The 67,445-nt window shown below is 43.5% G+C and overlaps 5 protein-coding genes across 5 annotated transcripts; 2 read left to right on the forward strand and 3 right to left on the reverse strand.

Moving 5' to 3' along the window:
* Window positions 1-13,898: 13,898 nt before the first annotated feature.
* On the reverse strand, window positions 13,899-16,255 carry LOC101779439 (uncharacterized membrane protein YuiD). The gene is made up of 2 exons (XM_004961343.4): window positions 15,545-16,255; window positions 13,899-14,304 (listed from the first exon to the last, which is right to left on the reverse strand). The coding sequence occupies exons 1-2, from the start codon at window positions 16,172-16,174 to the stop codon at window positions 14,143-14,145; spliced, it is 792 nt and encodes a 263-aa protein (XP_004961400.1). The 5' UTR covers window positions 16,175-16,255; the 3' UTR covers window positions 13,899-14,142.
* A 794-nt stretch (window positions 16,256-17,049) lies between these two features.
* On the forward strand, window positions 17,050-19,300 carry LOC101779830 (pentatricopeptide repeat-containing protein At3g49240, mitochondrial). The gene has a single exon (XM_004961344.4). It carries the CDS (start codon window positions 17,119-17,121, stop codon window positions 19,027-19,029), a length of 1,911 nt encoding a protein of 636 aa, XP_004961401.1. The 5' UTR covers window positions 17,050-17,118; the 3' UTR covers window positions 19,030-19,300.
* Window positions 19,301-19,622: 322 nt separating this feature from the next.
* Window positions 19,623-27,193, reverse strand: LOC101780242 (CLP protease regulatory subunit CLPX1, mitochondrial). The gene is made up of 17 exons (XM_004961345.4): window positions 27,028-27,193; window positions 26,711-26,925; window positions 24,819-25,002; window positions 22,822-23,097; window positions 22,532-22,593; window positions 22,346-22,434; window positions 22,183-22,262; window positions 21,976-22,026; window positions 21,621-21,695; window positions 21,463-21,540; window positions 21,161-21,217; window positions 20,928-20,998; window positions 20,735-20,831; window positions 20,535-20,639; window positions 20,283-20,345; window positions 20,064-20,186; window positions 19,623-19,971 (listed from the first exon to the last, which is right to left on the reverse strand). Exons 2-17 carry the CDS (start codon window positions 26,896-26,898, stop codon window positions 19,651-19,653), a joined length of 1,920 nt encoding a protein of 639 aa, XP_004961402.2. The 5' UTR covers window positions 26,899-26,925; window positions 27,028-27,193; the 3' UTR covers window positions 19,623-19,650.
* Window positions 27,194-30,381: 3,188 nt separating this feature from the next.
* Window positions 30,382-36,848, reverse strand: LOC101781445 (probable starch synthase 4, chloroplastic/amyloplastic). The gene is made up of 16 exons (XM_004961348.4): window positions 36,487-36,848; window positions 35,997-36,105; window positions 35,698-35,773; window positions 34,668-35,595; window positions 34,499-34,550; window positions 33,739-33,861; window positions 33,578-33,653; window positions 33,318-33,502; window positions 33,021-33,212; window positions 32,847-32,915; window positions 32,243-32,452; window positions 31,998-32,123; window positions 31,642-31,791; window positions 31,254-31,315; window positions 31,088-31,163; window positions 30,382-30,989 (listed from the first exon to the last, which is right to left on the reverse strand). The coding sequence occupies exons 1-16, from the start codon at window positions 36,612-36,614 to the stop codon at window positions 30,819-30,821; spliced, it is 2,733 nt and encodes a 910-aa protein (XP_004961405.1). The 5' UTR covers window positions 36,615-36,848; the 3' UTR covers window positions 30,382-30,818.
* Window positions 36,849-43,528: 6,680 nt separating this feature from the next.
* On the forward strand, window positions 43,529-44,925 carry LOC101781850 (probable serine acetyltransferase 5). Its single transcript, XM_004961349.2, has one exon. It carries the CDS (start codon window positions 43,645-43,647, stop codon window positions 44,623-44,625), a length of 981 nt encoding a protein of 326 aa, XP_004961406.1. The 5' UTR covers window positions 43,529-43,644; the 3' UTR covers window positions 44,626-44,925.
* The last annotated feature ends 22,520 nt before the right edge of the window (window positions 44,926-67,445 follow it).

Here is a 67,445-nt window from a genome sequence, read left to right on the forward strand (position 1 = left end):
ACCTTGTGATTTCTATGTTTGTGGGAAATGCTGAAAGGTATATTCCAAGCACTACATCTAGTCCAGCAACCCGTGCTCTTGCGCATGCTAGTAATTTTGAGAGATGTAAGTATTAAAGATTTATAAAAGAAATTAGAACACATATCCAAAAATTTATAAAAGAAATTACAACACATATCTAATAATCAAACTTGCTTACCTTACTTTTCTCTCTCAATTGTTAAATATTATAACATTTACACATATTTATCAGATTATGAAGTTGAGGACTTAGTCAGCATTTATCTACACACGTTTTCATCCCCATTTTTATGTTTTCCACTTTTTGCATCACACCTCTATATGTGTTCGATTGAATTCTTCTCATCACTTCTTTCATACATATATACATGGTTTATATGGTGACACACATACATATCATGAACATATACCTTCAGTTTGTATTTTGTATATTACAATGTCTTAAATAGATACTTTTAGAATCATATGTTTTTGTACTTTTGGATATTTCTTTTATAATAACAGATGTAGATACATTCCTTTGAGATTTATGGGTTACTTTAGATTATTTTTAAATTAAAAATGTAATTTAGATGTAAATTTAGAAGTTTATTTTATATTTATTAAATATTAGCATATGTGAGTAATTTTTTGACATAATATGTGAGTAATTTAGAAGAATATTGAAGGTCTACTGTAGTTTTTTTTATAATGGGATAGATGAGTAATTTAGATATACATTTAGGAGGTTAATTTAAGATAATATAATTGAAAATATGGGTAATTTAAAAATAATAATAGATCCAAGGGCTACGATGATTAGAGTACAGTGGATTGATGTCTAGTTGTTCCAATTTTTGTAAAACAAGTGTATAAATTATCCATTTGTGGATTACTGGTGGCAGACTGGCAGTTGATTAATGAGGCGCTTAATGATGCAAAAGGTAATGCTTGGATAGAAGCGGTTGCAACTATACCTCTTTGATGTGCATTGAGTACTACTCCCTCCGTCCCTTGAAGAGTGTCCATTTAGACTCTAAAATTTATCCCACAAAGAGTGTCTTTTTACCTCCTAGTAAACCTCATCTAATTAAAGCAACGCTCTCATCAATAAAAAAAATTATATGGAGAAGTGCGTGAGCTAATTAAATGATCAATTGATGTTATTTCTGTGGTTCCAATCCAATAAAAAAGTAAACAGACAGCACAATTTTCAATCATAATTAGTACTGGTTATTAGAGGTAATATGGACATTTCTCATCACTACTATTGTGTCTGAAATTTTCTAGAAGGACTTTTCTAAAAGGGCACTATTTACAGGATTGAGGGAGTATAAATTAAAGCTATTTTGTCTCAGACCACTATTTTGCTCAGAAAAATGAAAAGTAAGGATGCGGTTACACTGCATGCTCGATGACGCGACAAGCAATTGCTCTAATTATTTTGCTCTTTAATTTCCTATAGCGCGTGACTGTGGGAAAGCGTCTCCGATCCCTCGCTTTCCTTGACATCCAATTTTAAAAAACACATGTGGAAAACAGTCCTTTAGTCCTAGTTGGTAGGGAGCAAATCTCCCGAAAATTCATTCGGGATAAACCAATCTAGACGGGGGAGGGGGGAGGGTCTTTAGTCCCAGGTCACTCAACCGGGACTAAAGACCCCTTTAGTCTCGGTTGCTAAAACCAACCGAGACTAAAGGGCCTGCCATGCCAAGCGCGGGATAGGGCCCTTTACTCTCGGTTGGTTTTACCAACCGGGAAGTCCTGCTTGAAATTTTAGGCGCGCGCCATGCAAACCCATGTAATTTCATGCATCACGTACGTACCTCTTTAGTTAACCTTTAGTAGTTGAGACTTTATTTTATAATGAAATCAAACTAGTATTTAAACGAATCAAACTAGTATTTATACAATTACTATATATACAGTTCTTAGCATACTATACAAATTTTAGCGTATTATACAAATCAAACTATCTACGATCTTCCCGTTGAGGTGTTGCTCGGAGCATCTAATTTTCGTCCATCATAATAAAATTCTCCTTATGGATTTACCACCTCATCCACCAGGAATCCAATGAGATCTTCACATATTGCCGCTACTATTTCCTTCTTCAAGAGTCCCTATTGAATATTTAACACCTATAATTTGGAAACATGTGAATTTTACACGAACAATTAAATATAAGGAGGTAGAAAATAATTAGCTATTTATAGTTTTATTTTACTTACTTTATAGTTATGCTGCGGCGTCTTTCCCTTGGGTCCCGCAAAACTGTGCATGTGCTCACAGACGTAGTAGCCACATAGATTATTTTCGGGTTCCTATCTTAAGCACTTCAGTGGGGGAAAAACAAGTTATGAAATATTCGTGTTATAAAATGTACAAAATGTGCAGACTTCATACGTACCGGGAAGTCTGTGTTCCATGTAAGTTTTCCTTTGAATGGACCTTTGTGTGTCATGATGAATTGTGTCCATGCGCTACGAATTAAAATAATGAATGACATAGTGTTAGGTGAAAATTTAGGAAACAAACTTTTGCATAGAGATAAAGGTCCAGAATTATGACAAAGCCTAGCATGTCTTGCATGTCTTGGTACTCCACCGGATCTTTCCTCAACGAATCAATGACAGTGACATGGCTTCTTTCAGGCTCAATTATAATGACGATCCAGTGGTAGCTGCGTACGTAATGTTCATATATATTAGAGCTAACTAACATTAATCAGGTAAGGAAAAAGAAAATGTTCATATATTCTTTTCTGTATCTGGGAGCGCGTATAGATTAGTACTTTTGCCCTTCCATTCCCTGATGCTTATAGGCACGTTGTCCCTTACGATTGCCCCGATCTAATTCATGTACTTTGTTACCACTTTTTCGGGAGCAATCGGCCTGCCCTCTTCTGTGACTTCCGTGATGACAAGCCTTCCATCCATCACCCTTGTACGACCTTGGGGCTTCTGACGGTTCATCGATCCAGAGGGCTGACAGTTTCAGATTCGTTAATTAGTACATAGTGATAACGAATAAGACATTATATATGGGGTAAAACATTGGAAATGATATATACCTTACCAGAACCTTCCGCCATGGCAAGGTTTTGCTGGACCTTGGGCTCTTCATTGCCATCGCTGGAACCTTCCGCCACGGCAAGGTTTTGCTTGGGCTCGGGCTCTTCATTGCCATAGCTAGACATGTTGAGGACATTTCCGCCTGGTTACCCTATCCATCGGTGTACGTTATGGGAAGGTGGGAGCCACTAGCATCACTAAACACACATGAAATCATAGTTACATGTACGTTAAGGTATACACATGAAATCATAGAACAACCATGAAAAAAAACAAACTGATTCAAACGTATACATGAAACCATACACGAAATGAAACTTACATGAAAACTTACAAGAAATACACAAGAATGTCTTAAATGAAACTTAATTACATGAAATGTCTTTAATGTGTTACATGAAATCATAGTTGCATATACGTTAAGGTATATACATGAAATCATAGAACAACATGAAACCATACATGAAAGTCTTGAATGAATCCTACAAAATTTGAAGTGTTTCTACAAATTTCTACTAAATTCTAACAAATTTGAAGTGTCTATACAAATTTCTACTAATTTATTGGAATTTCTAGAAAATTTCTACTAATTCCTACTAATTTTAAGAATTTCTACCAAATTTATTCTAATTTCTAAGCATTTCTACCAAATTTCAACAAATTTCTAGTAATTTGTAATAATTTATACCAAATTTCTACAAATTTTTGAAGCATTTGTACTAAATCATAGTAACGTAATAAAAATTATACTAAATGTAGATAAAATTAGACTAAGAATTTATACTAAATAAGTGTTTAGCATTTCTACTAATTTTATAATCATTTATAGTAAAACATAGTAATTTCTAAATGTTATACAAAATGTATACAAAATTATACTAAGCATGCGAACTAAATTATACTGATTTCCTACTAATCATAGTAATTTCCTACTAAGTTTCAACTAGTATTAGTAATTTCCTATGGATTTTTGGACTAATCTACTGATTTTCTACAAATTTCTATTGATTTTCTAACTAAAAAATAGATGCAAGGGCCCTACCGTACATGCGGGAGCTAGGGCCGGTGGGGGTTACGGTGGTGATGGGGGGAGGGGGCCGTACGACGGCCAGGGTAGCGGAGTGGCAATGCGCAGGACGAGGAGGCCGGGGCGGAGGCCGGCGGCCGTCGGGATAGAGGCGGCGGTGACGAGGACGGAGGCCAACGGTGACAACGGGGACGGAAGCAGCGACGAGGAAGGAGGTTGACGGCGACGACGGGAACGAAGGCGGCGGCGATGAGGGGGCGCGACAAAGGAGGCGGTGGGCTGGGGCGAAGGAGGAGGTGGCGGTCCAGGCATGGGCGAGGCGGCTGAGGCGGCGAGCGACGGCTCCAGGGGTGGCAGGTGACGACGGCCGGGGCGGTGGGCGACGAGGAGAACAGCGGCCGGTGAGGGAGGCGGACGGGCGCGGATCTTGGCGGCGCTGAAAAATTTGCCTAAGTGTTGAAGGGTGGGGGGGGGATAGAAGACGACTGTTACTTTTATCCCCCCTTTTCATCCCGGTTCGTAATAGAACCCGGGACTAAAGGGGGATTTTGTCTCGGGTGTGAATAGCAACCGGGACAAAAGGTCACCACTTTTATCCCGGTTGCAAACTGAAACCGAGATAAAAGGGTACGTTCCGAGCAGGAATAAAAAAAAACCCTTTTATCCCGATTCCAGTTTGCAATCGGGATAAAAGAGGGGAGGGTCTTTTATCCCAGTTGATATTGGCACCTGGGACAAAAGAGTTTTTTCCCATTTTTCGTCTCCCGCCTATTTTTTGGAAATGGATTTTATATATGTTTTCACTAGATTTTAGGATGCAAAAAATAAAAACTTTACATATTTCAAACATGCAAAAATATATTAAATTAGCAAGTATATTTACCATAAGTTTGAATGAGTCATTAATTCTATACCAATTCTTTTAGCTTCTAAAATAATTATTTTACTACATCACTATCATCAAGAAATTATTCAATTAAATAATTTCAACGCGCGAAAAATTCAATTTATGTATGTGGTTAACATTGTTCATATTGATCAAATACCTCAACTAATTTAAACACATATGAAATTATATGTACGTTAAATTAAAAATTGTATCAAGTAGTACATGAAATCATAGAACTTTACGATGTAACTTTATATAAAGGTGAAGCAAATTTAGCGCATTACAATGTAATGTTAAAAAACTTCTTCTTCACGAAAGTTTCTTGATCACGATCACGGCGTAAGTACGAAGCCTCTTCTTTGGATAGCATGATGCTTGGGTCAACTTCAAGAGTGAATGGAGGTATGCCATCAACCTGAACATAATCATCTGATTGGTCTATTTTGTCCTCGACTCCCATGATTTTTCTTTTACCTAGAAGAACTATGTGGCGCTTTGGCTCTCATGACTCTTCTGAATTTCTCTTGGGTTTGCTAGACATATCCTTCACATAGAAAACCTGATGCACATCATTGGCAAGTACGAATGGTTCATCACTGTATCCAGTCTTGTTTAGGTCCACTATTGTCATTCCGTATGGATCTTTTGTTACGCCAGTTACCTTTACCAATTTGCAATGAAACAGAGGGATGTACAACGATCCGTATTCGAGTTTCCATATCTCCTCTATGAAACCATAATACGACTCCTTGCTACTGTTTCTGTCTATTGCATCTATGCGGACACCACTATCTGGTTCGTGCTTTTCTAGTCCTGGGCTCTTATGTAAAATGTATAACCATTTATCTTGTAGCCTTGGAATTTTACGATTGTGCTAGTAGGTCCCCTGGCTAACCAAGCGAGCTGTGGGTGAATCTCAGAGTTACCCATAAGTTGTTGGTGCAACTATGAGGGAAAAGTTTCCATGTGATGACGTGTAAGCCAGGCATCGGATTTTGTCGAGTTTTTGGAAAATAGCATCTGGCTTTGCTGCTCGATATACAGAGTCACAAAGGATGATTGTTGCAGAATAGTGTAGTGTGCCTTGTCGAACAAATCAGTATCATTGCTCAAACTTGATTTCCTTCTAAGGGTGCCCATTCCCCACAGCCTCCCCTCGTGGCGTGAAGTTGGAACACCAATCGAGTCAATTGAGTCAATAAAATTAACACAAAACTTGATCACCTCCTCTGTTCCATATCCCTTAGCGATGCTTCCTTCTGGGTGGGCATGATTAAGAATATAGTTTTTTAGACTGATATGAATCTATCGAAAGGCCACATATTGTGCAGGTATACTGGTTCGAGAATACCAATCTCTTTTACTAGGTGAACCAGAAGGTGCGTCATAATATTAAAGAAGGATGGTGGAAACACCAACTCAAAGCTGACAAGACATTGCACCATATCGTTCTGTAGCTTTACTAGCTTGGATGGATCGATTGCCTTCTGCGAACTCTTATTGACAAACGCGTATAGCTTTACGAGCGGCAATCGAACATTCTCTAGTAGAACACCCCTTAGTGCAACCAGAAGCAACTGGGTCATCAACATGTGGCAGTCATGAGTCTTCAGATTTGTGAACTTCTTTTCTTTCATATTTATTATTCCCTTTATATTCGAGAAGTACCCAGACGGGACCTTCATACTATTCAAGCATTCAAACATGCTATCTTTTTTTCCTTGCTGAGAGTGTAACTGGTAAGACGTAAGTAGTGTTATCCGTTATCTCTCTTTTCCGGATGTAGATCATCTCGTTGCCCCATGGCTTTCAGGTCCTGTCATGCTTCCATTGTATCTTTTGAGATCCCATTAACAGCCATGAAGCCTAGCACGTTCACGCAAAAATTCTTCGTTAGGTGCATCACGTCTATTGCGTTGCGGACCTCTAGGATTTTCTAATTAGGTAGCTCCCAAAATATTGACCTTTTCTTCCACATGGGTGCACGTCCGTTATCGTCGTTCAGAACAGGTTGGCTACCAAGACCCTTTCCAAAGACTATTATTACATCATTTATCATCTCAAAGATACGCTTTCCATTATGGTGTGTAGGTTTTTTACGATCATCTTGTATGGTGTACTAATTCAAATATATTGTTTATTCATCCTTCAATGATTACAAATATTAGGTTCTCTTGTTGCGAATAAGTGTGTCATTTCCATTTCGCATGAAAATTCATCTTGACGTGCCTATTGATGGTTATTTGATACGCTTTGTGACTTATCTATATGCTATTCATGATTTAAAGCATATCAAACTTTGTAGTGCAACTGATGCTGAAAGTTTAGATATAGATAGAAAGACACATATTTAAATTTCAGATCCAAACAACATGATACACTACGACAAACCATCCACTGAGTATCTAGGAGGACTTTAAGCATCCTTGGGCGGTGAAGACGAAGGTTCCGCTGACCCAGCCTCATCCTGTGGTTTATTTGTGCCTCCCGCAACGGTAGTACTAAGTGAACGTGAAACACCTGGGACTGGCGGTGGAGCATAACGACCACCAAAAGGGGGTTCCTCTACAACAACATTTTCATGATACCTTTGCAAATAATGAAGCATTGTTTTCTCCCATGTGCTCATTTTCTTCGGCTTATCATGAGGGCCAACTATGGTTTTTTCCTTGCCGCGAGAGGAATGACGATCGCCCCCACCATCGCACTACCTCCAGCAGCAGAAGCCATCTCTATGTACAAAAATTCATAACTTAGCACTGCAAAACTTGCAAACCGTGATCATCTCGGCGAGCATTACTCCACCGGGCAGCACCATACTTCACCATGGAAGAGCTCCGATTCTATGAGGAAGGGGACACGGTCTTCCCGCGATGTCCGTTGCCACTCTTCCTCATAGAATCAGAGCTCCTCCTTGACGTCCGTTGCCGCTCGGCGGAGAACATGCTCGCTGAGATGAACATGATATGCAAGTTCAACAAGTATGGATTTGAAAAACCATATTGAATTTGACAAGATAAACTGTCTAGACAAGGGTAGCATCATTCTTAAACCGCTACAAGGATACATACTATATATGACACATATGACATACTAATTTTTTCATTATAATTAATATTGAAATCCTCTCCATTCTACCTCACATTTACTCTCCATTCTCCCTCACATTCTAGCTCAAAATCCTCTTCACTTTCTACTTCACATTCTAGCAAATAAACTACCCTCTCCATTCTACACATCAAGTTATTTTAACTAATACAAATCGTATCTAACAAGCAAACTATCCATCACATTCTAGCTCAAAAATATGTATAAATACAAATCCTCTTCATTCTCTCTCATTCTAACAAGAAAACTCATTTTTCTCCCTCTCTAAGGCATAAAACAAAGCATAACAAGAGGATGAAGTAGCTAACCTTCACAACACTTTGGATGAGTGAAATCCCCACAGAAATAAGGAAAAAAAATTCGAGCAACACCTCCCCTAGGCTTGCTTCGACGCCATGGAGAGGAGGTGAAGCTCTCTATCTCTATGGAGTGGACTGGCTCGGGCTGGAGGAGGAAGAAATGCCTCTGTCTTGGGATTTAATGGGTAATGAGTTTTTGTCCTGGTTTAAAATTCCAATGGGGACAAAAAGGAATACCTTTTATCCCGGTTGAAGTTTACTCCCGGTTGGAACCACCTCTACTCCCGGTTGGAACCACCAATCGGGACAAAAGCGCAACCCTTTTATCCCGGTTGGAATTACCAACCGGGATAACATTTACTCCTGGTTGGTAATTCTGACCGGGAGAAAAGGGTTGCGCGTTTGTCCTGGTTGGAGGCTCTAATCGGGACAAAAGGGGGGCGCCGTCGGTGGCTGGGAACTAGCCGTTACAACCGGGACTAAACGGGGGGTGGGGGGGGGAGCTTTAGTCCCGGTTGGAAATACCAACCGGGACTAAAGCTCCGCCCTATTTCAGCCTACCGTGGCGCGTCTCTTTTTATCCTAGGCCAACTTTAAACCGGAACAAAAGGGATCATATGGAAGGTGAGTTCTCTACTAGTGAAAAAATCGTTCATATATTCCTAACATTAGCCAGTGAACCATCAACCATGCAGAAACATGCATCTCTAAATCTTTGGAACATCAAGTGTTTTTCAGTATACGTGATTCTTTTTCTTCAAATCACACAGTACAAACGCATACACTCACATGCACGCACGCACACTTGCCCTACGAAAAACTAAGCCAGCAAATCCTTGAGATTGACGAAGTCACCACTGGCACCTCGCTGTCAACGGGCACGTCGCCTACCACTGAAAGAATAGCACCGGTTAAATCCTGAAATAAATCTAGAAAAATGCGACTCAAACCCTGGTACTAGCTGAGCTGCGCTGAGTTCGCTTGTATACATGATTCAGAAACTCTAATATTTAATCAAATGGTAAATATTCCATCATAAGGAAACCCCAGCTACTCGTGGATGATTTTCTTGTTTTCTGAATCTTCAAGGTATAATGGTGATTAATCATATACACATATTTACGAGCTGCACAAATATACACATATTTATGTTGTTCAATATAGTCATCTTCTTATCACTATATATCATTCAACGTCCTCTTTTCTTTCTTGAATGGTATATTTATGAGGTACTTCCCTCTTCTTTTCATATAATTAAAACCACTTCATGTATCCATCATGTTCTGTTCGGATTCATTACATAGCACATTTCTCCAATTCGTTTTGTTACACTAGTAGACCTTCCATCCAGTGATAAAAATCTCAGTTGTTTTTTGACCCGGAACTAAAGAAGCATTAGTCCCGAGTCCAAATTTCGTAGTCCCTCGGAACCCTTTCAGTCTGCGTTGGTAGTTCCAACCGAGATAAAAGTGGAGCTTTTAGTCCTGGTTGGAGCCAACCCAAATAAATAAGCACGGGACCCATTACTCCCCGCTGGTGACTCCAACCGAGACCAAAATATCCCTTTGAGTTCTGGTTGTAGGACTAAAAGGTCTCTTCGACTCCTCTCTCTCCCCCCCTTATCTTCCTACCCACCACTAGTACTGGTCTTATCCTTTATCTCCCCACCATCCTCTCCCTACCGACCACTATCTCTCCTCCCTCTCCTCACTGCCGCAGGCGCAGGGGGCCTCCCTAGCCGCCGTCGGCGCGGGAAAAAGCCAGCCACCGCGGGCATAGGGGGCCTCCCTGGCCAGTCCCCGAGGCCACTGGCTGCCGACCACCGCGGGCGCAGGAGGCCTCCTTGCCTCCCTGGCCGCTGCCGACACGCTGAAAAGTCGGCCACCGCGGGCGCAAGGGGCCTCCTTGGCTGGCCCTCTGGCCCGGCCACTTCCGGCGCGGCTCGTTCTCTGGCCGCCGCCGATGCGCCGGCCACTGCTGTGGTGAGTGGGTGAGGAGGTCCGGCGGCGCTTGCTGGCATGTGGTTGAGGAGGCGCAGTGGGAGACTCGACGGCGCAGGCGAAGCTCTCGTGTGAACTTTCTGTGATTCTTGTGAAATATGTGATAATGATTCTTGTGAAATGTATTCTTGTGATTCTTGTTGTGATTCTTGTGAAATATGTGATTATGATTCTTAATATGATTCATGTGATTGTGATTTTTTTTGTAATTCTTGTGAAATCCTCGTGCACGTAAGGAACATGTTGGACAAATTGGCTCCCGGCTACATCTCCGCGCACCCACCCACTTGACAGCGCCCGCCGCCGACCACAACCTAATAAATGAAAAAAAAGCATCATGCGCGGCGCCTTCCTTGATTTGTGACGGCCGCTGGCGCGACGAGGATCTAACTCATGGGAAACCCCCTTTGTTGCAATGACGTCAGCAACGTGTGTGCTGTACAGTCAGCACGCCAACGTCTGTTGTTAGGTCGTCGTCTCTTCGTCGTTGCAGAGACCCTGGCCCGCGGCCGCAGCAGCCGGAGGACACTTGCGAGAACGAAAAAGGCCGGAGAAAGGAAAGGCTCACTCAATCACTCTCTGTGGAGGATGGCAAGGATGGAATCGATGTAGAGTTTTGTGGATATAGACCTCTACCCTTTGTTCCTCTGCCTTGTTCGTGATGCCTCTCACAATGCATATTGAGGCTAGAGGATCTCCACTTCCAGGTGTTACAAATATTCCATCTGTGTTCCGAAAAATCCGTGTGATTTCTGAACCATGCCAGCTCAGTAAGTTTAAAATATATACCAGTCCCTAGCACACATGTGTGAGTCATGTGCCACAATCAATTGTGTATATGAGATCAATTCTAATATGATCATGTAGGTTAAAAGTCTGCGGAGCTGATCATGCAAAACAAGTTCAGCTCTTTCCATTATGCTGTACTTGGGTTTGCAGAGCTGATCATGCAAAACAAGTCCAGCTCTTTCCATTATGTTGTACCTGGGTCAAACATGTACGTACATAAGGAATATTTCAGTAGAGTGATCTCAATTAATTCCTCTACCGTATTCCAGCAGGAACGTTCTCGGCATGCACCTCGAGTTAAATTCCGCATCAATTATTCTCAGTTAGATTATCTGAATAATTCTATATTGAGTTGAACTATATGGTTACCATGATATATGAATAATGTTGAAAGCCCATATAAAAACCCAAACAATCGAAAAATAAAACCCCAGCAATCGTGCGACATCCGAATCTTCCCCGTGAGCCGTCGTCGCTGTCGTCATATCTCAGATGTGCTTGTCCCCACTGAGACGCCGGTCGCTGTCGCCGCCACCGGTACCTCCACCTCCACATCCCCCGTTTTTGGTGGAACATTGATCATATATACTTGTGGCTTGTCCCAGTCGACATCGGAAAATCGGTCTTACTTTACCTGTGACTTGCACTGACGAGATGCTTCAACCATTTCTTGTTGGCAAGGTTATTGGGAGCTTTCGGTCCGTGATTTTGGGGGCCGTAGGCCGTTGTTACCCTCTCTAATTTTTTTTTAAAAAAAGGTGGGGGCCGTTGCTCTGATTCAGTATCAAGAACCCTAGGAGCGAAGCAAGATCAGTGTCAAGACAGCCATGTTTCACCAAAGCAAGATTATTGACTTTACATCCAACAGCAACATAGCACTAACTTTTACATATTCTCGATAGTTCCTGAAGTACTAGTGCAAATGTGGCGCACATCATACAAACCAATGCAAACCATGATTAAACTTTTTATCTGAAACAATGCTGCAGGAGAACTGACGTTCTGTATTAATAAAGCAGGAGCAATAAAAAAAGAGGAAGAAAGTTAAAAAAAAAGGAAAAAAAAGAAAGGTGCGCGCCTGAAGGACCGCAACCACACAACACCAGGCGAGGAACACACTCCAACCGCAAGATCTATCAAAACGACGACTCAACCAGCAAGATCAACACCTCTTCCGTTGCTGCAACGACAGGGGAGACCAGCAGAAGATAACGCGCTACACGCAAGATCCTCGTTATAGAATACATTTCACGCAACAGCAATTCAGGATTTCAGGTGCACACATGGATCAATAACATAAGATGAATCTAGGTAAAATAAAAGGAGAGATCGAAGTAGGTACATCATCAATATCTATCTGATGTCCATTATCGTCTTCTGCTCAAGCTCTTTGTTGAGTGTTGATCGCGGCCTCAGTGCCGGCGCCGCCAAACACTTGCAGGTACGCGGCCCGGTTGGCCTTCTTCGCCCTCTCAACCTTGTCGTAGTAGTCGTCGTCGACGTAGGCGCGACGCCGCTGTCCTCGTACTTGCGCCGGATGGGATCCAGGAACTCGGCAAACATGTCTGCAATCTCCTCCTCGTGGGTCTTGGCCCGGGCGAGACGGATCTCTCTGCGCCGGCCGCCTCCTGACCTCCTCAACCAACTCCGGCCGGGTCTAGCTTGGCGTTCAGTACTACCTTGTCATAGATCCCGAGGAAGAAGTTGACCATGGCCTGCGGCAGCCGGATCTTCCCTTCCGGCACGGCAGACTCCTTCTCGTCGTCGTAGACACTACCTTCGTCGTCGCTGTCGTCAGATGTGTTCGTCTCCTCAGAGACGCCGGTCACCACCACCACCACCAGTCCCACACTCCCACCCCCTCCTCTTGCTGGACTGCTGGAGCTCCTCCACGCTTTTGGTGGCGGGCTTCTCCTTCACTGAGTCCTCCTCACCGGCCATCATCTTAGTTGTGTTGTGTGACTTGTCCCGCCGGGATAATTCAGCGTTTTCTTGGGTGGATTGGGAGCCCTAGCTTCGATCAGGAGGATGGTGGTGGTAGGAAAAGAGGCGGGCGGGCGAGGGCGGCGGGTCAGGGAAGGAATTCGAGTTGGAGTCCAGTTCAACCCAGTTGGGCTAGGCCTAAGCCCAACGCTTGCAAAGGCTGCTGTTTGGGCCGGTTTTCTCTTTAGCAACAGCGTTCGAGAAAAGCCCAGGGCCACGCGGGGCGTATACAGAGAAGATGCAGAGCTCGGCTGCCATGATGCTTTGCTGGCCGCGGTCCGATCTGCGACCGTCTGGCCGTTCCCTCCCGTGATCCTGTCGCCTCATGCTGGCCGTGCCCTGCCGCCGAGAAACTTCAACCAAGAAACAGGATGGACCTGCATGCACATCCCGTACTTGTTAGCGCCACGGGGGTGGATTCACGGGCCAATCGAGCAACCCCGGGCGTCATTTTGGGAGTGGTTGTTGAACTCTAGAACTAGAGAAGTAGAGATGGTGACCAATCAGTTTCAAGGACCCTACGGCAGAAGCAATATCAGGTGTGTGGACTCAAGACAGCCATGTTTCAACGAAGGCACAAGAAAGGCAAGATCGACTTTACATGATGCAACAGCAACACAGAGTCTCAAACTGTAGGTTCTGGCTTGATCTTTAAGTACACAAATGGTGACAAGAAGCTCATATATCATATAACCCAATGCAAGCAACACATTAGTGGACACTTCACTCTTAGCAAATACCTTCAGTCTCAACTCTGTATTGAGGCTGGATAGGATCCAAATATCGATTATTCCGTACAATTGAGTTACATATATACAGGGACATGCCCAAGATGGATGACAGTAGTCACCTTCTTGACAATATCAAACTGGGTAAGACAGCTATTTTCCAGAACAATGGTTACACCGTTACACTACGTGCAAAATCTCCGTGAGAATAATTTCATTTCTGATCAAGTCATACAACAGCAACATCAAATGGGTACAATACAACCCTGGCAGCAATACCAGGCCACCAAGATGCCTAAAATTGCTCCGGCAAAGACCTGTGATGGAGTGTGTCCTAACAACTCCTTAAGTTTTCTTTCGCTAATTGGATGGCCTTCAAACAGGTCCTCAACGATCTTATTGAGTACCTGTGTCGATCAAAAAGCACAAATTAGTTGATGACGAAAAGTATACTCAAGGGAAGACAGGCACACATCTAGCAACAATGAAATTTGAAGAACAGAACTTCCTTCAGAGCACAAGCAGTGGGCAGCATTCAGGAAATAACATGTCATGATTTACTTCGTTGATGCGATTCGAACATATCCCAAAAGATAGTCAAGATTGCTCTGCACTTAAATTCTAGTGTCCGAATACTATAACTGTTACGAGATGCCTAGGCAGCAGGTGTTGCTAGCTTGATGACAGTTGCAATGGCATTGACAGCAGGTGTCTCAGGATCTCGGAAAATATCATTGACAACAGGAGTAACTTTTTTATATTAAATAATGCCTTTTCTTCTGTAGGCTCATTAAGCCAGTGTGTGCAGTGTGATATTGCAAGGTACATGGTGAGTTGGTGACACATCAGGTGAACTAACAAATGACAATGCTTTAATATATGAGCTGCTAGCTATTTGTTTAAAAAGAACTAAATGAGCAGAATAAAACAATGCTCAAGTTTTAAGGAGCATTGTATTGTACCAAAGGCACCAAGACAAAGTTCTAAACTTCCTCTGACAAAGCCAACAAAGCGTGAACATGCCACCTTGTTTGTATGCTGAATATTTATACTATGGCTGCATACAGTGCGACGCAATTACCACTGCCAGATCAAGAAAAGTGAAGACATCAAAACAGATAACACAAGCCTAGGAAACAGAATCACAGTTATATATGTCAGTTGTGATATAAAGATCCAGAAATGGATACTACTTGAACCCAAGCCACATCAGCCAGCAAATAACCATTCGCTGAGATCCAACTGAAATGTTTCAGAATTAGGATTTGTAGCCAATCACACCAAAACATACATCTTGAACATGATATTGTCGCAACTAACTATCACTCAGCAGAGTCTCATTGTGTTCTATAGGTTTTAAATAGCCGGCTATAGCTCCGCTATAGCTATTTGAGATAAGGTATCGCTATTTTTCCCATGTACAATTTAGCCGCTATAGCCTCGTTTAACCCACACTTAACTGTTTTAGAGTCCAGCCGCTAAATCCCCTAGAACTATTTAAGACTAACATTGTGCTGCACAAATTAAGACAGTTTCCCTCAGCTTACAAAATTAGCTCAAGGAAAGCAAAATTTTCAAATGAATTGAATAATACCACTAAATAGTACATGGCAAAATACAAACAGCTACTGAATCAAGATAGCTCACCTCGGCCTGCATTCCGGCGTGGCGCCTGACGCCCGTGGCGTCGTACATAACTATTAGAGTAAACCCGAGACAAACGGGGAAGAGCGCGTCGCTGACACCGTGGCAGAGCGCGACGGAGGCGGTGAGCGCGGTGCAGAGTGCGGTGTGCGAGGACGGCATCCCGCCGGAGCTGAACAGCATCCGCAGGTCCCACCGGCGCTCCACGACGGAGGTGAGCAGGGCCTTGGCGGCCTGCGCCACCGCCCACGCCACCAGCCCCGACACGAACGTCGGGTTCGCCGCCAGCGCCAGCAGGTACGGGCTCTCCCGCGCCTTGGTCACTGCCGCCGCCGTCGTGCTCATCAGCAGCGTCCCTATCCCCGCGCCGCCCGTTGCCGCCGCCACGAGGTCGGGGAGCTCCCCTCCCGCGCGGCCGCCCCTCAGCGCCGCGGCAAGGAGCCGGGAGAGTGACGGCGGCGGCCAGGCCGAGGAGGGCGACGGTGCGAGGGCATCGGCGGTAGGGCCAGGCGAGGAGGCTAGGGTATGGACGGCGCGGCGGCGGCGGTGGTGGTGCGGGGGCTTGAGGGGCCTGGAGACGGGGTCGAGGAGGTTGGGGAGCGCCCTAGCGAAGCGACTGGAGCTCACCTCCATGGCTGCTGCTCCGCATCGCCGCGCGGAGCGGGGAGGAGCGGTGTGTGGCCGTGGCGATTAGGCTTGGGTTCATACCGGCATGTCCTCGCACAGAAATACCCCTGCGCTTTCCTCGGATTCACGACTCGTGGCGCCGCGTGAGGGCTTTGGTCTGGAAGGGCGTTTTCGGGAGCGCGAGAAGCGGCGTGGGGTTTCTGGCATATTACAGCGAAGATTCTGGGGCGGACGGAGTCGCCGTCTCGGGCACCGGCGCCGCCAATGGACGCCGGCCGCGTGGTGGGTCCTCAAATTAGCCGAGGCTTCAGCTTCTGTTTCGCTTATTTTTTGTTGGTTGGTGAGTGATCGCTTTTGATTTCTGTCTAGAAAAAAAACTGGCCTGAGAAACGGACATTGGGCTGCGAAGCTTAGTGGGCCAATTAGATTGAGAAATGTGTGGTGGTGCCATGCTGGTGTCACTGTGAAGAACGAAAAGATTGTGGTTTTATGAAATGCTGCCACTCGAAATAATGATGGGTTTCCACTCTAGAATATCCTTTTGTGAGTGACGTATATGTGTCCCGTCTTGAAATTGTTCTTTCTAATTTCCAGTAGATTCTCATTGAGTTGGTTAATATTCATGTAGGATATGTTCAATATTTTAAGCTTGAATTAGGCAAGATTAGAATATGTTCAGATGTCACTGGATGAGAATAACCAGGCACTATGTCATTATGTCAACATCCAGTTCCAAAAAACAAAAGAACAGGTAACGAAAATGCTGTCAGGAACACGCAGCTGAGTAGCGGACCTGCAGCCTTTCGTTTCCGTTCAGCGAAGGCGTAACATAAGAATCCGTCTCCTACTCCGGTCGCTCTGATGAAGTCGGCCGTCTTCTCCCGATTCTGAACTCCCGAAACCCCCAAAACCTCTTCTCCCCGTCCGGCGGCCGCGCCCAACCGCGGAAGATGTCGCTGTCCAAGCCCATCTCGGCGCGCCGCCTCGTGCCGGCGCTCTTCCCGCTCGCGCACGCGGACGCCGCCTCGGCCGCGGCGTCCCGCCGCGAGCGCCGCCGGGACACGTTCGTCGCGACGCCCCCCGTCCCCGCGCCCTCCCCGAGCGCCGTTCGCCTCGCGGAGCCGCTCCCCACGCTGGCGCCCTCCCGCCTCGCGTTCCACAACCGGATCCTCGCGCTCCTCTCGGGGCCCCAGGCCGACCTCCCGGAGGCGGCGCTCCTCACCCGCCACGCGCTCCACTCCAACTGCCGCCCTTGCTCCTTCACCTGCGCCGCCGTCCTCGCGGCGCTCCTCCGCGCGCGCCGCCTCGACGACTTCTTCGCGCTGCACCGCTTCGCCCTCCAGGCCGCCGTCCCGCCCACCGCCGCCACGCACGCGCTCTACCTCTCCGCGCTCGCCGCGCGTCGCCTCCCTGACGACGCGCTCCATCACCTCCGCCTCCTCGCCCGGCCCGGGTCCCCCGTGCCGCCCTCCCCGACGGCCTACCGCGTCGTCGTCGAGTGCCTCGTCGACGACCACGGCCGACTCGCGGATGCCGTCGAGCTCAAGGATGAGATGCTCGACTCTGGGGTTGTGGGGCCGGATCCCAAGGTCTATAGCCTCCTTATGGCTGGGTTCGTGGGTGCTGGGGATGGAGCCAAAGCCGTGGAGCTGTACCAAGAACTCGAGGACAAGGTTGGGGGCAAGCCGGTTCTTGATGGTATTGTGTATGGAAGTCTCATGAAGGCGTACTTCCTTATGGGAATGGAGGAGAAGGCAATGGAGTGCTACAATGAGGTGCTTGGTGTGGAATCGGAGGTGAGGTTTGGGGCCGAGAGCTACAATGAGGTAGTTGATGCGCTTGGGCAGAATGGGAGGTTGGAGGATGCACTCAAGCTGTTTGACAGAATGCTCGGTGAGCATGACCCTCCACTGCGAATTGCAGTTGACCTGAGAAGCTTCAGGGTGATGGTTGATGCCTATTGTGCTGCTGGGAGATTTGAAGATGCAATTGCAGTGTTCAGAAGGATGGGGGAGTGGAAGCTGGTGCCGGATGTTGCATCCTATAACAATTTGATTCGGCATCTGGGGCTTAACCAGTCGATAGGTGAGATGGAGGTGCTCTACAGTGAGATGTGCGAATGTGGTGTTGGCACGAATGAGGAGACACATGTACTACTTATGGAAGCATGCTTCAGTGTTGATTGCATCGATGATGGTATCTCTTACTTTGACAAAATGGATGGATTGGAGCTGAAGCCTGATGCAACTGCATATCATAAACTTGTTGATCGTCTGGTGGGTTTTAGTAAGCTTGATAAGGCTCAGGAATATTTTGATCAGATGAAGAGGAAGGGAGTTAGCCCAAGCATCTCAAGCTACGAGACATTGCTGAAGGCATACGTTGCTGCTGGTCAGTTGGACGATGCAGCCAAGATTGCAAAAGGTATTCTTTTGGACGAGAAGGTAGTGTTCAGTGATGAATTGAGGCAGCTCTTGGAAGGAGCTTTACGTGGAGGTGGGAGGGAAGATGATATTACCAAGTTATATGAGGACGTGGAGAGGGAAAAGGCTGAAGCAGAAGCCCAGGCTGCAGAAGAGAAGGCGAGGGCAGAGGCTCTTGCCAAGGAAGAGAGGGAGAAAAGGAGAGCAGAGGCTGCTGCTAAGGATGAGGCTGCAGCTAAAGCCAGTGCTGCTGCCATTGAAGCTATCCTAGCCCATAAAAGGAAGATGGAGAATGGAGTGTCACCTGCTGCTGATGCAAACACCTTGGATAGTGGCTTTCTCAGTAAGCTAGGCCTTAAGTCAGCTGGAGAAGACACACTTCAAGGCACTCCTCAAATTATAGAAAGAACGGGAGAAGATGGACAGGGACAACTGTGATGACTTTGAGAACTCCTATGCATCCAGGATTTGATCCTGGCACCAGGTCATATGCTACAGCTAGGTCACTACTTTCCGAGGTGCCAAAGATTCATCTTTTGGTGAAGTTATAGCGCCTCCAGTTGAGCCTTGTGTTATGGCAATTTATGAATAGGAAGAAAAATATTTATGGTCTTTTTATAATTTTTGGAAATGTTTTCTATTTTTTTCAGAATTGATGTACTCCTCCGTTCCAAATTATAAGTCATTTCAACTTTTTTGGAGAGTCAAAGCATCTGACCAAATTTATACAATAAAATACTAATATTCATGATATACCATTAGTTTCTTTATTAAATATATATTCATGATACCAAATAAGTACCATAATATATCTATTTGGTGCCATAAATCTTTGTAATCCTCTCTATAATTTTGGTCAAACATAAAATGGTTTGACTCCAAGAAAGTTGGAATGACTTATAATTTGGAACGGAGGGAGTATCTGCTAGCATGTAAAAGACATGAGTTTTTTGTTGCAGAAATCATTTAGCAACCACAAAGCTACAGAAGAAAATGCAAAGTGAGCTCCATTCTATTGCTATCTCAGCAGCTGGCACGATAATAAAATCTTGTTATATTTCATTGTGTAAAAATGTTGGCCTTGCACAGCATCAATACAATCCATTCATATATCGATGAAAAACAAGGAAATGTCTGGTAAATCCAGAGCTTAGTCGCCGATAATGCGACTAGTAGGCAGAACCGGAAAATCCGACGGCGGCTGGGGTTGCTCTGAATTAGCCCGGGAAGCTTGATATTGTTCTGGTAAACATACATTTCCAAGGCTCCATCATCCTGGAAAATTTTGGCTCCACATCCCCGATGGTGCAATGGCCCTACGGACTCTTCATCGACAAGAACAGCAATTATCTTCTCTTTTCCCTCCCTTGCCTCAGGAATCTGTAAAATGCAAGGATCAAAATTGATGTCAGCCAGGCTGATTGCTGATTTTCGGTTGCTCACTTGCATGGAAAATTAAGATCGTAGTTAACCTCAAACATTGCTTCTGTCAAAATGTCCTCCATTATAGATCGTAGCCCACGAGCCCCCGTTTCTTTTGCAGATGCTTTCTTTGCTATTAGATGCAAAGCATTTTCAGTGAAATGCAGCTTGACCTGAGGAAAGACATGCACAATGAGTTTCTTGGTTATAATTTTTTTTTAATCAAAGCTCGCAATCGTTTTGACGATTGATAGAATAAACAGACTAACATTGTTCATTTTGAACAACTTCTTGTATTGCTTTCCTATTGCATTTTTTGGCTCCCTGAGCACCTGAAAAGAGAATTGGATATAACCTTTAGGTTGTGGTCATCTTGAGAAGAAAAATAAAATAGTAGAATCAACTAGTAGACAAGAACAAGGTGTGAAGAAAGTGATCATTCTATAGGCAAAAAACTATAGATAAGTAATTTTAAGAAAGATTTGCTTCAAATTACAAACTTAGTCAAATAATTTTACTACCTGGACCAATTGTTCTTCACTGAGGTTTGTCAGGCTAACTATTATTGGCAACCTTCCAATGAATTCTGGGATCAAGCCGTAGGCAATTAGATCATCATTTTCAACCTAAGTAGCATTAGAAAATATATGTTGTTAATACATGATCAAATAAAAAGGAATGTTTAGAGCAAATGTCAAGGACTTAAGCCTACTGAACCTACAGCATCAATATAGCAAGATTCCTGAAGTGTTGTCCAGCCGCGGTTCCGCAGCTCATGACATATCGGTATGCCAAATCCAACAGGACAGTGTTGATTTCTTGCGTAGTACAAAAGTATGTTGAGAAACATATAAATCCTAGATAAAGGAGGATAATTCTTAAATATGCACAAATACAATTATTAACTCTATAACCTTTCAGAGATTATCTTTTCCAAGCCGAAGAAGGCACCTCCACAGATAAAAAGGATATTTCTTGTATCTACCTGCAAAAAAAAAAATATTGGTGCATAACTCAACATCGAGCCATTGTTTTTCCCTATTCAATAATGGAAAGCCAATTTTTATTTTTTCTAAAATACCATACCAATCAACACATGACTAAGTAATATTCAACTGACTGACCGGAAGTATGTGCAACCAATTACCTCAACATAACCATGGGGTACATTATCTTGGTTTCTTTTTCTTGGCACATTGATGACCTAATAGAGACAACAAAAAACAGCTCAGGAAGCAAAATGTGGTCGACATAGAAAGACAGCATAACTTATGAAATTTGAAGTTCATGAAGGATATGGTCAAGACTTTTGTTGCTTACAAATTATCTACTTTAGTTAGCCATGCCCAGCTGATCAAATATTGTATCCTTCTAAAAAAGTGATTTGTGACTATTGAATGCAAAGTATGTTTTTACAAAGCAGAGGAGAAAATTAGTAGATGCACGTACTGTTCCTTCGAATATTTTTAATAATGCTTGCTGCACACCCTCTCCAGAGACATCCCTTCTGTCCTCACGGCATTCAGCCTGCAAGTAGTAATAGACATGGAAATTAACTTCATTACATGTTGAAGTAATATTAAGATCAGAGCTAATTGTCCAATGACCTTCTTTGTGAGCTTATCAACTTCGTCAATGTACACAATACCACGCTCAGCAGCTTCAACATTGAAGTCAGCAGCCTAAGAGGCAGCACATGTAAGCTAAAGAATAAATGATCTTGAAGTTCATTAAGAAATGACAATCTAACATTTGATGACTATTTGAGACTAAAATTGTGAACCTTCACAAAAGCAAGTTCCCTTGCCCTAATGGAAAATTTTCTGATCTGACCTAAATAGACTTTCCTTAAAAAGGATAGACTATGCAACAGTTACTGTTTAAGGCACTACTGAACAGTAGCAATAGTGCAGTAAATGATCTGGTTCATATACAGTCAGAGAATGATAGGTTGATATGTACCACTAGAAGTTTGTAAATCACAGATTCCACATCTTCCCCAGAATATCCAGCCTGAAAAAGCAGTCTATTTGTCGCATCAGAAAGAAAAGAAGAAAGTAGCAATAACGGTCAGCTTGGATCTTTGCCTTATCTTATATAAGAGACAGCAACAAATGAATGATAGATCAATAAAAGCAAGCACACACCAGCCAGGGCAGCCACTATTACCTGTGTAATTGCTGTTGCGTCAGCAATCACGAATGGCACGTTCACATAGCGAGCTAATGTTTTTGCTAATAGTGTTTTACCTGTCCTAACAAAAGAAAAAAATGAAATCCATCAGAAAACGTCACCATCGTCCTGCCAAAGATCACATATCTGTACACAATACCTGACCCTGTTGGCCCAATCAGAAGGATGTTACTCTTTTCAAGCTCAATTTCATCATCCCCACTTGTACCAACATCGCCACGCACCAAGCTTTTCATGGATATAGGTTGATCACCAGTCAAACAGATGAAGTTCAAAGAACCATGATACATAATCGAAAAGCTGAATTCAGTTATTAAGATCTCACCACTTGTTTGATGGCTCATTATATATCCTCTTGTAGTGATTGTGCACAGCAACAGAGAGCACCTGCACAACCAAGTTCCCTGCTAAGTTCATGGCTCACATAGGCACAGCTGAAATTTCGTGGAAAGCTCAGATTGTCTGACTTGTTTGTTACTTGACGGTGCATTACATCAGACTTATACTACTTACTATAGGGCGACATAATTGGTTCAAGCTTTAGTACATGAGCTGATGCTACGGCACCCGCTTTGAACAAGAAGGGAGGCTAGGCGATTGAGGTGCGTAAGTAACCTTCTTGGCCTTGTCCTGGCCGACGACGAACTCGTCCAAGCCTCGGCGGATCTCCTTGGGCGTCGGGAACCGAGGCCGCGACGGCGACGCCGCCGCGGAGTGGGAGTACGAGGAGGAGGGAGGAACCCACTTGGCCGCCGCGAAGGCGAAGGCGCGGGCGCGGGAGGGGAGGAGTCGGCGAGCGGCAGAGAACATGAGTCCCAGTAACTTGGCGCCCGGAGCAGTCGCCGGACGGCGAGGTGTTCCCCGATCAGCCGCCGCGGGTTCGGCCTCAATTTATCCCCCGTCCGCCGCGTTTGGTTTTTCGCGTCAATTAGGGGGTGTTTGATACCCCGTGCTAAACTTTAGCACCTGTCACATCGGATGTTTGGAGTATTAAATATAGTTTAATTACAAAACTAATTGTATAAATGGAATCTAATTCGCGAGACGAATCTATTAAGCCTAATTAGTCCATGATTTAACAATGTGGTGCTACAGTAACCATTTGCTAATGATGAATTAATTAGCCTTAATAGATTCGTCTCACGAATTAAACTCCATCTATGCAATTAGTTTTATAATTAAATTATATTTAGTCCTCTTAATTAGTATCCGAACATCCGATGTGATAGGTGCTACCGGCCGGCTTGTTCCGGGTTCGGGGCTTATTTCGAAATTTAGGAAAAGCGGAGGCGGCCTTTGTGGCTTTGTGTGCGGCGCGGGCCCGCGCGCAGAGGGTGCTGTTCGGCTAGCCTAGCCAGCCCACGCTGCTGTGTGACAGTGTGAGTGTATCTCTCTCGGTGAGGGATGCAGGCACGGCAGGAGAGAACAGCTGCGCAGTTACTAATGCCAGCGCGACACGGTAAGCTTGGTCCGGCCAGCCGCGCGAAGCGTTCATGGGCATCGGCCGGCGCCTGAGCGCGAGTGGACGAGCCGCTGCTCCGTCGTCAGGTGAGGTCACTCGGCCGCTATGCGTTGCATATGCGACAAATTCGCACGTTGTCGCCTGAAGACGCTCGAACGACAGCCCAGCTGTGTCACCGTCGTCTTCCTCCCGCAGCCGCTGCCGCCATGGCTAGGGTTAGGAGCTTAGGGGTTTCGAGGTTCGGGTTGCTGGGGTGTCGGGGTCATCGGTGAGCTTCTGGTTGTAGAGGGGAGGTCTTGGGTGGAAGGTAGTCGGCGGTGGTGGTGGGGTGTGGATGGGGCGGCGGGACGCGGCCGGCTGCGGGCGGTGGAGCAGGTGGGGGCATGACTGTGAACTCTCCGGCAGAACCGGGTTAGGGCGGTGGCGAATCTGATGGCGGAAGCCGTCGGAGGCGGTGCAGAAGGGTGGCGCGGGGACGGACGAGAAGAGAAGGGTGTGAATAGGAGAAGAGGGCGGTGGGGTAGCGGATCTGGCGGCAGGAGCTGCCGAAGATGGAGGAGGATGGTGACGTGGGGGAAGAAAACGGCGCAGGAGAAGACGGCGGCGACGGCGTTGTGTTCGTCGGGAGGAAGGACCGAAGGAGGAGGATGACCTCGAGTGAGCCGCTGCTGGGCCAAACGCCCAAACTGAAGGTGACGGTGGGTTTTTTTATCACCTTCGGTGATATATAGCAGCAGCCCACTGGGCTGCCCTGCGCCACCGCTGCAGCGGTGCAATATTGCATGCTGAAACGGACAGGCAGGCAGAAGCAGCCACCAACCTCCGCGCACATCTCGCGTTTTGGACGGAAACTCGGCAGTCAGAACAATTTCGCATCACAGTAACATTATCACGTCGGCGCATAGGCGACTCACAGCAAAACAGAGCGATTAAGGGCATCAATAACATTAACAAAAATGTGCCGTAGACTTGAACCACGATGTAGCAGATTATTGTATCTCACCAAGCCGGTTTCACCGAGATCCGCTCATCCCATACAGCATCAAGAATATCTCGAAAACAGAACTGCGCATCTGGTCACAAAAAAATAGGCTTCCTAAGAAATCTTCATCAGCAAAAAAAGGGGACTGATTTCGTTGCCTAGCACTCAGACGTGGTATCCTGTGAGAGTAAATCCTCTGCCAACGATCTCCCCGGCGCAGAGCCACGCGTACAACTCGATGCCGAAGAGTGCCGCGACGCCAGCGTGCTCAACTTTGAGGTCGTTCCTGTTCTTCCACAGCTGCTTCACTTGATCAAGCTCTTTCCAGAACGCTTCGTAGCGACCAGGAATGCTGCAAGAAGCACGTGTCAGTTCAAAGACACCAAGTGAATAACTCAATTGTTTCCAAGACTGCAGTGAATATGTGAAAAGCTCGATTGTTTGAAGGGAACCATGTATCTATTTCGAAAAAGATACAGAGTGAATATGTGAAGGTGCATCTCATGATACGAAAAGATCAGTGTCAAGTCATCTAGTCACGGAAGTGTAATGATTTAATATCCATCTAGTTACAGAAGTGTAATGATCCAATATCTTCAGCTACCATATTCAATAGAGGACTGAAACTATCTCTGCTGTGTTTGTAGGCTTAGGGCATAAGATAAGATCAGAAAACATTGAATCTAAACCTTCACCGGTCTTTACATGATGGATAATGCAATTATCTATTCACAAGGTCATAGTTCAGTCTTAAGTGAAAAACAAAACTCTAGCATTACTGCCACAGTCCATCGCTAGATCATGTCCAATAAATGACTGAAAAATGGTGACACGCAAGCAGAACTTCGTTTGCTGTATATAATGCAAGCAAATAATAACAGAACCAGTCCACTAAAAAGAGCATATACATAATGGATAAAATCAGGAAGTTAAAAACTGGGATCAGCCAAGATAACTCAATTGTTTCCAAGACAGCAGTGCTTATTGCTTGATAATTAAGTGTTGATTTCATTTACATGCGACTGTTTTCTTTTTCCTCAAATTTATTTAAGCTTGACTCAACACCATGCAGTCAAGACACAAAGAAAACCTTGAATTCACATGACTAGATGAACTTGAGTCCAAGCTCACATTTCATTTGTAGTGAACTAAGGGGAAAACTTACTTTTGCAAAGCTCAGTTAACTACATGAAACAATAGGAACCTCACTTTCCAATCCACTCTGATGACTTGGTTGGCAAAGTTCACAACTTGTGGTTACTCATCACAGGTTCATTGGGCAATGTGCATTGGTCTAATTAGGAATTAAATACATCATTGGCTGATTACTGATAGTTGCCATTTTTCCAGCTTCCCAGCTATACTATCCATACAGTTTTGTAAAGAAAATTGATGCAACAATTCAGTTTCTGACAAGACAATTTCCTAGTCCAGACCATTGAAAGTTGTACCCAGCTACTATCTTCAGGCAATGTAAGATAATCTGACTTTTGGTTATCATTTATACATACTCTCAGTCAGAGTTCAGGAGTACCCTTTGGAATATTGAGGTGATGTTACGACTAATATGTGACTCCAAAATCTTCGCTGTTCAGATCTTTAAACTAGACAAATTCATGCATTGAATAACAGGTGCAAAACTGCAAATTCAAAAACTTGATTGTTGAAATCACATACAACAAACTAAAACGACAACCAATAAAAACCTAAAACTCCAAAACCTTGTTTGTCTCTGCTATCTTTGTTGAGAAGACAGACTAATCATCAAATCCTATATTCAAACCAGCCTGTCACATCACTTCCACAGTAAACCTCAACGCTATTTCAATTGAAATCACATCCCAAAACACAACGCAGACAAGTACGGCCGCACTAGTCATAATCATCAAAAGAAACTAACACTGCGGTGGGCTATTTGGCAGACACATCAACAGCGATAGTCTTGCATTGAGATCACGGAGTACGGATCACACAACTAATCTCCCACACCAGGTTCTCAGATTGGAATGAGAATACGAGGACGACGATGGGGAGGGCAGGGGATCGACTGCACGACGAACCTGGCGAGGCGGGTGTAGAAGAGCTGCTTGGAGAGCTCCTGGCACTTCTCGATGGTGGGGGGCTCCACGACGTACTTCTTGTTCTTCTCCACGAGCGACCGCTGGTACGCGCACCCGTGCTTCGCCACGAACCGCGTCGCCTCGCACGCCTTCGCCTGCAGCTGCGCCAGCCTCGACGCAAGCGCCATGGATCTACTCCGGCTGGGACGCGGGCCCTGCGGCGGCGACAACAAAGGACAAGCGGATTCGCAGCAGTGCGGTGAGATCGCGAGAAGAATCACGAGTTGATTCGGTAGACGGGCGATGTGGGGGCTCACCTCTTGGGAACAGATCGGCGGGGGAGAGGCGATCGGAGAGGGCGGCGGCGCGGGCTGGGTTCCGGGTTCGTGCCTCTGCTTCTCCTCCTTTTGGCGAAGGGGCGGATTCAGGTGGCAAGTGTAGCCCAGTAATCGTTTTTTTTTTAGCTTGGGGAAGAGGTCAATGCTGATTGGAGGATCGTTTCATGTGTTGGCCTTTTGTCTAGTCGTACGGCCACCATCTTTCTACGATCCGTTCGGGTGAGGCGTGTTTTGCATCCGAAAGCAAAACGATCTCGTGTTAAAGCATGTAAATTCCCAAATCCCAACAGCTACGCAAGCCAGTTAGCTAAAAAATAGACCTCTGAAGCTCGAAATTGCAAAGAGTGTTCAGAATGGTCATGATCGATTTGTTACACGAGAAACTGAAGCTCCTTATGGCGTGTTACACAATCAGATCAACATCAACAGCACAACACATTACAAGCTTCCAGCACTAGTAGTTTGTGTTTGTCCAGAGACTGCCAACCAGGGCCCGGCATTCAGCACACCAGTTACATGCTCAATCCAAGCGCTACAGCACAGCACGTCTTGCACTCCTCGGACGACCAGGTCGTACAATCTCTTGCTTTAAGTGAACAACAGCAAGGCAACATTTCAGAGAAACGCAGGAGGCAGACACGGGGAGAAACGCTGGTTGCCTGGTTTACTTGGTCCACCAGTGGAGGAAATCCTTGCGCCTGTTGATCTTCTTTTGCAGCTGAAGAACGCCGTATAGCAGGGCTTCGGCGGTCGGCGGGCATCCAGGGACGTAGATGTCCACGGGGACGATCCGGTCGCATCCCCGCACAACGGAGTAGGAGTAGTGGTAGTATCCGCCACCATTGGCGCAGCTGCCCATCGAAATTACCCAGCGAGGCTCTGGCATCTGGTCATAGACTCTGCAGGAGAACAAAGAAAGATGAAAATGTTAGCAATGTTAGGAACCACAAGCTGGTAAGAAGCAGGGACCCTGTAAGTGGAAATGGCCTCAACATCAAAGATTTTGATTCATTCAGAATCCATGAGGAATTTCTCTGCATTTACATCTCTTAAGTCTAATAAGACACTCTAGATATCAGTGATTTTGCCAAATGCGAACATAAGCCTTCCAAGCTTTGCAAGCGCATAGACACAAATAATGATGATTCAAGAGGAAACAGGTCTGAAGAATTCAGCAGGAATAATGATCATTGCTCACTGAATTCTTAAGGCATTTTTACATCTTATTTCTTATGTGAGAATTGACGGAAGGGCATGCTTCTTATTTCACAGGTGGATGCTAAACTGTAAACTGCTACACGTTTCTCTTTTTTTACCCCGCAACCAAATTGCCCAATAGTGTGTTACAACATTAAGAAACATGACAACGTGCATGCGATCAAATGAAATGCACGGCAGCAAAGGCAGTCAGGCAGATGATGGAAGCAAACATACTACACATGCAGCCTAAAATTAGCCACCCTGTCGAGATCTAACTAGAATCCTAACAAGAGCTGTTCGAATTTCAGGCTCAGAATGACATAAACAAAAGAAATCACAAATCTGTATGATCTATGTAAGCGAACGGTAAGATAACAGGTTATGTAGCAAAAGCTTACTTGCGAAGCGCGGGTGCCATCTTGTTGGTGAGCGTGCCGGCGACGATCATGCAGTCGGACTGGCGCGGCGAGGGGCGGAAGATGACGCCGAAGCGGTCGAAGTCGTAGCGGGAGGCGCCGGCGTGCATCATCTCGACGGCGCAGCACGCCAGCCCGAATGTCATGGGCCAGATCGAGCCCCGCCGCGCCCAGTTCATGAGGTCGTCGATCTTCGAGACCACGAACTCCGCCGCCTTCGACATCGGCGTGGGAGGCGGCGCCCCGCCGTACGGCGCGGGGTGGGGGCTCGCCGCGGCGGCCGAGGAGGAGGAGGAGTAGGCGCGCGGGGAGGCGGAGAGGAGCGCCAGCCGCGCCGTGCGCGGGAGGAGCGCCATGGTGATCGGGCGGGGACCTGGGAGCGAGGAGGCGGGTGGCAGGGTGCGGCTGCCGGCTTGCCCGGTGGGTTCGCTCGCCGAGTTGACGACGCAGGAGTTCTGGGGGGAGCGGTGCCGGTGCGGCGCGTGGCAGGGACACGACTCGAGTGTGGTTGGGAGGACACGGCTCACAGTGCACGACGGTGTGATACGGACGTTTTCATGCGATCAGGGTCGGTTTGAGAGGGAGAGGTCGGTACGGGCAGCGTGGTGCGTCACACGATTCGAGCTATTGAGAACGAAAGGATAAGGATCACGTCTCCGAATGCAGGATGATGGCCCGTCACGGCTCTTCCTCTAACGTCATATTTTAAATAACAACTTTAATAGGAATCTAATATTTCTAAAACAAAAGAATCATATACGAACCGAGATTATAATTTCTAACTATGAAGTTTTTCTTATAACCTAGCCGTCAATTTTGAGTGCTCAACTTGACATGAATACTTTATTTTGAAAATTTTTATAATTAGTTTTATTCTTTTAGTGGTAGGCGGCGTGCTCGTGGACATGGTGTGCCCATAGTAACTTCATCAATATTGAGATGGATCGACTCAGTCTTTTAGAGATGCTTAGAAGGATACCGTTTGCGTGTGCATATGTGAATGTCCGTTTTGAAATAAACAAACATACACAAAATAAAAGTATTTTTGTTAAGCTCATTGCAAGAAAGGTATTTTTTTTTGTTAGGCGATATTTATGAAAGTAAGCTACCTACGCTGAATTGTAATTTATTTTAACTGTTGACCTAAGTAAAACTCAAACGGGATTTATAGAAAAAAAAGCATCTAACAATGTAACATCAAACTAGTTTAGTTGACCAGCCATTATACTCCCTCCATCCAAAATTGTAGATCGTTTTGACTTTTCTAGGTATGCACCTAAATACTCCCTCCATCCCAAATTATAAGTCGCTTTTGACTTTTTTGATACATTCACTTTGCTATGTATATAGATATAACAATATGTCTAGATGCATAGCAAAGTGGATGTACCAAAAAAATCAAAGCGACTTATAATATGGGATGGATTATAATATGGGATGGATTATAATATGGGATGGAGGGAGTATAATGTATATCTAAATGCATACAAATATTGATGAACCTAAAAAAAAGTTAAAAAGTCAAAACAACCTAGGAAGTATATCTTAATTGTATATTTATTGAAATTGTATATGGTATTGTATTTTCTATAAACGTAGCCAACATTAAACATGTTTGATTTGGAACAGAATCAAATTAAAGTGAATTGAAATCTCAGTCGTTTGCCACCGTGGATAAAGCCTTGATCCCTAGTTCATTTCGTCGACACCCCTATCCTCTCGTCTTAAAAAACAGAAACAATATTGTCGAGGCTGCAGACTTCGCACAGATAAGAGTATAATTTACATTAATTTATGCCAAAAGCATTACATGAACCACTCAATTCATACAGCTTGACAGAGCTAACCAATCACGTATGAAGTGGCACTAAGGCAAAGGGCCAAGGGCCCGTGCTTCTGCATCCTACAGTAGCGAAACCGTTGTGTTATTCGGGCAAAACAGTTGTGTATCTTCTATTTTTCTTCCATCTTTTTGCTCCATTGTGAGCTGCATAAGGCCACATTGCCGTTTGTACGCCCGACTAGCGATGCACAGCGTGCTTCTTCAGCCGATGCTTAATTCAGAGCTGATAGTACCGCAGGTACCATACATTTAACGGTTTAAGCACAGCATCCGGGAGACTTCATGGAGGCATCAGAAACTGCCTCTGTTGTTTATGCTGCTGCCCTCGCTCGAGCAGCTGCTCTCTGGTAGATGTCTTCGTATTGCGAAGCTGAAGTATCCCAGCTGAAATCTATCTTCATGTCTTTCTGTACCAGCTGTTTCCAGACTTCAGGTTTTCTATGGTAGTAGTTGAAAGCTCTTTCCAATGCACTATCAAAACCCTGTCAAAATTAACATCCCACATTAGCTGTACTGTAGCCACCAAAATATCTTAAATTCCAATACTTCATTTTAGGATGTACACAGATAAGCCAATTACCTGCTCATCTGCCTTTAAAAAGGTGAAGCCATTTCGCAATTCCATGGGTATTGTTTCATCATCGAAATCGAAGACACTAAAATCATAAATCAAATCAGAGCAGTATTAGCAATGCATGTTTGAAGGTGGCAACAGTGTTGCGGGGATTGATGGCTTACGATTTTACCTGTCATTCAGACCACCAGTTTTCCGAACAACTGGCACAGAACCATATCGCATAGCTATCATCTATGGATGGAAAACAGGTCAGAATTGCATAGCAGAAGACGCACTATTAACTATCAAGCAGAAAAGAAGGGGAACAGAGGCTTATGTACAAGCAAAGCAGGGGTGGTTTTTTACCCAAAAAAGGGGATAAAAGGTGTGAGTTATGTAGTATACTTATTCGAAGATACCAGATGATGAAGATGGTAAAGGACATTTTTCAGTAAATGACATACATGTCGCTAAACAACAATAGGAAGTTATTATAGTTTCTTGTATATATATACTAATACAAACTACATATAATACTAATTGCTAAACCATTAAATTAAATATGAAAAAAAGCTTACCTGAGTGAGGCCACATGGCTCAAACATAGAAGGAACAATAAACATGTCTGATGCTGCAAAAATCATATGGGATAGAGCATCATCGTACTTCAAAAGCAGCCTGATGTTGTTATTGTTCTGGAATTGGTCTGCGATACCCTCAAACTCCCTCTGTGAAAGAAATGAACAACAAATGCATTAAATGTTATGATAGCAAGGAAACAGCTGTTCAATAGGGAGAGCAGAGAAATATGGTATTTCGAACAATCAAGGTGTGCTTCTTTCATGATTGATGAACTATTCATGAGGTGCTGAAGACTCTTTTCCTTTCTTTCAACCAAATGTAACTGCATGAATACTCCATAAAGGAAACACACCTGAATGTTTGGTACTGGACTGGAACCTAGAAGAACAAACTGTCCGCCTAACTCAGCTGTTTTATATATTGCATGCCTGATGAGATGTACACCCTTTTGAGGAACTAGCCTTGTAATGCAACCAACCTGCTTGAGGAAACTTTCAGTTCTCTAGTAAATCTTGAAGAGAGGAATATGCTCAAACAAGTACAAAGTCAGCCTATACATACAAAGATTTACGATGGCTGAGAGGATAAAAAACATACTAGCGGTTGGGAAGCATTTGCAGAAGACATCTTGAGCTGCTTCCTGAGAGATGCTTTGTTTGCTGATTTTCCATATAGATCATTAGCACTATATTGGACCTTGAGAAACCTATCTGTAGAAGGATTCCATGTATCAGTGTCGATGCCATTAAGTATCCCAACAAATTTCTTGGAATGTATTTTGAGTGTATCTTGGAGCCCACGCCCGCCCTGAGCAATGGAGTAATTTTGTCAGAACGCTGAGACTGATTAAATTCATGATTCTAAAAAAAATAATGGCAAACAGAAACACCAGAACCAGTATAGAAGAACTAAATTTGGTGCCCCTAGCCCTACAGAAACTGACCCCCTTCATTTCAATAACCTTGAAATGCGGTAAATGTGGATGATATACATGAACAAATCTTAGATCATTTGGGGAATATTTACAAGATTTGTCTCATTAATTATTTTGTACTTTTTAAACTTTTGAAAGTAAGAGGGTTAGAGAAAATAGGGGTACCAGAATGTTTGTTATACAACAGAAAAGAGAGACCAGAAATTAATAAATTAGTTGCATCCAATGGAAGTGCACGTTGGACCCAAAGGTAGGAAGAAATATTACCTCTGAGCGCACCTCTTGAGCATATGTTGGTGACACAGTTGTGACAATGTTGGAATACACAATTGCACCCTGAACACCATAAGCGCATAGAATGGTACAATCATTATTAGTGATACCATAAAGCTAAAACTCTAGTTTCAACTCTTCTGCTACATATTTTCCATAGGTCAATACCTTAACAACATTTATTCTGCCATGTGAATTATCCCGCATTCTGTCTGGTCTATCCAGGTGCTCAACATCAAGGCCACAGTATGCTAAATCCTGAGCTGGAGCAGTTCCTTGATATTCGAAATTGTGACAGGTAAAACAAATTCTAGCTGAGTTGAAGCCCAGATTTGCATATACATCCCAATAAAGAGGGGCCTGGTGATTAACAATGTAACAAAAAAAAAGTATATGTTACTACATTCAACTTAGTAAATCAACTAAGAAAAACATGATCCATTTTACATAATCTTTAAATCTTACAACAAATGCAGTCTGCCAGTCATGACAATGAATTATGTCAACTTTCTTCCCAGATTGGTAAAGTAATTCCAGTGCCACACGGCTAAAGTAGGAAAAACGTTTGAAGTCATCATGCTCTCCATAGTATTGTGCCCTCCAGAAGAACTTACCTGGATGCTGCGGCTCAATAAAGTAGACAGGAAGGCCTGCATTTGATAAATTTAGTTAGGCCACTGTATAATTAGTTTCATACAATGGTAGAACTGAGTGTTGACTGGAACCTTCAACAGTCCCAGTCCATATTTTGTTGGCAAACGTATTTCCCTCAAAGTAGGACTGTACCACAACATCTAGAACCTGCATGATCACCAGACAACAGTTTAACCAAACAAAAGACGCAACCATTAAAAGCATAATACGAATTAACAAACCAAGTACATACCTTAAGATTATTAATTTGGTTATGCTGCATGCAGTCATATTTTGGAAGAATAATCTCTACTAGGTGCCCTTTTTTTTGGAGTGCCTTCCCAAGACCAGAGATCACATCTGCCAAACCACCAACCTACAGAATATTGCATACAATAAAGCTAAAGGATGACTAACTGGATTGGAAATAATCAGTGTATACACCAAATAATAGTATAATACTCTAAGATAATTAGTGAACCATCACATTGCTAGTTTAATATAAGGAAGCATCACATTGCTAGTTTAATATAGGGAACCAGCGCAATATATATACTGTATAGTCTGGTAGATGGATTGGAGATCAATATGATTCAACTTATAAGTTATAGCCTATTTTTACAGCTTCAGGCAATTTAGTAAACCAACATCAAGATTGTGACTTTGTGGATGATGACGTCTAAAAAGAGGCACACTTTCAACTGTATCGAATTTCTTGCTCTCTCCAATCAACCCTTAAGATTCTCAAAGACCGGAACATACTTGAGGAGAAGCACATCACTGTTGAATGAGTTGGAGAATGCTTTTGGTATGCCTCCCTCTCAAGCCAAAACACATGGACCCCAATTAAAACTTACTCCAGTTCAAATGGAGCACTAGAAAAGTGATACTTTATAATCAACTGGACAGCTTTGCACCTAGTTTTATGCAGCATATTACATAGCAACGTATCAAGAAATAAGATAATGAAATCATAAATACTTGATGAAAACTGAATCAGTAACAAGGACCACCTTTGCAACAGGAGCCATCTCTGCTGCTATGTGGACAATGTGCAGACCAGAACTGCATTCAATAATAGAATATTCGATCATACCAAATAGTACATATAAATATTGTCCGAAGCACATGTTATTGTATAAAGAAGTTTTTTCCTCTTATTGGCAAAGGAGAGAGTGATACCTGGTTCCTGGCAGTGCCATCTTTAGAAAACTATCTATTAGTTCCCTCTCTGCCATTCCTCTAGATGACAAGTATGCTTCCCGAAGGCGATTATCCCTTGTCCAAGCCATTTCTCTTAATATATTTGCATCATTGCTGGATATTTTCTTCTCAAGTGACCACCCATCAATCAGAAGAGAGATCCTACTCCAGAACTCTGATGGCATGCCTTCTGCATAATGCTCCATTGACTTTTTCTCACTTTCCTTTATTAGTTTGCTGAGAGTATCATGAAACTCCACTATTGAGTGTTCATAAAGTTCGATTTGAGAATGCATTTCATGATTACATGCTTGGAAGCGTTCTTCTACTGATTTTACCCTTTTCTTCAAAAGATCAACAAAATAAAGACAGAACTCTGATATTTTTGTTGCTCCCAATGATGCTTCTAGTTTGTCAATCTTCTCCTGGAAATCATGATAGCCATCTAGTATCAGAGCAGCATGCTCGACTTGGTTTGCTGTGGACTCAAGCAATTCTTCCAAATTCTCTACTTTCTCCCACCAGGCATCATGTTGCATAGGACCAAGTTTCAGCATATCAGATTGGGCAGCTATAAATGCACACTCTAGCTCCCTAAGTGAAGCATCTAAAATAGCACGCTCTTTCTCCAGCTTGAATAGACTCTCTTCTGTCTCAGTTATCTCAATAAGCTTTGATTTAAGAAAATTTATGTCATCCTTCAGTAGCATATTCTCTTCCTTTAGTACATCAAACTCCTGAGCCTCTGTATCAGACTTTCCTTCACTAGAAAGCTCAGATTGTGCACCAGTTTCTGATAATTTTATCTCTAAAATGCTCATCTTCCGTTGCAAAGCTTCCTTCTCTTTAAGAATTTTGTCAGCACGTTCCAATGCCTGAAGACGAGCTTGATTCAGAAGCAATATATCTAACCAAATAAGATTTGAAATCAGTGATTGTCATGCACATGTCTACATATTTGAATATTATAAAGAGCTATATGAAGATTCACAAGGAAAGAATCACATACTCTTCTCAGTATTTTGTATCATTCCTACCAAATCTTCCAGTTGAACGTTTGGTAGGCCATTTTCATCATCAGAATTCTGCAGAAAAGTATTGAAACAGCAACCCCAGTGAATAAATAAGGGCAAACAGAAGAGCGATGATACTTCCTAACAATGTTCATGCTAATATCGATAATCCATAGCGAAAGAGTGTAAGAATAAAAATATATGAAACATCGAACAAACACTCATATAAAGCACTAAAGAATAGACTAATCTTGCGGAATGGAACACATAATTGCTACAGAACTTGCTACAATACCTGTTGGTGCTCATCATCACTGGAAGCTCCAGCTCTATCTCTCTGAATGTTAACCCTGTTACGGTAGTTAGCACTAGGTGTGCTCTTCTGAGGAGGTTGTGCGCCAGTCCTGACACCAAAATTAGAACTATTTACATATATCATCAATTCCAGCAATTAAACATATGTAAAAAGGAGCCACAATGATCCGATCATGGTTTCTGAACACTATTAGCTATTTTCGCACTAGTGTTTATAAATGACTAGAACAGTGCGATCAAGCATGACAGGAGCACTAGTAGTAGAGACTGGGACAGGCCATTTCCTACATACAACGCACGCACGGCCGACGATTCCAAAGTTTGCGTCCCCTGCGAAGTGTGCAAAGGGCGATCACCAAAACACCCCAAAACACTCCATGCCACAAGCAATACCCCGAACACATCACGAGCGCCTTCAATTTGGAGCTCCAACGGAAACATGCGCGCCCTCAACGCAAACTACTAGCTACCTGAGATTGCGGTGTCGAGTCCGGCGGGAAACGGCTAGGCGGCTGCGCCCGGCGATCGAGGACGGAGCGGGGCCGCGGAACAGGAGAGCGGTCGCCTCGGCGCCGGCCGCCGCCGCCGAGCACGCCATATGAAGCTGAGGAGGAGGGTGGGGAGAAGGGGAGAGTGGGAGGTGGGCCTCGAGGCGGCGGCGTCGGGATTCGCGTGGGCGGCGGTTGGAAAAAAAGCTGCGGAGTGGAGTGAGGCGGAAGCGTGGCCGTGCAGTGGGGGCTCGGGCGGCGGGTGTCCCGTGCGCTGCGCGGGGAAGGCGGAGGAAGGAGAGCCAAACAGAGGCGGCGGGGCTATCTGGCCGCCTGGGACCCGCTGATCGGGGCGCGTGGGGCCACGGCGGCAGTAAGTAGTCTGCGCCGCTGCCCGCTGGGAAGCGGGCGTCGCGTTGCGAACTGGACTAGTTGCGTACAGTCTATTCAGTGCCTCTCTCTGGGCAGGCGTTCGGTTTTTGGAACTACGCTAGTTGGATCGGAGTCTATCCATTTTTTTTAGTTTGATCCATCTCTTATTTAGGTCTAGGGATAGATTGGATCTTTTTTTATTTAATTGGAGGGATAAAATGGGTTGGAGTGATTCCACCTCTTATTTAGTTAGAGGGTTAGGGATAAAAAAGCAACAAAGGTAGCAAGCAAGCACACCAATTCATCAATCCTTGAGCAACGTTAATCAACGACCCACAGAACGTCAAGCTGGCACACTAATCCACTGATCCTTGAGTAACGTTAGTTCTTGAGCAAAGCCAACGTTAATTGCCAACATTAATCCTTGAGCATACTTGGTAATCAAGTTGAAATATTGCTTACATATAGTCAGTTAAAGGTAATATATCAAGTTCAATCCTTACTTACATATAGCAAGTTTAAGGCAATACAGCAAGTTACAACAAGTTCAAGCCTTACATGATATAAGTTCAAGGTTTACACGCTAACATAAGATTCAAGTTCTAACAAAAGAAACATCCCACTCATCGAAATCACCCTTACATTCCAGAGAACTTCTCAGCGATGAACATTGTGACCCAATTTAACTTGTGCTTGAATAGCAGTTTATAGAAAGCTTTGCCAATGTGAAGATTGGTCACCAAATAAGCATAGTAGAAAGTTATGTGTGCTGAATTAAAACCAAGAAGTTGGTTCAATGTGTCAAATAGGTCAGCTGGCAGCTCATTATCAGGTTGAGCAACTAATTTTATGGCTGCGACAAGGTTCTCACCTACACTTTTGAAAGCGGTAACCAGTACATCCTTCTTCATTTCAGCTACCTTGGCCTTCTTACTTAGTCTACTAGCAGAAGATATTGCCTCTTGACTGGTAGGTCCATCACTTAGATCATGATCAATAACGTTATCCTCCTCTTCTTGACTTTCACCCTCATCATCCTCTCTACCTAGAGGTGCACCTGAGTCTTTTGCAAAGTTTCCAGTAGCCATGCTATTGCCAAATATTGCCTCCATCTCTCTATAGCGCAAGAGGGGCTTGTTCAAGAACTCAGCATTAGACTTGTGATTCTAGACATGGAGGAGAAATAAGTTAATATAATCTAACACTAGTCAATCAATCAAAAACTAAGAAAAGATGGTAAGTTTACACGGACATGACCGTTGTAGTGCTCCTCATCAAGTGTAATCATGCAGTTTTTTCTTCATCAAGAGGGTAGCACTCAACTTATTCAATCTATTTATATTTGCATACCTTTTTTTGCCATGTTTTCAAATGATTCTTGACTTGCTCACCAGTGATTCTTGTGTTTAACTTCTCATTGATAGCCCTAGTACAACCATTGAAAATGTGTTTCTTAAAGCCCTTTGATATCTTCAAACTAGCAGCCACCAAATCATTGAGGTGAGAGAGCATTAAAGTCGACATTGCTGATGTCCATATAGCATGCCCACTAGTTCCCCACGCCCTTCAGCTACTTCCTCCATTGTTCTGCCACACAAAAATAAAATCAGCAATAGTACCTGTACAAAATCAGCACTAAGACATAGACAAAATGTACGTTATCACCAATAAAAAATCAGCATCAAGACATAGACAAAATGTACATTATCACCAATACAAAATCAGCACCAAGATATAGCCAAAATGTACATTATCACCACAAATTACACAAAATTCAGCAAGCAACATATTCATAAAAATATTATTCAACATCAAATATATCCTCACAAATAGCAATACATCAGCTAAGAGAGGCTTAAAGATGTTATACAACTAAAAGAAATTCAATTTTGAAACAGATATTTGTTAACATTGTTGTTTTGACGGTCTGCCCACATCTGATCTGCTAATTGCTGCTTGAAATTAATTGTAGCAGCATGCTCATTTGCTTGGCAAGTGCGTGTGGAAGCATGGTTGTAGCTTGGAAAGTTAGTATCCTCTGTAAAGAACTCATCACGCCCATCTTGTATGACCCAATTGTGAATAATGCAGCAAGCATAAACAATATCTACTTGTGTTGGAAAAGAGAATAATGGAGTAGCATCATCAAGAATTTTGAATCTCCTCTTTAGTGCCCCAAATGCCTGCTCTACTGTGACACGTAGTGATGAGTGCTTAAGGTTGAACAATTTCTTCTCATTTTGCACTGGATTACTTCCCCATTCATTTAAGTGGTACTGAACACCATGAAAGGGGGGCAAAAATCCTGGTTTGGCTCCATATCCAGCATCGACTAGGTAGAATTTGCCTATCATTTGATAGTATAAACTAAAATTTGTATGTAAAAGTTGAGAGTTTACTACTCTATTACCTTGTAGGACACGAAGGCCATTCTCACGTTCTAAAGCATCACATAAAACTAGAGTATCATGTGCAGTCTCTTCCCAACCAACCAACACATAGGTGAACCATAAATTAAAATCTATAGTTGTCATTACATTTTGTGTGAAAAAGGATTTTCTACCACGAAAGGCATGCTCAATGTTCTTAGAAACAAATATGATGCTCTTACATGAGTACCATCGATAGCTCCAATACAATCCTAATTTTGTTCAAAAAATTAAAGATTAGGGACCATATGAGGTTAGATTAATACAAAACTCGAAACAAAACAGGGATAAGCCTCACACCTTAAAGTAAGGATCCCATCTGTTATTCCCTGCAATTTTGCTTGGAGTATCCAAAGACGGGTAGGCCCCCTCGCAGCTCTCCAATAGCATGGAGTACTTTGTTGGAATAGCGGCTAACTGTTTCTTCTGATCTATCAAAATTAGTTCCAAGTAACCTATTCCTAAGGTTATGTCCCACTATATTTAGAAACATACCCACCTGTTACTCAACACACAAGTTACATGTATCTTTAAGCAAACCATGCTCTCTTAAAAGATTGCAAAACCGAAAGAACTTGCCTCTATTAAGTCTTAACATGTTCAAGCTAGTTGTGTCATCCTTCCAAATTTTGTTATTTAGATAATCTACTTTTATCCTATCCCTATCCTCCATAGGCCCATAGGTAATACCAACCCTTCTTGTACAACAACATGTATGTAGCAGCAACACAAGTTACAATCTTGATCCTCTTATCCATCTACAATATAAGAATGAAAGAAACACCTGTTCTTAGAGACCATTGAACCAGGATGTCCTGCTCAGTGCAATTTCATTAAAATAAGATGTTCTGTAATAGATATAGCTACTGGATTATTTGTTCAATTCAACTCCCACAATACTATCAACCAGGAGCATCCAAAGCCAATACAATAAATATCAACCAAGTCAAGCATGGTAGCATTTTCTTACCTTGGAGAGCAGTGGAGGCAGTGGACAGGAGGGTCAAGGAGGCGGCGGATGGCAGGGGCAGTGGCGGCGAGATCCAACCGGGAGAGGTGCAGGCGGAAGAGATGGGTGACCGGGTGAGAGAGGGGCGGCTGATGGGAGTTGACGTGGTGGAGGGTAGGGGAGGCGGCGGATGGCAGAGGTGGCGGCGGTGAGATCCAGCCGGGAGAGATGGGTGACCGGGTGAGAGAGGGGCGGCGGAGGGTAGGGGAGGCGGCGGCGGCAATGCGCCTGGCGGCGGTGGCGGATGGCAGGGGAGGACGCAGGATGCGCCTAGCGGCGGGGGTGGAGTGACAGGGGTGAGAGGGGGGAGGATAGGGTTCAAGCGGTGATAGCTGGGAGCACGCGGGATTCATGTGACGCGCGGGAGGTTCTGGGTCGGCATGCGGGATTCATGTGACGCGCGGGAGGTTCTGGGTCGGCATGGTCCGTCCGTTTCGGAGGAATGCAGTGGACCCGCATTCGCGGGAATATTTCCTTACGGATCGGACCCAACCAACATCCCTTTTGAACCAAACGCGGGATGATATGGGTCGACCTGTTCTGACTCACATCAACCCAGTAACCAAACACACACCCCCTAAGGCTACCACGTGAGAACTAAAAAAAACTGAAGATTTTGCATGATAGTACTACTAATCTGGCTGGCAAGTGGCAAAGGTATTCTTATTGTTTAAGCCCAAAGCGATCATAGAGCCATAAATTACTAGGGGGGAAAAAAACGAATGGCGTCATTGTCGGCCACAAACAACGATTTTCTCTAGTGTCATAAGATAAATTCTCTGCCTTTTTCTCTTTGTTTGTCGAAGTTTAATTTAGTCCCATCTGGTATTTATAGGTTGCTATCACTGCAAAGTTCACTTAGCCGTTAGTTTTGCTTGACATTTGGAAGCTACTGTCGCTTCAAAGTTCGCCGCAAGCAGTTTCACGAAGATGAGATTGATAGGATAGAGACATTATATGTCATGCAATCTTTCGCGAAAACCTTTACAAGTAACTTTTGTCACATTCATCGCATCAAATCGGAGATTCGTTGAATACGATCCGCAGGCAAAAGAAAAACTAAGCACAATTTTTTTTTAAAAATCAACTATGTGAAACACGTCTCGGTTAAACTTTGGTCTACACTTAGACTATATAGGTATAATACAATCAATGCGAAACAAAACACTATTAGTTGAACAATAATCTAAAATGTTGTATGTTCCCTTTATTTTGTCTAGATTCATGGCTACCGTTGTCAAATAATAAAAAGAGAAAAACACTATATGTATTATGTGTACTACTTCTTCTATGCGAAAATACGAAAATATAAGTTATTTTGATTTTTCTAAATTCATAGATTTTTTTGAGACATCACGGGGGACTAGCCGGTGATGGTTTTATATGAAGTACCGTCCCGTAGATGCACAAATGAACAAGGCCCACAGATTCGTAGATTTTGTTACGAATTTGGATATACACTATGTCTAGATGTATAGTAAAAGTTATAAATCTAGAAAAAGCTAAAATAACCTATAATTTAGAACGGAACGGAAAGAATACTCAAACACCTCTTACCTTTCCTAATTCAAAAACAGGAAATGGTGTTCTTACTTTTTTTAGGCCAAGGTCCAATTGGAAGCCCGTTTCACCACTAGGTAGTAGCAAGAAAGTTGAGATATGAGAGCCCAAGATTGCATCAACTTTGATTTGCACTACGTCCAGCTTATATTATAGTTTTCAATTATCCGACCACCCAGTTTAAAAAAGGTGTAAGTCTTCCCACGTATTGCAGCTTTTTTTTATTAAGATTGCAGCTTATAATAAGGTTGGAAGATCCAAACAATGCATTAAAAAACTTTTGTTGCAAAGTTCACTTAGCTACTAGTTTTGTACTTTGTCATTGCAAAATTCACTGCAAGCGGTTTTAGAAAGATGATATTGAAAGGCATGGATATATTGCCACGATCTCGTCCACGTCTTTAGCCTTTTGCAAACACTTTTATCAGCGACTTCAGTCACAATCATCAAATCAGAAAAACTAACGCATTCGTTGAACATACACACAATCTATAAGAAACCAGAACACTCAACTGTATAAAGTCTGCTTCATTTGTTTTTTTTAAACATCTGTGGTGCACAAATGCACAATACAGCCGGTTGGGTTGACCTTCAAAAACTATGTGTTGGACAACACTATCCAAAAAGAATGAATGTTCCCTTCATTCAGTCCAGATTCATTGCTACTTTGTTCAAATCATAAAAATAGAAAAAGATAATATTATGTATGTGCTACCGATGAATACGTGCACCTCCTAGAATGAGTTGATACTGTGGATCATGGCTACATGCCCATATTAGAGCATCTCCAGTAGTTCCCTAATAAATATTTTTCAAAAAACTAGGGATATCTTAATATAAAGTTACTTTTGCGGTCTCTTAATAATCTCATCCCAATCCAACTACCATATTAAGAGAATCATAACTCCTCCTTTATTTAGGGAGAGTTGGGGTGAATTATTGGATTATTCCAATAATTATTTGGAAAAGGGAAAGGTAAAGAACTCCTGCCGTTCCAAATACTACGTCATTTTGACACTTTTAGGTTTATAGATGTTATTTATCTAGATATACATTATGTCTAGGGGGTGTTTGGATCTTTAGTCCGGACTAAAATTTATGTCACATCGAATATTCAGAGACTAATTAGGAGGACTAAATATGAACTAATTATAAAACTAATTACACGGATGGAGGCTAATTCCCGAGACGAATCTATTAAGCCTAATTAATCCATCATTAGCACATGTTTACTGTAGTACCACATTATCAAATCATGGACTAATTAGGCTTAATAGATTCATCTCACAAATTAGTCTCCATCTGTGCAATTATTTTATAATTAGTAATACTTCTAATTATTATCTAAATATTCGATGTCATAGGAATTTTAGGAGCTCCTAAAGAAATAAACGGGACCTAATACATAGTAAAAATTGTAAATTTAAATATACTAAAACGATATAGGAACGACTACTATTGGGGACGGAGGAAGTAGTTGGATCGGGGAAAAGAAATCGCTGGAGACGCTCTTAAATCGCTTCAAAAACGGAGACGACGAAGTGAAGAAAATTGTCTTCTGACTTCTAAGGCCAAGCAGTCTAGCAGAGTGCAGTGGTTGCAGCGCAGGGTCCACTTGTCCCGCGCTCGGCATATATACCCTGCGCCGGTCGGCCTCCGCAATCGACCACGGAGGCACCGGGCCGCAACTCGCAAGTGGGCCGCCTTCCTCGGCTTGTTCGCCCACCGGGTCCCGTGTCCTTCAATCCGACCCCATCCGCGAGCCCCGCGATGCCGGCCGGCCAGCCGCACGCGCACGAGGCCGCCGGCGGCGGCGGGGGTGGCGCCGCGAACCACTCCAACCATCACCATCTGGCGGCCCACTCGCCGCCGCCGCCCCCCGCGCTCCCCGCGGAGGTGGTGCCGGCGTACCCGCCCCCGGAGTCGGAGGACGACGAGACCTGGGTCTGGACCCAGATCAAGGCGGAGGCCCGCCGCGACGCGGACGCGGAGCCGGCGCTCGCCTCCTTCCTCTACGCCACCGTGCTGTCCCACCCGTCCCTCCCGCGGTCCCTCTCCTTCCACCTCGCCAACAAGCTCTGCTCCTCTACCCTCCTCTCCACGCTCCTCTACGACCTCTTCCTCGCCACGCTCACCGCGCACCCCTCCCTCCGCGCCGCCATCGTCGCCGACCTCCTCGCCGCCAGGTCCCGCGACCCCGCCTGCGTCGGGTTCTCGCACTGCCTCCTCAACTACAAGGGGTTCCTCGCCATCCAGGCACACCGCGTCGCGCACGTGCTCTGGGCGCAGCAGCGCCGCCCCCTCGCGCTCGCGCTCCAGTCCCGCGTCGCCGACGTATTCGCTGTCGACATCCACCCCGCCGCCGTCATCGGGAAGGGCATCCTCCTCGACCACGCCACCGGCGTCGTCATCGGGGAGACGGCCGTTGTTGGCGACAACGTCTCGATCCTCCACCACGTCACCTTGGGTGGGACTGGCAAGGCGGTCGGCGACAGGCACCCCAAGATTGGGGACGGTGTGCTGATTGGCGCAGGAGCCACGATTCTTGGTAACGTCAAAATCGGTGCCGGGGCTAAGATTGGGGCCGGATCCGTGGTGCTGATAGATGTGCTGGCGAGGAGCACGGCGGTGGGTAACCCCGCGAGGCTGATTGGTGGGAAAAAGACGGAGGGTGAGAAGGACGAGGACATGCCGGGGGAGTCCATGGATCACACATCCTTCATACGGCAGTGGTCGGACTACACCATTTGAGAGCAATTTTACAAGGTCTATTACTCTCCCTCTGTATCATTAGTAGTGGTGATGTACCAAATAGTGATGTACTCTTTGTTGTGTGCTATGCTTTTGTCTGCGATGAACTGTACTGTAGAAGCATGGTTTTTTATGATCAATCGTTTTGTCAGCTGTGTGCCATGCTCAGATACTAATAAATTGAGATTGATGAATGAATAAAGTTGTATATCCATAGAGGAGTTGGTTGGGTTTTGCCACTGGCCTTATGTATCAAGCTCCAAGGACTGAATGAAGTGTATAAAGCGATATCTTATCTGATGGAGTGCCGGGATTCTATACTCTGTTATTTCTCTGATGCGGAAAGATTTTGTGACTTGAATAATCGAATGCGGTGCATTGTTCCCTCTAGAAGATGCTAATTCCTAGAATAACCAATGAGTTTGTTTTTCAAATTCTCTCTATGAATCAGTCAGCTTTAGTACTGCAAACATGTCATGAAATGTAGTTCTGGGGTAGTTTTAGTATTTTAGCAGCCACATTATCATTGTTTTGCCTGTGAGAATTTTTTTTTAATAATATCTGCACTGCTACTCTTAGTTCTTTTGAGTAAAATGTTCAGAGGTGACTTTGTTTGGGGGTTAGTTGGAACATTTATTGAACTTAATGCAGATCTGTTGAGAAAATATTAAAAACTTTGTATATCTTAAGTAACTTTTCTTGCTTCTGCCAGTATGGATGTGGCTGTAGTTCATTCTCATTATTTTTCACATGTTTTCTTATCCATTCATTTTCTGGAAGGACATTTGATATGTTCTTGCTATCATTAAGGTATGCATGCTTTGTCTGTCCGATTTGTCTGGTGAGAGTATTTAATTACTGAATTTGTTAGTTCAAATTTTGGTAAACCTTCTCTTTAGATGTGTTTCTGTTAACTTTGGTTATTTGCTGTACTGATTAATGTTCAAGTGTTATCGTTAACAATGTGGAAGTGACTGCAGTTCAAATCACATGTGATCTGTCAGAGTCTCAGCACTAGGGACTTGTAAAAGTAACTCTTCAAAATCTGTTCGTTTCTGTGGAAAATTCTGTTCTTTTGGGAAAACATTTGAACCTTGGTATCTGTGATTTATTGGAATTATATAGTAAGTACTCCCTCCATTCCAAATTATAAGTCATTCCAAGAATCTTGGAGAGTCAAAGCATCTCAAGTTTGACCAAAATTATAGAGAAAATTATAAAGATTTATGACATCAAATAGGTATACTATGAAAATATAATTGATGAAGAATCTAATGATACTTAGTTGACATCATAAATGTTATTATATTATCATATAAATTTGGTCAAACTTGAGATGCTTTGACTCTCCAAGATTCTTGGAATGACTTATAATTTGGGATGGAGGGAATGACTTATAATTTGGGATGGAGGGAGTATTTATTCTTGGTTAGATTCTGTTTGGTGTTTATTTGTTCAAACTTCTGTGCAGTTTGGTATAAGTAGTTATTACACAAGGGGATTGTGTGAGGAGTATGAGAGGGAATCCAATCTAAAGAAACTATTACAGAGAACATGATAGTTAATGAAGAACCTCCATCATGCTCTTGTGCTCTAGTCATCAGAGTAATAGATTTTCAAGACAGGCCTACAGTGCTTTGCACTGTAAGAATAGTTCACCAAACATTAATTTATCATATTTTCAGCATGTATATAACTACCATTATTGGTGCGCTAACAACATTACCCAACACAGGTAGTTGCATTTTCTGCCTATCTGATTTTGGGTCCTTGAGCCTGAGGCTACAGAATGCGGCAGACTGCATTATTGTTAAGGCAGTGGAACTGGCAACCAAATTAGACCATATTCTTCTAACTGTTTGTAGTAATAATTTTTGGAACCAGAGGTCATCCCTCAAACCACATTTACATTTAGAACCTAATCCCAACCTTCTGCTAGTAATTCTTTGAACTAACCCCCCCCACACACACAGACACACACCCCGCAAAAAAAATGGTAGGGATTTAGCTTAGTTAATTTCTTTGGAGATCTTCTAGTAAATCTTAATCTGCTACCAGTTCAGCCTTACAGTATCTTCCTTGTTAATAAGCATTTGTCCTTTTCTTGGTCGTACAGGAACATGGGTAACTCTGCCTTGTGATTTCTGAGTGGCATGTACTCAACATGGGTAGATGCTCAAATTAAGCCGCTGCCTTAGATACAGCAGCCATGGCTTGTTGCTGTTGGGTATCGCACATTGTTTTCTCGAAGGGTTGGATCTTGTGTGTTCCAATTGACCTAGTTGCTTAAAAATAAGCATAAAACTTTCTGGTTCTAGAACATCCTGGTGTCTGTACCACTCCTTACGTGCCAAGTTGATGCATCACATCCCTTATGCATTATTATAATATCTGAAAAGTATTATTGATTTGCTTAGATTTGCAGTGGCACTGAAGCATTACTGATTTTCTGTATTTTTTTAGTGTTGATAACTCTTGACACTCACCAAACATTATGTTTTCTTCCATTTGTAAGGATGGCAGCGGATCGGGTTTGGGACGGATATTCACGGGTTTCGGGAACGCGGGTTTCAGTTTTGGTTCTTAGTTTTCGCCGACGGATTTGCGTGTTCGGATACTCGAAATACTGTGGGTTTGGAGCGAATTCTTAAATTCAATTTCACCCGTGGAGCTTCAATCCACGGGCCTCGAAACATTCAGCCCACCTAGCAACTCTAGGTATATAAGCCTGAAATTCTTGCTTCATCTTCATCCGGTCCACCCGCACGGCCGCACTCTTGTCCCCCAGGCACCCTGCCGTCCCGCACCCAGCCACCAGCGAGCTGCCAATCCCGCTCGGCGCGGCGGCGCCCTGCACGGCGGCCGCATCCAGTCCGCCACTCCACCCGACACCTCCACTCTCGGGTTTCGGTTAATCTGTCGGGTTTCGGGGATCCGCGGGTTTCAGTTTCGGGGATGGATTTTTACCCGAATCGATGTTCGGGGCGGATTGAGGTTTTAGGTTCGGGTTTCGATTTTGGGTGCCCAGACACTCCACCCGATCCAAACCCGTCCCATTGCCATCCTTATCCATTTGGGATCAACATGAACAGTCAATCCTACTTTTTGTCTCTTTATTTCAACAACTACAGAATCTGGTTGTGCTCACATGTGCTTTGATGTCTCAACTGATGTTCTATTTTGTCAGCCCAAACTTCTTGTATACATGTGCTACTTTCTACTGATATTTGCAGCAGGGCATGCTTGATCCGAAGTAGAAATTCTCGTCACAGAGAGCAGAGGAAATTGCTCCAGGTATGGTCATCACTTCTCAATAGCGGATAGGAAGGACAATGATGCTTTTATAATGCTAAAAAATTGATTGATTGCATAATATTGTGTCTTAGTTTGGCAAATGTGGCTCAACTTGACTGGGCTACTTTTGGGGGAAAATAGGCTGACTACTTTTCAAACCAAGTTGCCCGTTTGTTGCATTCAGCCCATGAACACAAGCACTCAAGCCCAGAGGCGTTATCAAGTTTTGGATCCTAGGTGGCTGGGCATGCAAGTCACAGACTAGCAGGCTGCACCGTAATGGCACGACCCACATTATTGGTCAATCTTGAAAGTCAAGCACTGCGTGGAGGTCACATAGCGCCAAGGTGGCCCCCTCTCCTCTAGAAAAATGGCCAAAGAAATGTCACTCGATCTGCGTCCTAGAACAACCTTATCAGATTTATTTGAACTCTGTTTGTTGCACGGACTAAAATTTAATTCCTGTCATATTCAATGTTTAGATACTAATTAGAAGGACTATTAATTATAAAATCAATTCACGAATCGAGGCTAATTCGCGAGACGAATCTATTAAACCTAATTAGTCATACGTACTAATCATGAACTAATTAGTATCCGAATATCCGATGTGACACTAGTTTAGTACCCTCGAACCTTTATGCCTAGGACCACTGCCGAGTCATGTCCGACCCTAAAATCAATGAAAAAAAAAACACCCACAATAGCTTAGCCAGTCATGTTCCAACACTCTTCGGGTCTCCCCCACGGCCCCACCCCCGGCTCGACAGCTTGGCCACCCACCACTTTGGCTCACCACCGAATGCACAAGGGAACCGGGGGATCCATGCACACTATCAGTTCATGTTGCTTGCTTCATGTGCGTTGGAGATTTTTTTTTCAAGTTCGCGTCCTCCCAATCTGATTTGTAGGGCTGGCTCGTGCTTTGAGCCACCCCTAGAAATTCGTTCTGTTTTCAGGAGCTTCGCACCTTACGAGCCGCCGTAGAAATATATTTTTGCAGAGGCGGTTCGTGGGATGAGCCGTCCCTAGGAATCAAGCTGGTTTGTATGGGTAGCTTGTTTTTAGCTATCTTTGGAAATTGATTTGTCGGTGCATGCCAATTCCCTTTTATTCATAGGAGCGGCTGTATTTTTGCTCGTTCTTGAAGAACAAAGAAGATGCTCTTGTAAATCGTTTTTAGTAGCATGAGCTACCACAACTAATCGGCCTCGTCGATGATTGTGTTGTCACTCGTCCGCAGGCGGTGCAACAGCTATAGTTCCTTTCTACACGGTTGTTGTAGTCTTCTTCTGTCACTTGGTGAACAGGAACCACTACTGCAAAGCACATCATATATATGTGCTGGCGCAAAAACCTCATCATTCACCGGCACCATGAAGTTGATGAGAATGGGGATTATTATTTATACCTATGTTGAAACACCACGAATACTTTATTATACTTGCTGATGGACAGTTGGACCGACGCGAATACCTTTGTATTCGAATCGGCTCTAATCACTGTTGACAAGATAATTATCTATGACTACCGGTGTTTGATTAGAACCGGTATGTTTGTTTCCCTGCTCCTGACGGTGTTTGTTAAGCACTGACAAGTTTGTTTAACCTATTAGAAATATTGTCAAGCATGCAAAAAAATCGGATGTACTAGATGTCCATCAGATCTATGAGTACTAAATGAGCATTGTTACGAACGATTTACACATATAACGAGCACATAGATATCTGTTGGATATAGATCGGCGGTGATGCCTGCTGTCAACACCAACGCAGTGATGCCCATTGCCAAAAAAATAAAACACCCATTGCCAAAAAAATAAAATGAAATACATGCACTGCGCTCCACAGGCTGCCGTCGCCGCTCCTCGGTCCCCGACCCCACGGGCCACCGTCGCCACCGTTCCTCACCCCCACGCACCGCTGCTCCCCAGCCCACCGGTCGCCACCACTCCTCGCTCCCCAGTGCTCCTCACTACAGCCATGAGCTGTGAGGGGCGCGCGGAGGGGGAGGAGAGGGGTGGCAAGATCTTCTGGAGAGAGTGAGAGTGACTGAGAGAAGGGAGAGGGGAGGGAACGCGCTGCGCAGGGAGAGAAGGGGATAGGGGGAGGTCATTTGTGCCTACAGATAAGGTCTTCCAGACTTCAAGGTGAGCTCAACTTTAGCTGATAAAAATTTAGGATCCGGATGCCCCTCTTCACCGATGGGTTGAATTACAAACCCGCGGTGATAATGTTCACCGCCGTTTCGTGTGGTTGGAACCGGCGGTGATATATGCTTTCGCCGCCGATTTTCACTGTGTCCACTCACTTAATAACCTGCTTGGTAGGGCTAGCTGAAAGCAGGTGAGCTGCGTTGTTTGAACGCTGAACCCAAGCACAGACAAGAGATTCGATGCCACCGCTCCCCTGTCACAACATAATGGCCTACTAGTGCTAGGTATATACCATAATTCATGCTTTCCTTTGGACGGATTCCTACTGATCATGAAACTGGAGACATTGGATGCAAAGTAAAATAAGGACATGCGAAAATAGAATCGAATGGTATCTTCAAAGGGTATGCACTACAATGCCAAAAGGGCTTATTCTTTGACAACCATGCATGTGTCTTCATTGGTGTCTAAATCATATAGCTAAGGTTATATGCAATGCATTGCGCTTAGGTGTGGCATGTGCATAAAGAGAGAATATACTATCACATCACTAAGTAGTAGATGTACCCAATGAAAAATGGTGATTAAATAGGTCTAAACACCTTGTTAGCATAACTTAAGCACCAAAGCAAAACTAATAATCTTTTCTACCTTATAATTAATAAGCACTTGGGCCATATGGTATAGGAAAGAAAAAGCCACGCTACTAGAGAACTGAGTTTAGATCCCACCCCCTTTAGTCTTGGTTTAATTTCGGCCCGGAAGAAAAGGGGGTGCGCCACGGTAGGCTGGAATGAGACGCACCTTTACTCTCGGTTCTTTTTTTGCAACTGGGACTACAAGCCACCCTTTAGTCTCGGTTAAAACGGCTAGTTTCTTGGCACCGACGGCACCACCCTTTACCCCCGGTTGGATCCACCAACCGGGACAAAAGATCCAACCTTTTTGTCCCGGTTGGATTTACCAACCGGGATAACCGGTTTACTCCCAGTTGGTAATTCAAACCGGGATAAAAGGTTGGAGCTTTTGTCTCGGTTGGTGTTACCAACCGGGAGTAAACACCAACTGGGACAAAAGCTCTAATCTTTTGTCCCGGTTGGATTTACCAATCGGGATAAAATCTTATCTACAGGAGGGACCACTCCTCTAGCCCGAGCCACTCCACTCCATAAAGACAGAGAAGCTCATCCTCTCCATGGCGCCAAAGCAAGCCTAGGGGAGGTGCTGCTGAATTTTTTTCCCTCATTTCCATGGGGATTTCACTCATCCAAAGTGTTGTGAAGGTTAGCTACTTGATGCTCCGTTTATTTATTGTTGTTAAGCTTTGTTTTATACTTTAGAGAGGGACAAAAATGAGTTTGTTTGTTATTAAGCAGGTAGAGGATTTGTATTTATACATGTTTTTGAGCTACAATGTGATGGATATTTATAAATTAGCCATATACATTGTAGGTGTAATTTCATACTTTAGTACTTTGCAGATAGAGGTATGGAATTAGCCATTTTTAGAATAAGTAAATTATGTAGAAAATATTAAATTTTTTAATAGTTTAGTTATTTATAAATTAAATATGAGCTAAATAATTTGTGTATTTCTATGTAAACTTTCAGCAATATTTGAGTTTGTGATACTAATGACCTCGGTCAGGTGCTTAGGGATGCACACAGAGATTGCAAAACTCAGAAGGAAGCATCAAAGTTGCAGCGCATGATAGATGATCATAGGAAATTGCTATACTCAGATTGACAGGGTGGCCAGAAAAAGCTGGGTACCAGACTAGAATTTATGCAATGGAAGGCTAAAAATGGTGTGTCCGATAAGGCATTTCAGGGGATGTTGGAAATTGTCAAGAATATTCTTTCCGAGAATAATGCATTGCCATCCACAACATATGAAGCTAAACAGATTGTTTGCCGTCTGGGATTAATGATAGATGATAGTGATGCAGTAAAATAATTATTTAAGAAGGTAATATAACTAGTGTAGAATTAATGAGTCATTCAAATTTATTGTAAATATAATTGCTAATTAAAATATATTTTTGCATGTTTGAAATATGTAAAGTTTTAATTTTTGCTTTAAAAAATCCAGCGAAACCTAACGAGATCCGATGCCTACAAGTTCCACCGATGAGAAGAAATAGAATAAATTTCCAAATAGAAGCAAAAAGAAATAGTATAGAATTTATGACTAGTAAACAAACTTGCTAATTTAATATATTTTTGCAGGTTTGAAATATGTAAATTTCTTATTTTTTGCTTCCTGAAATCCAATGAAAACATAAATAGAATAAATTTCCAAATAGTAGCAAAAAAAATAGTATAGAATTTATGACTAGTTCAAACTTATTGTAAACAAACTTGCTAATTTAATATATTTTTGCATGTTTGAAATATGTAAATTTCTTATTTTTTTGCTTCCTGAAATCCAGTGAAAACATAAATCGAATAAATTTCCAAAAACCAGTCGGGAGATGAAAAACAGGAGAAGACCCCTATTTATCCCTGTTAGAAAGTAGAACCGGTATAAAAGGGTACTTTTCGCTTGCTACCTGGAAGTACCCATTTATCCCAGTTGACCATAATCCGAGATAAGGGAGGAGGGCCTTTTATCGCGGGTGATCATAAACCGAGATAAAAGGCCCCCCATTTTATCTCGGTTTGTATTAGAAACCGGGGTTAAATGTCCTTTAATCCCGGTTTCAGTAACAAACTAGGATAAAAAGGGGTCCTGTATAAAAGTTATAGCGTCTTCTACACCCTCCGCGTCCAACACTTAGCGAATTTTTCACTCGTTCTCGTCGTCCTCGTCCCGCCCGTCGCCGGCCTCCGTCGCCGCCGCTCCCCGTCGCTGCCGCCAGCCCATCCTATTCGCCGGCCTCCTCCGTCTCCATCGCCGCCGCCATCATCTTCGCCCGCAATCATCGCCGACCTCCTCCTCCATCCCTGTCGCCGCCGTCGGCGCGCCCATCCCCGTTGATGCGACCTCTGCACGTGCCCCTCAGCGCGCGCCGCGCCACCTCCTCCTCGTCGTCGTAGCCGTCCCCGTCGTCGCGACCACCGTCCCTATCGCCAGCCACCCGGCCGCCTCCCCCGTCGTCGCCGCGCGTCCTCATCGCCGTCGCGTCCCCCTCCAACTCCGGCCGTCCCCCCCGAATTAATTTTTGCAATTTGGTAGATTACATACAAAATAAATTTTGTATACATTTAGGCCCCGTTTGGATCATTGCAATTGTTTGTGGAATATAGTTGTATATTATAATTAATGCTTAGAAATTAATTGAACTTTGGTACAAATGTTTAAATTTTTTTGTTGAAATGCTTAGAAATTAGTTGAAATTTAGTACATTTTGTATGTTACATTTTTTATATTACATTTTGCATAGTACATTTTGTATATTACATTTTGTATATTTCAAAAATTTAGTACATTTTGTATATTTCAAAAAAATTTGTTGAAATGAAATTTTTTTTATGGTTATTCTATATATGATTTCATGTACAAAGTAGTTGAGATCGATGGCAGATGACGAGAACAGAAGGTATCTAATGGAGCAGATTATTGCTGGTGATAGTAGTTCCAACCTTCCCATAGCGTACACCGATGAGGGTAGCCAGGCAGACATGTTGCTCAACCTGTTTGCCGATGGCAATGAAGAGCCCAAGCCTCAGCAAAACGTTACCATGGTAGAAGGTTCCTACGAGGTATAGATCATATTTTTAACTCTCTCTATATATAATATATGATCTTATTCATTATTATAATGTACTAATTAATGAATAAATCTTGAATTGTTAGCCCTCTGGATCGACGAACCGTCGTCCGAAGCCCCGAGGTCCTTCCAAGGTGAAGACTAGAATAAAAAAGGCTATCATCACGGAAGTCACAGAAGAGGGCAGGCCGGTTGCTCCCAAAAAAGTGGCAACATAGTACGTGAGTCAGATCGGGGCAATCGTAAGGGAGAACGTGCCCATCAGCATACGGAAATGGAAGGGCAAAATGACTAATCCATACGCACTCCAGGATACAGAAAAGAATATTCTCTGGGAAGAAGTTAAGAAACATTTCACATTTACCGACGGATATATTGAAAATGATGTGAAAGTGTGGACACTGAAGAAGATGGCCACACAATTCCAGATATTCAAGAAGATGTTGGATATCACCTACATTAAGAAGGGTCAAACTCTAGATTTTACTGTGTATCCACAATGTAAGGACCACTGGGAGGCATTTGTATAATACAAGAGCATCGAAGACAGTAAGAACAAGGTCGCCCAGAACACAGGCAATGCTATGGGGGAAGGAGTACCTTCATAAGCTAGGGCGAGGTGGTTACGCCAAAGCAATTCCCAAATGGAATCAGATGGGAAAAGACCTAATTGATTGGGGTATCGTACCAGGAATAATTGATTGGCCCGAACGATTGAAAATTGGTATTACGCTCATGGAGGTGAGATAAACCTAGATGATGGGACGCTGGTCTTTGATGAGCTGTTACGTGAAGCGGCCACAAAGCTTGACAAGATTATTAAAGATGTTAAGGATGGGACGTTGATGGTGTGCCGAGAGAATGATGAGCTCACAATGGCCCTTGGGAATCCTGAACACCCAGGATGTACCCGAGGGTTCGGGCTTGTTCCGTGGAAGTTCGCATTCCAAGGTGACTTGGACATGTACACAAGACAGAACCGAAGAAAGGAGCAAGAGGATGAGAGGTGGCGGCGCACGATAGAATCCAAACTGCAATCTGTAGAAGTAAGAATGCAGGAGGAAGGCAGTAGTCGAATGGCCGACGCAATTGCCAGCCCTTCTCAACACCTTGGGAGCAACTGTGCGTCCACAGGGCTCCTTGAGCCAAATACGCCAGGATTACCCATGGAAGAGCAACTATTCCCTGTGGATGCCATAACGCAACGCACCACATGTGAGCTGCATACACCGATCGACAACCTCAACATTAAGGTACGTATATATACATAATATTTATGCACCGGAGCCTCAGGAGTGCTTTGGCAATTTGAAGTTTAAGAACTTCATTTCTTTTATATACCTAGGTGGCGTACGGGAGTGCCTTGCCAATCCTGCCAAATCATATATGCCATGGCATGGAGATTCCACCTAGGTATGCCAGTGTTGGCGTAGAGAGAATCGTTGATAGCCAATTTGAAGGCCTAGAGCTCGACTTCCCGGCAGGCGACGGGTCAACAACACTAGGAGAAGTGGTTCACGGGGTCATCTCTATGGCGCAAACGCTACATCATCATCCTCAGCGTGGAGGCACCTCCTCAGAGCTCAAGACCACTCTTCGCAAATCCACAGCAGCGACCATCTCCTCAAACATCCAGACCATCATCTCCACCACAACCTGCTCCACGATCAAGGTCTCCATCTCCACCACATCCTGGTGGTTGGAGCGACGACGACGACAACAACACCCCTCCACGATCACCTTCACCGGGACTAAGAGCACCATTTAAGAAGTCGCGACTACCACCTCCCAAGCCAAGACAGTGTAAGAAGAAAATAAAGAAGCCTGAGGTGACTCCTGAGGAACACTAGGAGGCAATGACTCATGAGGAACGCTGGACCAAATACCAAGTGCAAGCTAGTAAGTGGTTGAGGAAACAGAGGGAATTAAGAAAAGTAAGGGAGATGGAACCACCACCAGTACATCAAAGAGAATTACATAAATTCATCAAGGCGCAAGAACAAGCCAAGAAGAGTCAACCACTACTATCGAACTATGAACGGGCGTTAGTCTAGGTTGATGAGAAGAAAAAAAGAAAAAAAAGTCGAGGTGCCAGCTGCACTGCCAAGTGAACCGAAATGAACCTTTGAGCTAGGCAAGTCTATGGTTAGCCCTGATTCACTAAAGAAGCTATCAACGAAGATGTATGAATTCCATCAATGGTACATGAAGTTGTCTGCCGATGAGAGGGAGATGTTGGGCCTTAAGATAAAACCGATAGATTTTCACGGCGAAGGCGAGGCAGTCCTGTGGCTACGATTCAAGGATATATACGAAGTGTACCATCATGGTGCCCTAGATGTCTCTCTGATGAGCGCCTGAACTCTGTAAGTGTCCGTTTATATGTACATGTAAATTTTGGCTCATATCATTTTTTTTGCATGCGTCGCCGTACTAATTAACTTTGTCTTCCATTTTATGTAGGATGCTAATTCGGACGTGCCGACATGAAGCGTACCTCCATATTGGCTTCATGGATCCATCCGTAGTGAACCAAGCCCAGATATGAGATTTTCCAGACAAAATGTTGCTGGCAGTATACAATTCCCTAGACAGACAAAAACTAAAGGATCACATACTACTTTCATACAACTTCAAGTAAGTGTGTGTATACCGCCTATTTTCGTTTTCTTTTTCCTTACCTAATTAATGTTAGTTACCTCTAATATATATGAACATTCACGTACGCAGCTCCCACTGGATCCTCATGATTATTAACATTGATCAAAGTCACGTCACTGTCTTCGATTCGTTGAGGAGAGATCCGAAGGAGTACCAAGACGTGCAAGACACGCTAGACATGTAATAATTCTGGACCTCTATCTCTATACAAAATTTTGTTTCCTAAATTTTCATCTAACACTATATCATTTATTATTTTAATCCGTAGAGCATGGAGAGAATTCATCAGGGCAGACAGATCAGGTCAAGTCAAAGAAAAACTTACATGGAGAACAGACTTCCCGGTACGTATGAAGTCTGCACATTTTGTACATTCTATAGCACGAATATTTAATAACTTAATTATTTTTTCCCACTAAAGTGCTTAAGATAGGAACCTAGGAATGATAATCTATGTGGCTACTAAGTCTGTGAGCATATGCACAATTTATTGGGACCCAAGATCATCAAGGCCACGGAGCACGAATTTAAAGTATGTAAAATAAAACTATTAATAGTTATTTATTTTCTACAATTGTTCGTGTAAAATTCACATATATGTATCCAAATTGCAGATGTGGAATATTCAATTGGGACTCTTGAAGAAGGAAAGAGTAGCGGCAATATGTGAAAGTCTCATTGGATTCCTAGTGGACGAGGTGGTAAAAATCCACAAGGTGACTTTCATTACAGTGGACGAAAATTAGACGCTTCCAGCACCTCAACAGGAAGATCATCGTAGATATATATAGTTTGATTTAGTTTGTATATATATGTAATCCGTACGCTAATTAGATTTGTATATATATATAGTACGCTAAGAATTGTATAGTATTTGTATAAATACTTGTTTGATTCGTTTAAATACTAGTTTGATTGATTTCATTATAAATAAAACTTCTCAACTACTAAAGGTTAACTAAAGGGGTACATGATATGCACGAAATTATAGGCGCCATGCAAGCGCCTACATGGCGCTGTACGCATGCACTTTAGTCTCGGTTTGTTTTACAAACCGTAACTAAAGAGGCGACCTTTAGTCCCGGTTTGTAACACCAATCGGGACTAAAGGGGTCTGTCCAGCGCCTAGCGTGGCCGCCCCGTTAGTTTCGGTTGGTTTTACAAACTGGGACTAAAAGAGGGTCTTATATCCCGGTTGAGGGACCCGTGATAAAAGACCCCCCCTATCTCGACGGATTAATTTCGGATGCATTTTTGGAAGATATGCAGCCTACGAACCGGTACTAATACCGAATTCTCTAGTAGTGCCAGTTTCCTTATGTAAGCACAATTCTAAGCACCTCAATTGTACCTAAGTGTATATACTCCCTCCATCCTCAAATACAAGTATTTAAGCATTCAAATTTTATCCTAAAAAATAAGGCATCCTAGGCACGTTTGAATCATTGCTCATTTATTTCTCCTTGGAGTTAACATGATAGATTTGGCTGATTGGTGGATTAGTTAAAATAGGCTCCTTATTTTCTGCATCTACCATTAAAACAAGCAAACAACACAAGTCCTCTAATGACTCCTGAAAACGCTAGGATTTGTTGGTGTCTAAATCATACAACCCTTGAGATACTTATTTAAAGACTGCGTTTGAGATTTGCCCACCAACGAATTCTTCTGAGCAGTTATAGTGTTCAATTCCAAACGTTAGATGTTTGTTGGTGTTCAGCATCTCAGGTGATTATTCATCCTGAGGTCTTATGGGCATTCTGTAAGAAAAATTCCTTTATGCGGAAACATCTATTAGCTAAGATCATTATAGCACTAACTTGATTCAACCCTATAAGTACCTTTATGTACACTAGTAGAAAAACGACCTTCCACCCTCAACAAAAATCTCGGTTGTTTTTGGACTCGGGACTAAAGAGGCTTTAGTCCAGGGTCTAAATTTTGTAGTCCGTGGAGGCACCTTTAGTCCCGGTTGGTGTTACAAACCCGGCAACTGGGACTAAAGGGTCCGCATGAGTTATTACAAAAGGATTGCATCCCCTACTTAGTCAGATGTGTTGTGTAGGTAAGATAGTAAGGAAACTATGCTCGAGACTTGAGGTCGAACCGAAGGTCTTTGGGGACCTCTTATCCAGTTGGGAAAACTGAGACATACGAGGTTTCCCAAGCGGGACTAATGCTCGTTTTTCTACCCGTGGTATATATCCTGATTTTCTCTTGATCTTATAAAAGTATGTCATAAGATGTCAATTATGAAGTATTTTCGCTCCTCTCGTCCTCTAAGTGCCCCGTCGATGATGATTATAGAACGACATTGTACACATACATATCCATAGCACTACTTTAGTTGCCATATTGCCTCTCATTATAAGATTTCATTGTTACTAGAAATATGCGTCTTGTACTACCTTGCCTTGTTATCAAGCTATCTTCTTGTGCTGTTGTGTTCTTCACGTGATGATAATGCCTGTTCTATTTATATTTGATGAAGAGTTGCATCGAGCCACCATATCCACTCATGAAGCAACCCAATCCTTTCATGAATTGTCATGTCGATCTCTTAACGTGTCTTCACTAATAGATACCATTTCACGAATAGTCACCTTTTATGAACGGGCAACCTTTCACAAATTAAATAGACATCTGCTCATGAAATTCCTTTTTGGCTACATCAGATGTGCCATTTCTTTTTTCTTTTAGTATATTGTTTTTTATTGTACATCATATTTCTTGAAACAAGTGCCTAGTAGTAGTACCTACTGCTTGTAATATTTTTTGTCTAATACATCCTCGTAAGTGGATGTCAGAAGCTGGAAATATATCATCCATTATTAAAAAAATCTGCTCACAAAATTCATTCCTTCATACTACACACGTCATGTAGCTTTTAAACGGGGGAGGGGGGGGGGGGGGGTGTAGCTACGTATTTTGTACCGCCAAGTTAATAAACCTTTAGTGCGTGTGTATATAGTGTGGGGCCGATTCCCTCGCTGAGTTTTGAAGGTCGAGTAGTGAATAAAATCGCATGGTTTGTACGCTGAAGCCACGAGCCATCCATAGTCGTCAAGAGATTCGATGCTACTCTATCACCAATTTGCCACATGCTAGGCTACTAGGTGTACACTGCATAGTACAAAATGAGCATCGCTTTCATCATTCATGCATGTATCTAGTGATTCTTAGTGATCATATCGAAGCTGGAGACGTTGGATGCAAAGCAAAGTAAGAATATGCACAACAAAGAACCAAACCATAAATATTTCCAAAAAGGATGCACCACAATGCCAAAAGGGCTTATTCTTGACAACCATATGTCTTTCTTGGGTCTAAATCATACAACTAAGTGCGTTTGTCTTGTTATCTAAGGGTGTTTAGTTTGGGAAATGTTTGTCTTGTTATCTAAGGGTGTTTAGTTTGGGGAAATAGGATGGCCCATCGTATTTTCATTCATCACTTTTTTTATTTGGTTTGTAAAATATAATATGGTGATCTATCACCAACTCATTCCTCAAGCTAATAATTAGTATAAGCATGAGAGATGGGTATTATTGGGATTATATAACTTTTTAGCAATATTTAGAGAAAATATGCTTACATCTTTTGTTTATGATCCTCAAATCGCCAGGTTCACCAACAACATAGCACGCGTTCTCACTTTGGTGATTTACTTTTAACTCATAGCTAGCTTACAAATTTTAAGGATGAGACCAGAGGGTGGTGACGATATGATGATGACCTACCGCAAAGCAAAGGCTTCGTACTCGATCTACACCATTGCCTGTGCGTAAACATGTCATGATCATGAGCATCTCCTGCACGCTATCGCCATGCCCCAATGTCGTTGACGCCAAGACTATTTGCACAGGGAGTACCACGTTTGCTAGGATGGGAAGGATCTGCTTTTTTTTTCCAGTGATGGGTCGAGCCAATGACAAGGCAGACAACACCCGATTGGTCGGCAAGAACCGGCCTACCTCCCATTTTGTAAACAAATTCCTCTATCTGTCAGCCTAATTAATAAAATATTTTATATTAGTTCGCTTCAACATTTTCCTATTGGGTGTTCTATACTATTTTATGTTTGATAACAATTATTTGTTTGGAACAAAAAGTTTTTCTGGTAGAAAAGGTTTTTATACCTAAAATAAATCATACACTCAGCCAAAAAAGGGGGTACTCGTAGAAAAGCTTTGCACTGTGGCTAGTTTAACAAGAAATATTTGAGTGAAATAACAGGTTATTTATGGAATCACACAAATTTGTAGAAAAACAATTCTACACCTAAAACAAATCATTGAAACTCGTAGAACAAGAAATATATACACATAGACCACAACATTAAGGATGTATAACCAATATTATAAATTGATAAAAAATAAATATTTATTATAAATATATTAGATACTTAAATATACAAAAATAAAAGGTGAAAAACTATAATAAATTTTCAGCACCATAAAGAAAATCACAGCACTTATAGAGTATGACTACGTGGAAATAAGAAGGAAATAGAAGAAAGAAAAAGGGAAAAACATGGTCATCATAGTTCAATTTGTTACCGGGCTAAAATTATGTCTTATTTAGGTCGAAAAAATAACATGGGCTGAAAGTATATGTTTATTGGGCTGAATATACAACATAAAGCACTACATGACGAGTGTTTTTATACCCAATGGGCCGGTGCCGGCGGCACCAGATGCGTTGTTATCCTAATTAGTATACATTCTGATAGGACCTTAGTTGATGTAGCCGGCCAAAATCGATACAAACAGCTCATAGCATTTCTCATCGTCACGCGCATGATGTGCCACGAGTGCCCGCCTGCCTTGCTATGTCTCAGCAAGCGAGCACGCATGTGGGATGCCTTTCTGCCTCTACTATTTCTTAACATTTATACAACATTATTCACCTTTAAGTTGGTTAAAAACTATCTCAATTTGCCATATGGCATCAGCTATTTTATAACTCTCTAGCATTTAGGGGAACCGGTGGTTCCTCCCCACCTAATTAATTATGTTGAATTGTTGGTCTTTCATATAAGTGTTTTATTGTAAACATGGGTACTTTAGTAATTGAAGTCCTTCCCTTGCCGCACCAATAGATCAAAGAGGTCAGGCATGGAGTGGTTCTCCGATCCGCCACATGGAACTGGGCTATGCATAGCTCTCCCCTAATCGCCATCCGCTGCTTGGCGACCGACTCGATGTCCCTCCTCATCTCTAGCAAAGCAGATTCATTTGCAGAAGAAATGATACAGTTGCTTTTGGATAGGATGGTGCATGTCAGCATCACTAGCTATCTTGATATTGACTATAAACTTTGTTTTTGTTTTCTTTTTTAAGCTTGCTGAACCAAACCGTAGTATTTTGACATAGAAGCAATAATCTTTATGATGACGTCCATGTCTGATTGAACTTTTCTTGCGATTTGTGATGGTACATGTTCCAATAGTTTGTTCAGAATTCTTCTTGCAATGTATTATTGAGTGAACAAATTAAGCATACATACAACATACATGTATCATATTCCCAAATCCATCGCCAGAGCAAGCATCCAATCCAATCAAAGTCACATATATATACTAGTGCAGTTCAGTTTTGAAATTTAACTCAGAAAGATGGTGTAAAGTACAGGTTCGTAGAATTTTTTTTCTCTCTCCTCGCTTCAACTCTGAAACATGCTTGATTGCAATGCTTCTATTGTGTGTGTGCATAGTTAGGGTACGGTTCGGTTTTGAGTGATATATATGAAACGAAAATGTCTCCATAGTTTTTTCAGAAAGTATACCAAAATTATTGAACAATACATCATTGCCATGGTTCATTACTAAATATGAACACAACAATCCCTAAGAGTTCTATTTAAAGTGGCCAATGGGACTGTAGTAGCACTTTTTGTTAAACAATCAGCAATGGTGTAGTACTATAAAATGGACATTTCACAAGCGTAAAGGTGCATCAACGACCAACATTTATCGAGCAACAGTCACTGATCTGACAAGATACTGCCAATGGAATGTTGTTTGGGAGATGGGGGCTAAACTTTAGCCCTGTCACATCGGATGTTCGGATGCTAATTAGGATGATTAAATATGAGCTAATTACAAAACTAGTAGCAGAACCCCTAGGCTAAATCGCGAGACGAATCTATTAAGCCTAATTAATCCATCATTAGCGAATGGTTACTGTAGCACCACATTGTCAAATCATAGACTAATTAGGCTTAATAAATTCGTCTCGCGATTTAGCCTAGGGGTTGTGCAATTAATTTTGTAATTAACTAATGTTTAATACTCCTAATTAGTGTCAAACATCCGATGTGACAGGGGCTAAATTTTAGCCCCTGTGTGCCAAACACCCCAAGTTGGTCCTACACGAGGCATTCACAAGCATGGGGCGCAGAGATGAGACGGAAAAAATGGCTGAGTAGAGGCCCTACACGAGTGACAGTCCTGCTTTTTATTTGTAGGGGCCCTATTTAGTTGCGCTTAGAGCATTCTGTCCCCTTAGGACATGTATAGAAGAACAGCTAGAAGGCACTAGACATACATACTGGTGGAGGATTGGACATATAAAAATGGCACTTTGAGGCCAAACAACCAAAATATCACAAAGATTAAGTCAAGAACAAAATTAGTACAAGTTCCATGTGCCATAATAATTATTGGATCCCCCATCGATTCTCATTTAATGAAATTTATTTAACACATCTACTTTGGAATGTTATTACATATTGATTGAATTGGGAAAGCACAATATCCATGTAACCGTTCATTATCAAGCTAAGCAAGTAATATAACTTTCATCTATCTGGCGAGACCAGATAGGAAAAGAAGCTATTCAAAGCAACTGAGAATCCAAGGGCCCATACCTCTATACGGCTACACTCTGTCTAGCATTATGTTGCAGTGTTCATGATATCACAAGTACATATGTAATTAAAATAGGGTGGTATTCGAGATTTCCAAACCAAGACCTCGTACTTCTCTTGTGGGAGATCACATCCACTTAGCATGAGATCTACAAATGTTATGTCTGGGACCTTGTCTAGTGTAGAACCACTTTGATAAATGTCACGTAGCATAAAATATTTGGATGGTTTGTGTTTGCTTAAGGTCCATGTACAATGAAGTTCATCCTTGGCCTTGAGATCATCCGGGTGTTCTTCACCCAGTAAGGAGACATTCTTTTGCAAGTACTCTCTTAACCAGGTGAGAATCAAGGACCACCTTTTAGTGCTAAAATTACCTTTTAGTAAAATGGCAGAACCCACGTGCGGGTAAATGAAAGACCCTGGCATGTTATATGCTATTTCCATAGCTAGGGATGTCAACTTCGGAAGTTGTCGTGGGTCTTCACTTCCAAACACAAGCATCTTAAAGTAATACCAATAGGCTTCTGTAGGCAAACATTTCAGCCGAAGAGCTTCTGTTGTCCCAAACCTTTCAATCTTCTTTGATCGACTGGTGATGATCATTTTACTTCCCCGTGGAATGCTTCTTGTAGAAGAGTACAATCTCTTCCATGTCTCGTCATCCACATCCTCCAAGAGCTCAATGATGATCAGTAACCTCTCCTCCGAGGCACTATCATTCTGATGCTTTATCACACAATTGTCTCTAAAACTTGGCATCGTCTCATCTTTAAGCTCATTTCTACAGTATGATAAGATCAATGAGAAGTGGTTGCGCACTCTTTCTTCAATGCAAACATGCTCCACAATGGTACTCTTTCCGATCAGCGATGGTCCAGTGATCGGAAGCACACCTAAATCTCCACTGTTACTTGGAGGGTCCGTCTGCAGCAAGAATTCCATGATCATGTCCCTCTCCATATGGCGTCCAAACATGCACCTCTCCACAAAGAAATGAGAGCTATAAGGTTGCCGGTGAGGAACAGGATAGCCCATCAAGAACACAACAAACTCCTTCATGTCATTGATCATGGCTTCCAAGCTGCAAGCCAACTGATGCAACTCTCCAGGTCTTGCACCGCTCAACACCGCCCTGGCCTGCTGCCGATGAACTATTGGAGGAGAAGCGGACACGCTTCACCTTGTTGGACCTAGTCAGGGCGAGCATGTTGTGGCTCTCCTCCTCCTCATCATCATCACCATCATCCTTGCACTCGTCTCCTCCTTCGAGAACGGATCAGCAGCCGATGGCATCGAGGATGTAGTAGCCTTTGAATGTCTCACTGGTGGAAAACTCCCGGTTGGTAGGGCTCAAATCTACCGAATATGCATCCGGGATAAAATTTTTGAGACGATCACCCGGGACGAAAGGGTAGTCCCGGTTGGTAAAATCACCCGGGACTAAAAAGGTAAAAAAATAAAAGAAATTGGGCCACGCGCCGCGGGCGCGCCGGCCAGCCGCCCGTGCCCACTCGCCCACCGCCTACCTCCACCCCGTCACCACTCCGCCACCACCCTGCCTCCGCCTGCGCTACGCCCGCCGGCCACTGCCCACGCCCGCGCCCGCAGCTCGCCCTGCCCTCGCCTCGCTGCCGCTCCTTACTGCCAGTGAGGGGCGAGCAGAGGGAGAAGGGGAGGGGCAGCTCTGCTTCGGATGGAGAGGAGAGAGGAGGAGAGGAAGAAGGTTCAGATAGTGGAGAGGAGAGGAGAGTGGAGAGGATAAGGTGGCACAGCTCTACTTCGGGTGGAGTGGAGAGAGGCGCAAGAGGATAAGGTGGGAAGCACACCAACCGGGACTAAAGGCCCCTCTTTAGTTCCGATTGGAATTACCAACCAGGACTGAACCTTTTATCCTGGTTGGAATTACCAACCGGGATAAAAGGGGGAGCGTCGATGGGTTTTTTTTGGAGCCGTTACAATTGGGACTAAAGTGGAGCTTTAGTTTCGGTTGGTATTTACAACCGGGACTAAAACTCCCTCCCCCTGGCGGTGGCCTTCGGTGCACATTTTTGACCCGGGACTAAAGCCACTTTAGTTACAGGTCCAATGTTAACCGGGACTAAAAGGGTTGGATGGAAGGTCAGTTCTCTACTAGTGTCTTGTCCCTTTAGGTCCTTGTGTGAAGCAAAATCTGGACCTCAGGCTTCTGCGTTGAACAACACAGAGGACGTGGGAGATCTGTTTAACTCCAGTGCAGGATCCAAATCGGCTCGCGAGTGGTGCAAGGCATGTCAGTCAATTTGACCTGAAAATTGACAAGGTAAACATTAAATTCCTAAGCCGATCGGCGGCGAAACCTCTTGAGCTCATGGGTAGGCATTCTTGAAATAAACACCACAACAGATAGATATTTAATATCAGCATGTGGTGTAAATACATGAAATATTAATAGCTTGTGCCATCAGCTATGTCAGTCGACGGACTAAGATAAAGTATTGTAATACAATAGCCATAAAAGGGGAGCACTTGTTAACCATGCGCTTATCATAAGCTAACAGATCTAGCCAATGTCTTGATAAGTGTATTGAACTCAGACAAGGTAACACGAATGAGAGGGCATTGGCATCAATCTACTAACCTAAAAAGATTAGAGCATAGCAACAAGGACCAGCCGATGCTGACTGTACACAAGCCAGATACATTGACAAATATTAATTAATATCTTGATAAGTGTATTGAACTTAGACAAGGCAACACGAATGAGAGGGCATTAACCTTAATCTATCAACATAAAAGACTAGTGCATAATCACCAAAGGCCTTTTGCCTACTGCTGACAAACCGATTAAGTTAATAAAATCTAATCAACGTCATGAACGAGTATTGAACTTAAACAAGGTAATATGGTGAGAGGGCATTAACTTCAACCCATTAGTCTTAACAAACAAGCTCACAGTAACAAAGCCTCGTACGTGGCTCTATCGGCTCAATGACATCATCACACATCTGCGAGATACGGATGAGACCCGACCGAGGCATCGGCTCTCAATAGTAGCACACTGACGTCAGAGGCCAGACAGTTAGCAATACGAGGGGGCAGGAGTAAAGATCTATTGGACCTAGCATGTGTAAAATAGTAAAAGCATGCAGAGTCTACCGGCCGATACGATCTGATAACTGTGAACATTTAAACAAGGCAAGGGAGCCGATTGAAAAGAACCTTACCAAATCTAATTCGTTTGATAACTTGAGCAACGTCGAAAATAAGCAGAATATTGGACAAAGCCTAGAAAGTTCTACTTGCAATCTAAGATAACTCGGTAACTAGCCACATGACAATATCAGAATATAAGAATTAACTTAGAAAGTTCTGATAGAGGTTGTAATGACCGGGTGATGATATTTACAAGTTTGCCTGAGATCGAAGCCGATGCAGCCTCGCGCGCTAGAAGAAACTCGTCGAATCTACTCTGATCTACTCCTACTCCTAAGGTTTTAACGTTGTAGCGCTGAAAGGTTGTATTGATTGATTAATTATTTTTATTAATTACAAGGATCATGAGTTTATATCTACACCCTGGAGCAAGCTAAAATCCTAGTCAGATACAACATGAATTATTACAGCTATTTCTAGAACTACTAAAAATAAGGCCCTGTTTGGCATGGCTCCAGCTCTAGGTGGAGCTGCTCCACTCCAGAACTCCAGGTGGATCCAGCTCCACTCCAAAACTCCAGAAATAAAATGAGGTGTTTGGCTAGATGGGTGCTCTCAGCTCCAAAAAAGACCGATTTCAGTGTAGATTGCCATTGTTGCCCCCCAATTCAAACCCCACTTGTCATACGCCCCGACGAACAGCTGCGTGCCTGCCTCGAAGATACTGGCAGCGACGTCCTCGCCGTACGCCACGGACGCGCTGCCGCGACCACCACTGGCGTCATCGGCCACGACGAGCTCGACGCGGAGCTGCACCCCTCCCTTGTCCACCGCGACGGCCCGGAGGAGGGGCAGATCTCCTGTGGGCGGCCCCGAGGCCGGGGCGGCGACGGGGCCAGCCGGTGGCGGCCGGCGGTGGCCTGGACGGCCACGGGGCTGGGGCGGCAGCGGGGCCAGGCGGCGGCGGGCTTGCGGCCAGGAGGCCGGGCGGC

Source organism: Setaria italica, chromosome III (assembly GCF_000263155.2).
Source record: "Setaria italica strain Yugu1 chromosome III, Setaria_italica_v2.0, whole genome shotgun sequence".
Classification (NCBI taxonomy): Eukaryota; Viridiplantae; Streptophyta; class Magnoliopsida; order Poales; family Poaceae; genus Setaria; species Setaria italica.

Excerpts from the sequence above, each read along its gene's own strand:
- LOC101781850 (XM_004961349.2), top strand. The coding sequence starts at position 43,645 with ATGCCGGCCGGCCAGCCGCACGCGCACGAGGCCGCCGGCGGCGGCGGG.
- LOC101779439 (XM_004961343.4), bottom strand. The coding sequence starts at position 16,174 with ATGGAGGTGAGCTCCAGTCGCTTCGCTAGGGCGCTCCCCAACCTCCTC. Across the intron at positions 14,305-15,544 it reads ACGCCGGAATGCAGGCCGAG|GTACTCAATAAGATCGTTGA; the intron begins GTGAGCTATCTT and ends TGATCGACACAG.
- LOC101779830 (XM_004961344.4), top strand. The coding sequence starts at position 17,119 with ATGTCGCTGTCCAAGCCCATCTCGGCGCGCCGCCTCGTGCCGGCGCTC.
- LOC101781445 (XM_004961348.4), bottom strand. The coding sequence starts at position 36,614 with ATGGCGTGCTCGGCGGCGGCGGCCGGCGCCGAGGCGACCGCTCTCCTG. Across the intron at positions 33,862-34,498 it reads AGATGGCTCCTGTTGCAAAG|GTTGGTGGTTTGGCAGATGT; the intron begins GTGGTCCTTGTT and ends AATATTCTGTAG. Across the intron at positions 33,503-33,577 it reads ATGGACTGGGACTGTTGAAG|GCCTTCCTGTCTACTTTATT; the intron begins GTTCCAGTCAAC and ends TATCAAATGCAG.
- LOC101780242 (XM_004961345.4), bottom strand. The coding sequence starts at position 26,898 with ATGGCGCTTGCGTCGAGGCTGGCGCAGCTGCAGGCGAAGGCGTGCGAG. Across the intron at positions 22,435-22,531 it reads AATGAGCCATCAAACAAGTG|CTTGGTGCGTGGCGATGTTG; the intron begins GTGAGATCTTAA and ends ATCCATGAAAAG. Across the intron at positions 20,346-20,534 it reads GTGAAGAACAATTGGTCCAG|GTGCTCAGGGAGCCAAAAAA; the intron begins GTAGTAAAATTA and ends TTCTCTTTTCAG.